Here is a 72,089-nt window from a genome sequence, read left to right on the forward strand (position 1 = left end):
AAAAGCACTGGTCTAGCAGTCCTGGTGCAGGTGTCCATTGCTGAAATGAAGTGAAGCGAGAGGACTCACTGGGTACATGAGGTCACAGGGGTTCGAGTGTGACCTCAGGCCACCATTCTAGGTCCTTCACCCTTTTCACTTGCCTATAATCTGACTGCTCAGTATTTGTGACAGATTTTAGTTTTGGTACCTATTTTACACATTTTGATACCTACACTTTATTTTGGTACCTATTTTTTACTTTACAAAATCTGTCTTTACAGAATTTATCACACAGTGATTCCAACTTTGTTGTCATTAATCTCAAATCGTTCCTGTATATCTGACTGCCAAGATAACTCTCAATAGACTAGATGCTCAATAAAGGCTTTGCAGTTAGGTTCTTTCAACTCTTGTTACATATCGGAACAGAACAGATGAGTAAGTCAATAGAACAGTCTCTGCCCTCCAGGAAACAGAAGGAAAAGAAAAGAAACAAAACAAACTAACTGCAGAGAAAAGAGCTTTGATGGAATAAGCCCACAAACTGGAAGAGCCCTTAGTGGTGGTCTTTTAATGCTTCCACTGGAAGCAAGGACTAAGCTAAGAAGGTGTCTGTTACAAAGAGGATTGTTGGGTTCCCAGTCCTGCCAATCTATGTCTTCAAAATATATTTTATATCTTAAGCTTTGAAAGGTTTATAAAGCTTCTATAAATATCTCAAGGAAATTGTTAATACATAAGACATTTGTTGTTTTAAGTATAAAATAGGAAATGAAAAATGTAGCTAAAATCATAGTTGGTCTTTGGACTACAGAATGATTTTGTAATATAATTTTTTTTTAACTGAAGAAAAATCCAAACTAAGATACTGTGAATTTAAAAAAAATAATAATGATCAAATATATTATTTAAAAATGATTCAGCAATTTTGGTTCATGACTTGAAAATGCAAAGTTCTCGTTTAAATAGTTTCTCTCAAGATACACATGAAAATTAATTACAAACCTATCAAAGCCTAAGTCTTAAGAGAGTCATAAAGCAAGCCTTAATTATAAAATTTCAAAAAAAATCCCTATGATTAAAGATCATATCTCCTCTATTAAAGTGAGGATTGATCTATGCAAATTGGCTTTGCTTTTCCGTGACCCTTGCTCACATAATGGCAGGGTTATTAAAAAACTGCCAAGATGTTGCCTTTTAAAAATGATTAAAGAGAAATTCATATATATCCACATAAGGAATTCCTTATTTTGTGGTGTTCTTTGAAACACCATTCGCTGGTAGAAAAATTCAAAACTTATCCCTTATGAGAATAAGGAATTTGTCTAATAAGAGACTCGATGGCCCAGAATAGTCTGCCATAAACATATATTTCTTTGAAGACTCATCTTTTATCTTAAAAATTTGTGCAAATCTACTCTACATTAGATCCATGGTTGGTTTTAATTGTTTAAAAGGTTTATATTAAAAAAGAAGTAAAGTAAAAGTGACACCCCTAAAAGATTAAGTTATCCTGTGACCGAGAAGGAGGTGCCTAGTTCATATCCCACTCTGAGAATATACACTGCAGATCTGCTCCCCTCCCCAAACTTACATCATATTTGTTATAAAACATTAAAGATAAATACAATCATGCAATTTGTGCCAGGTACCTGTGTGGTATGTATGTGAAGGTCAGAGAAGTCTTTTGAAACATATGAATTTTAAAGTTTTTATTTTTATACCATAATCTAATTCTAGTCTTTCATCTGAATCTAATCTGATTTTATTTTTCAAATGCATTAAATTTACAAAAATGTTCTCCCTGATCCCACTAAAGCATTCCTCATGGTTTATTTCCAGTGCTCAGATAGTTAATGAATAAAATCATTTTAATGTGTCCCTTTTAATTACCTCCTTCAAATACACATTGTCTAAAACTTGTCTAGGTCAAAAAAGGTTGCTCTCCTGTAGTCACCTAAGCAGACTGTGCCAAACCATTCCGAGTTCGGTATAAATTAATGTTTTCCAGAGTACGAAGTTAACGCTCTGGATTAGCGCCAACACTTGCTCATCCTTTCCCACTGAGCTGAGAGGGGCAATGTTCTTCATTAAAATTCTTCTTCTGCCTGTTTGCTGCGGAACTGCTTGAGCTGCTGCAGCCGCTCGATGGTTTCACCAACGGTACGTTCTCCATGTACCTTGTTATCTCTTGTACGAATGTTAACAGTGCCGCCACTTTTCTCTTTTTCACCAACAACTAAAACAAAAGACAATAAGAATCCTTAGACAGAAGGGTTCGTATTGGACATTCCAACAGAAATCCCAGGACCCAAAGCCGTCTTGTAGTTTCTTCTGATTAAAATATATAGGTGACCACGTATAGTAGGGAAACCCATTTAAAAGTCTCTTCATTAAAATAAAAGACAACAAAAAACCCACTTTGCAATGATTAAAACTTAATAAAAACTTAACCATATGAAGAAATAAAAGGTGAAGGGGAGAAAATTTTTAGACAGACTTTTAAAGAATATTTTTTCACACCAAAATTTTACATTCTTATATTAACTAAATAAACTTAATAGTGTAAGAATCAGGATTAGAAGGAACTAAACTGACAACTACAATTCTCTTAAGTCTAAGTGTCAAGATTTCAGAATTCTCGTAAGGTTTGGCAGATTTTCTCTGGTAAGCTTCCTTTCTTACCCAGGATGAAGTTATACTGTGCTAACTGTGCGTTTCTGATCTTCTTATTTAATGTACAGCCCGGATCCAGATCGACGTCCACCATGAATTTAGCATCATGGAATTGCTGCCGTACCTATTTAAATAGAGATATAGGATTCTTCAGATCTAAAATGAGAATATTTTGATCTTAAATGATTTTTATTTAACCTGCAATTTGTGTAATCATGCAAAAGAAATCATGCAATTTGTGTAAGCATTAAAAAAGAAATGTTAACATATTATTAAAATACATACATCATTAATTTGTGACCCGGGCCTACAATAAAAATAAAATCAAAACAACATATTCTGCTCTTGAATGTTTTAGAAAATCCTTAAAAATAAGAATTCAGGCAATCAATAAGGTAAATTTAATTAGCTGTCTTAAAACATACATTACAGAAGGAAAGAAATCCTTTTTGCAAATATAATCTTAAACTCCCTATATAGCTTCTAGAAAATAATCGGTCTACATTTAACACCCAATGATGGTTGTCCAGTTTTAATAGAGAATATAACATTTCTGATGCCTCAAATAGGCAGCAAGTTGGTAACAGGAATCCATCCAGTGCTGCCATTTGTGTCCAATACTTTTTTAAAATGTTGATCGCACAAACTATAGGCTAAAGGCATCACGACAGCTCCTTTCATATTCCTAGAAAATGGAATATAAACTGTCTTTTAACACTAATTATTTCTTTAATAATTCTGTGTATATGACTCATTAAATAGAACTCTCCAAGAGTAAGTAAAATAAAAGAAAATATCGGGTTTGAGAAATATTAAAAGTAATTTTTTTCTTTCTCAACAGTGATTTTCTTTTGATTAAAACAAAGCTTATCATGTCCTATCTCAGCCACTTCCAACAACTTACTGCCTGTTCTACTTGCCACCTTGCTCACCAGCCACTCATGGAGGGTCTTCCTGCAATGTGCTGAGCACTGAGCTAATCACTGGAAACATGAAGGGACAGGCTTTTAATGTTCCCAAAGGTCTGATGGGGGACATGAGAACAAAAATGGTGTGTTTCAACTTAATATGATAAGAGATGTAATTTGTAAATATTGGATACTTTGATGGTTTAGGGAATGGACACATATTACCAGGCTATAATATACCACATGTAAATGAAACTATTTCTATAGAGCTAATTATTAAATTCACTTTGGATTTGAGCATGTCGACAAATTTATTTGTTGGTTTATTTTATATATATATAAAATTTTACATATAATTTTTTATATATAATTTTACATATATATAATTTAATATGTATATATATATAAAATTACCCAATCATCAGGTTATTTTATTCTTAATAAAATGTAGACTCTTTTCTCCTGTCATCTTATGTCAAAATCAGTCTAACAACTGTTTTTTTCCTCCTCACATCTTTGTATATCCATGTGTCTTGAATCTCATCCCAAAGATGAAAAGGAAGCTCATTAAATGAAGGAGGCAGATAAAGGACTTAGAGCCAAAATCAAATCGAGACATCTAAATAAACTTCCAGGAATTTAAAGTTGGCAAACTGCGTTAGCTACTATTATTCACTGCTGCCTTTTTCCCTCAAAAATACCAATTCCACTTTATTGTCTCAAGTCTTCGTGTATTAAGTAAACAATGTTTTCAGTATTTTTCCTTTATAAAAAAGCAACACTAGATTAAATTGCACTGATTATAAATTAAATACACCAGATTAATTTTTCATCAACCTGTCAACCAACTACCACCAATATGACAGAAAAATGTGAATGAAGCATTTGTATTTCACTAACAGGTGTTCATGCCTTAATGATCCTTAACTAATGAACCTGTTGGGATTTTTATAAGTATGCAAATTCCAGAAGGGTTCTTACATAGTTTATTAAAGTGCCAGGATAAGACTACATTTTCAACTGTAACCTACTTTAAAGAATAAAGCACCAGTGTCTTAGTTTCTCACCATGGCCCTGTATACATGTGAGTTGGGCTATTCTGCAATTGGGGGAGTGGCCCCATAACCGTAGACTGTTCAACCTCTGGTCCCTAGTCATTAAGTATCAGCAGTAGTGCCCCACTTCAATCCATATAACTGAAAAAAACCCCAAAGTAAAAACTCTACCCCTGCATAATTCTAAATGCCACCTGACCCCCAGAGAGAAGGGAGGTCAGTACTGTTTCCAGCTGAGAAATGAGTTGACTAATACAGACCTCGTCTTTCTGTGTGAGCCTTCACAATGCATATAAGATGAAGCACAAAGAATTAACCATGGAACATAACTGACTCTCATCGTTTAGAACTAAAACTGCTGTGTGCAGTAATAGGAATACAGTATGTCTGAATCTTTTGCTATTTAGCGTGTTTAAAGTTTATTTATTTCTTAAAGATGGTTGAGACCTGAGTGCAATTTATTTTGATGATTTGGAAACATGTTTTTGATGTTATAAGATTGTTCAATGAATTTTAGATTTTCACCTGTTTTAACTAAACAATTTATTACTTATAACTTGTGATTCTGAAACAATGCTTTTTTTATAACACAACTTTTAATAATTTAATATTCCTTAGTATAGAATTGTTGCCATAAAAAAAGAGATTGTTCTAGTCTTTCGGGTATGAAGTATGAACAGATATTTCTACATAGTAAGGTAGTTTTTGGTGGGTAGGGCAAAGCAGTGGTCTGGCGTGCCATTAACCTGAAAAAAAGTTTCAAATAATGGAAGAAATTTATATTGAAAATGAAGCAAAATTACTCTGAGTCAAAGAGCAACTTAAACTGCACTATACATTTGAATTTACATAGCACACAGAGGCATTCACTATTTGCTAATACTAAACACTACCCAAATTATGTCTTCTGATCATGGAAACACAGAGAAAAGCATTAAAGAAGTAAATAACCTAGTCAAGCTTACCACAGATCGAAAATAGTAACATTTCTCTATATCATAAGCAGCTTGATTTACCCGAATAACAGATACTAAATTTAAAGAAAAGTCATAAAGAAATAGCAGAAGCAGTGCCTGGCAGGACAAAAAGACGGCACGAAACGATATAAGGAACATGTCAGATGGTAAAACCAAAGATAGCTGCTCAAGAGCAAGTACTGAATGCAAGCAGAGCCAAGAAATGACTTATGACAATCTTTGTTGTGGGTGTGATTTTATAATAAAACTGAAAATACCGTAAAAAAAAAAAAAGGTCATTATTACAGATTACCTTTTGGGCATATTCATCACATGTTGGTCCCACTGCAACTACCATCACCTGGCGAGGAGACAGCCAGAAGGGCCTTTAGAAGAAATTAAAAATATTCAATGTGGATTTTCCTAAACAAAGATGGCACATTTATTAGTCTACTCTTTAGTATCTTTTCCTGAAACATGTGAGTGCCACTTTAAAAAACACAGCTTTTTTCAAACTCCAATAAAAACTAATGAGAGATCCAGGTGCAGAAAACTAATCCTAAATAAGAAAAATCTAATTTAAGTTTTGTCTTGCTAAACAGACGGCAAAACTAATTGGGGGCAGGACTATGCCTCACACTTCAATATATCAGGTCACAGAACACCATGCACAGGCTGCCAGAGATGTCAACAAGCTGTAAAAGAACCACGCTTGGTGATTCAAAAAGTTTCGTTCATGTGTTATTTTATTACTTCTTCTTCATGGGGGACACAGACTGTCTTCAGTTTATACAAGATCCAATTTGCAGGATTCAGCAAATTGTAACCGATGACAACTGGTGACAGTATTTGGTAAAAATGAGTGTTTTCATTACTTATTAAAAGATGACCGCATCTGTAGTCCTCCCTTGGGAATACAGTATTTCAGGTGTGAAACCCTCCCAATGCCACAGACATCAGGCCTGTGTGTCTCTTGATCATTCCTCTATTTTAAGTTGTTTTGTTACATCAGGGGAAAGCCTGGAATAGGCACTAAATTCTACCCACATGGTGGGCTTTTCCCCACCTTCCATGGGTTTGGCAGAGCAATTAGCTGATGATCCCCTGTACTCTAGATGTAACATAGAGAATGTTTTCCATATTTGATTCTGTAAAATATAACTGAAAAGAGATTATTTTATTTCACTGACAAGTATGAGACATTCTCCTAACATCAAGAACCAAATTATAAATAAAACTGAAATGACTGCAATGTGTAAGAAAAAACCGATTTATAACATTTTGCAGAAGTTTTGCATCAATACAGTTAATATGGCAGGCTCTAGAAAATGAGTGTTTTATAACGTTGTGTTGTTTTCAATTGCCTTTACGAATTGTGGGCCCAGGCAAAACCGCTTAAAAATAAAATCATGTGCTCATATCTTTCCAGCAAAAACATAACAAGACACAAACTGTTGATCAGTTTGGAGTCTATACTTTCAATTATATATATAAAACAAAATGTGTGGCTTCTAAAGGGTGTCAAAATACTTATTACTGTCAACAATACTGAACAAGGTAAACCAAAGTACTCTTGTTTACTCAGATGAAAACATCAAAGCCATATAAACCCCAAAACCTGAAAAGCCATCAAAACAACAAATATGCTTCTTACTGAATAATAATTCCTAATTAGAAAGTATTATATAACATTCAACAAATGAAGTTCTGAAATAAAAATAATTACTCATAACAAATATTCTTAAAGCTAAAAATTTGGGTTTAGATTATGATTCCTTAGTGAATACTTGGCATTAATTAGAAGTAACTAATTGGAATCATTCTCACTTTCCATCACATAACTAAACTAGAGAGTAGACATTTTTTAGAGGCAATTTACATCAGCTAGACAAAAAACAGGAGAAAACAATGATGAAAGTTACCATTTGCCTGCGTAGTTTTCAGTGAGGATGGCAATCATTCTTTCCACTGACCCCAAGATGGCTCTATGGATAATCACTGGTTTTTTCTTATCATCACCATCATGACTAGAAAGAAAAAAATTTTGTTTTCCTTTATTTTGTGTGTGTGTGTATATACATACAAAACTGAATATATATGTATTCATTCCTTAATAGGTCCTTGAAAAAAAATATTCAGAGCAGACACCAGAAACCTACCTTACAAAAGTAAGATTAAATCTGATGGGCAACTGAAAATCCAGCTGGATTGTTGCACACTGGTGGTACCGACCAATGGCATCTTTAATCTGTATGTCAATCTAAGAAGCAAAGATTGGGTTATTATGAGATGCTGCCTATTTTAAAGCTGAGCTCAACAACTGTATTAGGGCTGATTTTCCCTTTTTTTAAAACTTATTTTAAAGTAATCTCTTCTTCACTCAAAAATGAAAGTCACATTAATCAAATATACTTTGCTACTGACCTTTGGACCATAGAAAGCCCCATCTCCAGGGTTTAACTCCCACTTTTCACCAAAATCATTCAGGCTGTTTTCCAGTTGCTAAAGATAAAGCAAAAATGATTTTAATTTTTGTTGATCTGCAACTTCTACCAGTCTAATTTGAGAATGAAGGTACAGTAATTACTTTCATGGGCCACTATTCTCTGCTTTATCATTCTGTCCACCTGAACATACTAATACACCTAATGACTGAAAACACATCCAACCATTTCTAAATACAAAATCATACAGAAAAAAAACTAGCTTACTCAAACCTATGAACCATTTCCAATTTTCTTTTGCTTTTATCCATTTAAAGAGGCTTGGCTTTCTTACCTTACAGAGAAAGCCAATTTCAGCCAAATAGAATTCAAGCATGCTGAAAAATAACACTTACTTTCTCAGCTTGATTCCAGACTTCAATATCTCCAAGGAATTTTTCTGGGCGAGTAGACAAGTTCAGTTTAAAAGAAAATCCAAATATGCTATATACTGTACGCAGAAAATCCAAACAACCTTTTATTTCATCCTCAATCTTTAAATAAAAAAAAAAGAATGACACAGCGGTAATTTTCCTAGACTTTCTTGACACTTCTTTCAGCGTATTTTATCCCAGAGTCTCATACCTGCTCCATAGCACAGAATATGTGAGCGTCATCCTGCTGGAACCTTCGTACCCGTGTGAGTCCTGTGAGTGCTCCTGAAAGCTCGTTCCTATGAAGTACCCCAAAATCGGCTAACCGCAGAGGTAGCTCTCGCCAGGATCTTGGCCGATGATCAAACATAAGGCTGAAGAAAAAAGTAAAACCCACTGATATTTAATACAGGAATAAAAATTGCTTCTGCAATATTACATGAAAGGCTGTCAAAAAGCCACTGATTTTCATTGTTCATAAAGGCAGCATTTCTCAAATGCTGGGTGTCAAATATCAGTATAAGCGCTGGCATGAATGAGACGGCAAATAAATTATAACAACCATCCATAATTAAGAGAGAATAAAAAACTTCTTCCTGTTAAGTCTGGAGCCAAATCCTTGTGCTCAATATTTCCATTAATTTGAGCACTGCTTTTAAGGTGCACATTTAAAAAAAAAAAAAAACCCACCACCTTAGCATTATACAAATTGCGTATAACAGTGGAAACTAAGGCCTGTGCTTTCCTGTCTCTCCCCAAAGTGCTTCAGATCCCTGTTAGTCCGAAGGTGCTTCAGACACTTTGAAGAATCTGGGAAAACTAAGAATGAACTCAATCGGTTCCCTGACCTACAACCCAGTTCCCTTGTGGAGATTCCTCTTACCTCCTCTGTCCTTGAGGCCTTACTTCTCGGAGCAATAGACACCGAGCCACCCGTAGACATAGATCTCCCTAGTCCTACCCAAGCTGTTCTTCACCCAACTTTCAAGGGTAGGAAGAGGAGCAGCCATAAGGCAAAGATTTCCCAAGGATGTTAACTCATAGCAGTAGGTTTTGATAGAACCCGTTTCTTTAAGAAATGAAAAACTTAGAGAATTTGCTATGCCCCACATTTCAGTCTTCCTGTTTTATATTCTGCCTGTTCACTGCTATTACCCCAGTGCCATTCTTGCATTTCTATAGATCTGAGGACCAAATCAGGCATAGAAGAAATTCTAATACCACAATAACGTTGCATTTAAATACTCTTCTGATTACATAGCTTGTTTTTAACAAAAATTCTTGCAAAGGAAGAAAAGCAATCTAGGGCTAATTGCAGCATGGGAAAATCATCAATAGAAACTGAAAGCTGCTAAATACCAGTGTCCTGGACAGTTCATGGGTTTCAGAGCAAACAGTTCCTTCTCCACCTCAAAGGAGAACATGTTCTCGCTATAGTGCTGCCAGTGACCCGAGGTCATCCAGAGTCGGCTGTTGTAAATGTTTGGGGTGACTACCTCCTGGAATCCTCGTTTCCTATATTCACTCTGTTAGAAAACAGAATGCATGTGTAGAGAAGTAAATGCTTATTCTTCTGATGGGAGTACAAATTTAAAAAGCAATTTTATACTCTCTAATGAAGTTTGAGATATACAAGTTTTAATCCAAAATTCTACTTGGAAGTACACCAAAGAAGAAACTCTTGCACATGTACTTAAGCGTCGAAATGACGTTTGTCATAATGCAGCACAATTAGTAACACGGGAAAAATCAGAAATTACACCACTGTCCACCAATAAAGGATTGGGCATACTGTGGTAGTTATATAAGGGAATAACAGGTAACAAGTGACAATAACTGGATCTGTATGTATTTTTTAAAAATCACAGTTCAGACTAATACACAAATGAGACTTCATTTATGTAAATTTAAAACACAAACTATTTAGGACACATACATATAGGGTAGTATACAACAACAGAGATAAGAAGGATCCATGTCAACTTCAAAAGGATAGTCTCTTCTAGGAAAGGACCAGAAAGTGGTCCAACAGAGGAGATTCCCCCCGTTACTGTATGTGTATTAGTTTACTTCAATAAAAAATCTGAAGCAAATATAGTCCAATGTAAAAATGTGTCAAATTAGGTGGTGTGTACACAGATATTGGTGAGACTATTCTCTATAGATGTATGCTTTAAACACTTCATAATTTACAAAGAAAAAAAAGCAACGTAAAGACTAACGCTTTTCCAGGAAAATACAAACGCATTGTCAGAGCACACAGAGCTCCTGTCTAAAGAGTCATAAGTCCCACTTCAAGATCACTGGTTTCTCCCCTGTGTACACACCCATGTGGACAAAATCATGTGTTAAGAAGAAAATGTTTTTAAACGTTTTATGAGAACTCAGACTCTCATTTTTATTCATTCTTCAAATGTTTCTTCTTAAATACAAGATTATCTTTCCCTTTAGCGGACCTTATTTAATAAAATCAATTTATGTCTTAAATCTGCAGAATAATGAGTATGGTTTACCCTGATGAATTCGATAAGCGTATTATAAATGTACGCTCCCTTCGGCAGGAAAAAGCAACTTCCAGGGCTGAGTTCATGGAAGAAATATAGTTCTTGATCCTGGGTAAGAGAAAAGCAAAGAATGCTCATATGTACATAACATCAACGTAAACTTCAGTGTTCTTGAGTTAGAATATGATATCTCTTATTTTGATTTGTGCCATTCCCAATCTGAAGAAAACATGTCGACATTCTGTCGTGCAATTTAATGGTACAGAACTACAGTTGCTTTACAACTTAGTTCTCTGCCTGTTACATTACTGAATCTGGTCAAGTTTACCCAAAAGTGACATGGAGCACGGGTCTTAGTTCTCTTCTATCCACAGAGGGAAGCTATTAGTTTTAATTTCTTAAAGCTCTAAGATCTGGGTGTTTTTAATTTTTCTTCATTTTTTTTTTTTTCTTTAAAGTAAGAGTGGCAAGAAGGAGATAAGGAAAAAAAAACAGTGATAATAAAATAGAAAACGGAGGTAAAGTTGGTGACTTTGGGTCATGGTGAATGAAACACACCTCCTATTTTCTTGCCTAACCTCCCCCTTCTGAAATGGTCAGACTTTTCAGAGATTGCCCCACCAATCACTGCTGGAATTTACTTCAAGTAGTCAAGGGAGCATGGCAGCGGATGCCACCTCCGGCTCAAGCTTCATAACCTAACAACCAAGGATGCCTGGCACTGAGCGAACACAATTTCAGAAAGAAATGTTTTCATCTAAAACTTAACTTCCAGTTTAAAAACCATTCACAGGTATGAGGATAAAGGAAATGACACCATAGAATCCACTGGTACTCGTTACATCAGCTTAGGCAACAAGTAGATTAATCTTTCTGTGACTCAGTTTCTACATCTTTACTATATGTCAGTGAGACCAGCTGACCTCCAAAATATCTCCCAGCTCTATGAAACACTGCAGTGCTTCTTTAACTGAAAATTGTAGGTCATCAGCATTTGTTCTCAATAAAAGTAGTTAAAATCTTAAATAGGACACAGTACAATACTTGAAAGTGATAGCATTTCTTCAAAAGGCAAATCCTAGTACTTAATATAGCTACATTTCAAGTGAAAATAAAGAAAACTCAGTCTAGACACATTACTGTTTTTTGTTTTTAACATACTCTCCCAATTTTTCGATGATCTCGGTTCTTGGCTTCCTCTTGGAACCTCTCCCACTCTTTCAACATCTTAGGATCTGGGAATGAAATTCCGTAAATCCTCTGGAGAGTCTCCATATCTGCTTTGCCTTCCCAGTATGTGGAAGAATTCTGAAAACACAGATTAATCGTGAAATGATATTCAAATTTGTAAACATCTCATTTATTGTAAGAGTTAGTTATTCTCACAGTCACCTTATGAATCAAATTTACAGTAGCCCCTATACAAGAAAATGGCACAGAAAGTGCACACTTAGTAAACAAACATCTCACAGTTGCCCTGAGGCTGAGCGGGAACAGCTGTGCTCGCTCCGTAGCACGAAGCTGCCTGTTTAATTCCCTCAATAGAGCCCACCCCTCAATACCTGCTCAAACGCAGCTCCCAGAACATGACTGACCACAGAAGCTCCTCTCACAAATGATTAAGCCAAAATGGAAAATAAACCAACAAAAGAGTCTTCATCACTTATTCTCATGACAAAGTATATTTTAATAATTACCCATAAAATATTTATAAACCGGTACGACACTAGCAGGATTAGCTTGGTTTTAACAAGAACAACTTGGGTAATTGTTACCTGAGACACACAAAGGGCAAAAGCACATACTCTGACATTGAGTCTCAATGCTTTTAGGGCCGTGATGGCCCATAACTGTGATTTTGTGAATCCCCCAACCTCCATCCCCATGTGCTCTGGTGGTGAATGGCCAGCCAGCCACTGCTTGGAAAGATTTCAGCTAAAAACAGCTAACCACATATAACACCCACAGTCAAGAGACAGCATGAGAAAAAAAATCCACCCTTACATATGCAAAAGAAAAATGGTAGAAAGAGAAACCAATAAGTTTAAACATATATCTATGGCAAACAAACACATTTACATAGAGAGTCTTCAAAGTCACATTGCTCACTTTGTGTATTTTCAGAGTCTTAATTTTGCCGGTGTGTCTGACATGAGGGCCTCGGCAGAGATCTATCAAGGGGCCACACCTAAAGACAAAATGAAAGGAATTTTTATAAAAGACTTAAATGACAAGTATACTAGTTGTATTTAGTGACATTTGATATTCTTACCTATAGACTGTGGTAGTTGGGGTATTCACTTTTTCATTCAATATCCGGCATTTGAACTTGTTGTACTGAAAATAGGAAAAATTTATTTTTTAAAAAACTCTTCTTTAATTTTTACCTCTAAGTACTATAGCTACAATATAACTCAAAGTACACAAAGCAGTGTATGAATATTAACAAATCAATATTTCATGTTTTGAAACACTTAAATTTTTATAAAGAACAGGACAAGCTTCGACTTAGTACACTAAAACCCAGCGTGACAACTTCAAATAACATTAATGAGTGATGTAAGAGTAAATGCCATATGTCATGGTTCAATTTACCTTAAACATTTCCAACAAAGTTTCTTTCTTAACTTCCAATCTTTCAAAAGCCTGTTTTTCTTTAATGATTTTCTTACACAAAGTCTCTAAAGAAGAGAAATCATTGCTGGACACACCCCTGAAGAAGAAAGTATAATTAATCTCTTTCCATTCCATTCTACTCACACCATAGGTTGGAGGAATGTTTCTTTAGAATACTTCAAGGTTTTAATACAAAAAATTAGACCCTTGTATCATGTATTAGAATCATAAACTAGACATTTTTCATAAAGTACTTTTATAATTTATATTTTCAGTGGCTTCTACCCTGGTCATCACAGAGGCTGTTCTCACTAGTGAATCCTCCCTCCTAACTCTATAACCAGATTTAAAGGAGAAGAGAGGACCAGCTTCATTTTATTTCCCAATATATCTTAGGGCAGGGGTCCCCAAGCCCCAGGCTGTGGACTGAAATTGGTCTGTGGCCCGTTAGGAACCAGGCCACACAGGAGAAGGTGAGAGGCGGGCGAGCAAAGCTTCATCTGTATTTGCAGCCGCTCCCCAGCACTAGCATCACCACCTCAGCTCCACCTCAGATCATCAGGCGTTAGATTCTCATAGGAGCACCAGTCCCTGGGGCCAAAAAGGTTGGGGACCGCTGCCTTAAGGCTCTTCCTCCATTGATGTAGAACAAACCTCTCACTAAAGTCTCTGTAATTTTATAAGTTACTACAACTGAAGCTTTGGTAGCGGGAATACTTGGTGACTATGAAGGAACAAGCTTTATATCATTCCTCCTTTACTGAGAACTCTTTAAAAATAATGTATAGACCCATAGTAATTCAGATTTTTCTTTATCTATTTACATAACTTACCCTTCTTCAAGGTACATGTCATAATAGAATCCATTTTCGATTGGTGGACCATAACATAAACATCCGCCATATACTCTTTCCATGGCTTCACCCATTATGTGAGCACTCGAGTGCCAATATACCTGAAAATTCAAAGAAAAATGAGTTCTGAGACTGGGCATACAAACTGTAAGTTAATATAGCTAAGGTATGAGTACAATTTAGTAATTAACATCCTTTTAAATTATTTTGGCTCTGAACAGAATCATACTGAAAGAGATATAGAAAATTTATTACAAATAAACTTGATATAAAAATCTAAATTTACAAATCTACAAACTTCAGTGTGATTCTATTCAGAGCCAAAATAATTTAAAAGAATGTTAATTACTAAATTGTACTCATATCTTAGAAACTACCTAGTTTAGCTGTTTTCGAACTCATTAAATTCAAATTAGCATCATTAATTAAATGAGATGGATTTTGTCCCCTGAAAACAACTGCCACCCACAATGTGACTGTCTTCTTGATTGCAATGGGCCAGGGTCTCTTGAGTCAATGTACCCAAATCCCATGTGCTCTGCTCCGCCTTTACTTGGCTGTGGAGCGTCACTTAAGAATTATATCTGCTCGTTTCTTATTGGCCCCAAACAACAAAAGTGGTACAACTATAAAACATAAGGACAATATATGGTCCCTGAAATCAAATGGCAGTACTTGGCTTTAAGCTGGTCATTCAGATAAGCTGGAATATATCCAAGGCAAAGTTTTTAAGATTTAATAGTAGGGTACCCAAATAATTTTTTAAATTATCTTTAAGAAATCCAGAATGTATTCTAAAACCATTGATTCGTATACGTAAGTAAACCTTCATCAATGAAACAAAATAAAACAACATATTTTATTTCTCTTTATATAGTATACCATCATGAAACAAGAGGCAGTCTTGCCATCAAATGCAGGTTTTTATTGTGCTTTCAGTGGATCTGCATTTTAAGATGAGAAAAATATGGAAATCAACTGTCCAATATGGAGAGCACTTCAAATTTATTTGTTAAATATATACATCTTGCTTAAGTGTTGATGGATAGTGAAAAAATAAATTTTACTTGCATAATCAATTTTAAATAAAATTTTAATAGAATTCCCAGAACATTTTCTCCATTTTAGTATCTACTAATGAAAATAAATTTATTCAACTTCACTTCTTATTTTTATAAGGCGAGCACTTTTATTATGTTCTCTTGATGAAAAACAAAACGAAGATTTCTAATACGACAGCAAAACATTGATAAATCTTACACACTGGCAGTAGTATGAGAAATACTGCAGAGAGCTAGAAGACATTACAAATGGGAATTTTCATCCTGAAATTCAATGATTAGTGAATAAACACTTACTGCTTGGGCCTCCTCATCCTCAAATTTGAGAAGCTCCAAAGTACAATCTTCTTCCAGAGGACGGTCCAGGTCCCAAACAACTTTATTCACTTTAGCAATAATGGTGTTATCAGCCAGGCCTTGACTTAAAAAATATGCACATATGTATAAAACACAAGACTCTAAAAAAGAATCTTTTGTAGTACAACACTTAATTTGAGAGGGGAAAAACCAGGAAAATAAACACTATATATTAACATGATATATATTACATATATATGTATATCTCTCTGAAATAAAATGAAAAGTGACAAACCCCCAAAATGTACCTAAGAATATAACTAGAAGATTCTGAAAATTCAGAACACTATTTTGTGACATTTAATGCTTATTTAAGCAGATACGGCAACTCTAATAAACAATTTTAGGTGGTCTGATTAATTTTTTAAATACTCCAAATAAATCATCCACCAAGCTAAGCTATTTAGACTCCAAAAGGCAAGGGATGAGGGTGAGGCTACAAAATAAGTTCCCTGCTCTTCTTCCTGTAAATCTGTAACAGAATTTTTTCTGAGAGGCAATGCTAACCTCACAATAAATTACTCAAATGCCTAAGATGGTATTACTTATAACAAATAAATAGGTAATATATAGGACTGTTCAATAAAACTTTTTTACTAATATGGTAAAATTGTCATCTAGACACACTTCGGTAAACAACACAAAGTGTCATCGAGTGATGAGATGTCAGACCACACCAAGTGTGTGTAAAAGCCACAGGCGTTCTGAGAAGGGGAAAGAAACATAGGTCAGAGTAGTCTGGACAAGCTTCAAGGGTGAAGTCTCGATGGGTTAAAAGATCAAGAGATTTGAACAAGAAGAAAAGAAGACAAGCTGGCTCTCCAGAGGAGGGAATGGGCATGGATGCAAACAGGGAGGAAAGTTAAGAAAGGTTTAGGAAGCTCTGTGGCTAGAGCAGAATTGAGTAAGGTTAGTCAGATTGCAGATCTTCATGGAGCTGGAGAAATGACAGTCTGTAAGTCTTGATAACTCAGCAAAAGCAGAACACACTCTACGCTACGGAGGAAAAGTGTACAGCCTTTACACGATCAGTCTTTAAATATACCACCAGAAGGCTTACGCTAGCTATAGTTGCTGTACTGGGTGGTTCTCTCCTTGCTCTGTTAAAGGTTTACAGCCAACATTATACAACCTCCCCCATTTAAGGACAGAAGAACAAACAGAAGGTAAACAATAAATTCCCATTCCATTTTCAATGTTCTCACTGAATTTACCATAAATTATATCCAATGTTTCCTTCTCTCCTGAGATCAAATAAAGCCAATAAAATGAATAAAATATACATATTTCGCAAAACACACATGGATTTGGCAGAGAGAAATGTATTTTATCACATTGGTGTAAGACAGTTTTCAAAAGACTAAAGAACTGATCAAAAGGCAACTACTAATACTCCATATTCTTGAGGAAAAAAAATGACTTTTATCTTAGGGTTCAAAATGGTGCCCTGAGATGCTTACATTAGAGCTACTTTGAAAATGGAGATCACAAATAGACCATACCGGATCATTTCAATTTTTCAAAGAAGGGATAAAATAATCCATACTTTAAAATTCAGAAAACAAAACTTCAAAAACCTTCTAGAGCAAATGGAGCATACCTTCTTTTTCTCTTCCATTTCTTATTCACTACTAATCATCTGAACGTTTACATCCTGTTATTCATGCTGTAATTTTTCACAGAATAAGAAGTTATTCTGGACTGTTGTAAAAATTAAGCACCCTTATTAAGCACTCTCACTTGTGGATGAGTGACTTAAGTCCAGCTTTAAAACTCACAAATGTCTTATGTAATTCAATTTAAAATTTTGCAGTTCTCAAAAAATTATTTCCAATTGCCCACTTTATAAATTCCAATGTAATCTGGAGGGCAATATTGTAGAATGTAGAGAAAAAATTCCTGGACTAAAGGAGCCTGAATTTCAATACTGACACAGCTACAATATCAGTGTGTAACAATGGAGGGACCTCTTATTCAAATGACCTTTAAAATGACAGATTGAACTGATATTTAAAGGTCTACCCAGTTATTTATGCTCTCACATGGAAACCTGCTTGATATTACAAGTAGTAGTAGTACTTTAGGCAGAAGTAGTGGTCAAATTAAAACACTATTCTCTTTGTAAAAAGCACTAACCAATGTCCATGGCACATCGAAGACTCATGGCTCATTGACCTAACTGCTTCTACTCCCACCATTTGTATTGTGAGCTCAGCAATAATCAGCTGAGTTGGTTCCCAAACTTGTTTATTTACCTGTCACTTTATGTCTCAGGTTCGACGATGTGAAATTGATGATAATCAACTATTTTTGACAATCATATGGTGATTTCATGTGTTTCAACTCAAATATAATTAAATAGTATAAATAGAAATAGAAAGAAATAATAATACAACAAGGGAATTATGGTTTTTATGAAAAGCAAGGCAAATGTTTGGGAAGGCTTAATAAAAACCGATCACTAAAAAATACAGTCAAGTTAGGGATAACTGAAGTAACTACATAAAAATCTGAAAGGATTCTGCACTCAGATTGCTTCTCAAGTACTGGGCTATTCACACACACACACACAATTAGTGAATAAATACATATTTACATGTTTTAAACTAAAATGTTTAAGACAGAGGTTGGCAAACTTTTTCTGCAAAGGGCCATATAATTATTTTAGGCCACACACGGTCTCTGTCGCATATTCTTCTTACTTGTCTTATTTTTTCAAAACATTTAAGAACCATTCTCAGCTCTCAGGCTGTATAAAAACAGACTATGACCACAGTTTGCCAACACCTGATACAAGATAACATGGATCAATGTATGCTTCCCCAGCTTTATCATTTTCTGATAAACTGACCAACTATTGATCATGATAGCATATCAGATTAAGAAAGCATTTACTATAGTACAAACCATGTATCTATTTCTCAGCTACTTCTTCCCAACCCCCAAAAAGCATTAAGTTTTAAGATTAGACATGGCACTTCTTTGGATTTATAAATACATTTTTTTCATGTGTCATATATGAGTTCAACTTTTCCAGGTGAGATGACTGACCTTCATTTAACTTCAAAAATAAGGCATTTAAGTCAAAATATGTGAAATATTGTCTACTTGACTTTGTGACATTTATGATCAAAGCATAAGAACTAATAATACAAAATTCTCGTAAGGTATGACCAAAGTATAGTCTCTCAGAAATTAAATTTCAACTATAAAGTTCCACATCATTTTGATTTTTAAAAATCCCAAATAATGTAAATTAAACATTAAAAACATTGAACAGTAACATATAAAAACTTGGCAAGACAATTGTTTAAAAGTTTAATTACAAACAAAAGGTCACAGGTGTAGTTTATACCTAATTCCAGAAGCAATTTGATATGGCGTAGTTTTCCAGGATTCTGCATCAATCTGTTTACCATCAGGCAGAGTGACTTTAATTGGCTTGCTTGCTTTTTCTGCCTTTTCTGCCAGAATGGAATCATGTTCTGCTTTTAGTTTATTATACATTTCAAGACGCGTGTTAATATATTCAGGCCAAGGATTCAACTGCAAGACAACGAATGAGGAAATAAATAATCAGTAAATACTTGTTTTCCTTTTCAGAAAAGGGAAAGAATAAAAAGACAATTAAAAAACCCTGATTACTGATTCAATGTGGTAAATGGATTGCCAAAATCACCAAGCATTACCTTAATGTCCTAAATGAAGTTAAAATAGTTAAATGCTCTCTTCTTATAATTTTTACTTTAAGAAAATTTAAAAAATAGGGTATAAATAACAAAAAATATTTGGGTTGCCAACAACCTATATGAACAATTATTACCATTTTGCTATTATTTGCATAAAGTGATTTTTTTCTTTTAAGATGTTCTCTTAAGGACTTTTCTAACTAAACGATCTTAATTAACTACAACTATAAACAATACTGGAAATAAAAACTAGCTGGCTTTTCCATTTTGTATCAATCTTGTTCAAGATATGGTCTGTGAAGATGGTCAGACTATATTTCCATTCACAATTTTTAAGTAACCAACTATAAATTTATTTGTCTTAAGGACTCCCATTCAAGGAAAGTTATTTACTGAATTCAAAGCCATAATAACTATCTTTCTTGGGAGGACTTAATTAGCAAATATAAGAAAAGAGCACAACATGATTGCCTACAGTGCATTAAATCAAGAAAAATATTTTATGTAAAATATTTTATATAAAACATCTACTCAGGTTCCCAAAAATCTGACAAAGAAAAAAAAATAGACAATAACCAGAGATTTGACTTCCTCTACTGTCAGACTCCAGTCTTTAAATCATTTCAAAAGGCAAGTTGTGAATCTGTGATCACAAAACAGTCAAACCACTAACATAATTTATGATTTTCAAATAAAAATGACCTGTATATTAAATTAACAGCTACATACAAAAGCGAAGAGGGGATGGCTTAAATTTACCATGAGTTTCTATATTCACATAGATTTAAATCAACTAAATGCTGATTTAAAACTGAATGCTTTAACACTTATTCAGTTTTGACAATGCTACCCAAAATTCCATATAAAATATATTTCAATATAACGTGCAATCTGAAAGGAGCACAAGTGGATCTACTCCTTGAGAAAATGACTTGTGAGGACAGAAAATAAAAATCAGCCATGCTATATAGACTCACTGATCACCCAGCTTGTGTACCATGGTTGCTGGTGGTCAGTTACCTACTATGTCACCTTCAGAGGTTAACATTTCCCTACATATCAGAGTAAAAGAAAAAAAACAGCCATATCTTAAAAATATACATATTTTCAGACCAAATATAACTTATTAGAACAATAAGTTTATCTTATATGAAATAGTACTTTTTCTTCCTCTTATACAAAATTTCCTTCTCGTTTCAATCATGATTTTTCTCGGTCTTCATCTTTTGACATGGAAGAGCCCCAATCTCTTTATAATTCCCTCCTACAGCATTTTTTTTCTCTAGTCAGTCGGGTGCTCTTTAGGAGCCTTTTAATGAATTATCATAGGGGTCCCTAACCCTCAACGGTGAAGGCCCAACGAATTAACTGAGAGTTCAGAGCCTGGCATTCTACAGCCACACCCTGACCCCTCAGGTGGAAGCACACTGCCTGGCCCTACCTACCGGGAAGCATTTACAGTCTCACCCACCCACAGGACCTTCTGAATCTCTCTGCAGTTTATCTCCATATTCACTTGGCACTTCCTAATCAGAAGAACTCAGTGTCAAGCTTAATTTATTCCACATTCATGGAGCAGATACTCTTTGTGCCAGGCCCTGGGAATGCAGAGAAGAACAAGACCTGCACATTGCCCTTAGAAGGGGAACAGGACAAGTACATAAATGATGGGAGCACAGAGAAGGAAACATCTTGGACATCTCACTGCACACGTTTTCCCAGAAAGATCACTTAGTACATATATAATCCCATGCTGCACTTATAATTCTCTATTCAGAAAAGTCCTCTAATTGTTTGTAACCTTTGTTTCCTATTTCCAAGCTAATTCTTAACAGAATAGCCTGTACTATTGTATTGAAAGTATAAAGAAGAAATTAGGGAACATATGCATTTTTCCACTTACTTGCAAATTTTTAAATTCACAATCAACAATTTCCCCCACAATTACAGTGGGATATAATGGACAAAACATAAGCCGACGGTTAGGCAGCACTCTAAGCAACACTCAGTGGTCCTCAATCACCTACAAACTTACCCTTAGCTGAATGGAAGCACTATCAATTTAGCAACACGGCACTGATAAAAATAGTGCTTTAAAGCCAGTTTATTATGCTATAATATACTTCTTAAAGCCTATTCCTTTGTTCTTTGCATTCTGGTAGCTTTCCAAAGAGTCTCTAATAAAATGGTTCTAATGACTAAAACAAGTGAAGCACAGTTTATAGCAGTTCAACATCAAAAATAAAGTAGGAAGAGAAGCTTTACTGCCTCCTGAAGCGGGATGCCCAGAACCAGGCTGATTTCCGGCTTACTTTTGAAAAGCGCAGGGAACGGACAGCATTTTCTCTACACTTGAGAGGCCTCAAGGAGATTTATCCTGGCTTAAAAGCAAACCCTAGCAGCAGGTCTAGGTGGAAACAGTGTGAATGAGTCAAGGAAGTGGGCTTGCTTTGGTTTCTGTTGTGTTCAGTATCAGCTCAAACACCAAGTCTCTCCTCCATAACATCTTACCGAATGAAATAATCATAGTGGGTAAGTACCAGAGTCTCCATCTCTGCAACTTTTGTTCTCTTATTTTCTTTTCTAATCTCACAGACTTTCTTACCATCAGACTTCAGTTGTTTACCTCGTTCAACAAAAAGTAACTGCAAGTCTTTCTTCCCATCTCAGACTTTCCTAATCCTTCTCCCTCATTTTCACACCTAGTGCCATCTCACAACCCCATGTAAACCACTAGTATCTTACACAGGATGAGTCTGAGACAGCTCCCTGCCACCTGTCAATATTTAACAGCAGAGCCTTACCTCTGCTCGACCTCCATCCCCAGATCCTTCTTTGTTCTTCTTCTTGCCTCCTTCCTTTCGCTTCTCCTCACTGGCACCTACCTATATAAGCAAAAAAAAAAAAGGTTTTTATATTTTAATCTAATTTGACAACCCTCCATGCTGCCCCCCAGAAAAATTTTGAGGATGTTATTCTAGCATCTGTTTAAAAGAAAGTGAAAATTTGATTTTGAAAGACTAGAAAATCTGATCACTGTGAAAGACAAGTTAACAACTTATAATATAGATAACTCCGAAAAAAAACAGAAGAGTTCAAGTCTTCACATTTTATTTATTTTGCCTGTTCTCCTGACTCTTGCTTTAGGCTTATGTGGACATATTTAAATATGTAGCCATGACGAGGTGATTATTCAATAACAGTATTTTCAGGAAAAAAATCAGTGCAGTATATATCCATTCATTCCACAAGTACCACCAAGAGCCTCTGTGCTTGCGGTATTTGTTAAATCTGCAGATGAAGCAAACTCAATCCCTACCACGTGCAAACTTAATCTCTCCAGGGAAACTAAGGCATACATGTGTGAAAAACTCCTGGAGGAGAAAAGAATACAGTTGCAGCGCTACAATTAGATGTCAAATAAGCTAGGACAATAGTAAGCGTTAGGACTTTCAAGGATGAAGATTTCAAGAAGCTGGATTTCAAAAATGGAGAAAATGTGTTCTAGGTGTACACATAAGCTTACTGTTGGGCATGTTAAAAAGAGAAAGAGAGAGGGGCAGACACAGACTAAACCAGGCTGACTAAAGCAGGATTGTTTTAGGGAGTAATTTAAGACAGACTATGGCTCAGACAGAAGCAAGCACTAAACGTTACCGTAAGGAACATAGACTTCAATCAGAAGTACATGAAGTCATAGAAAGTTGTAAAGTAATAAGTCCTGTGCAAAAAAGCAACCAACAGCAGCAGGTCTATACCAGTGTTTCTCAACCAGAAGCAATTTTGTCCCCCAGGAAACACTTAGACATTTTGGTTGACAAAGTAAAGGGTACAGTTGGCATGTAGTAGGTAGAGGCTAGGCATGTTGCTAAACACCCAGCAATGCACAGGACAGCCTCCTATAGCAAATAATTCTTTAGTCCAGTGTCAACAGTGTTGAAGTCAAGAAACCCTGAACTACATTTTGGGTTACCGTGAAGAGGATTTTCTCAGAAACACATTACTTCACTGTGACTGCCCAGAAACATCCTAAAGCAAAGTGCACAAAAAGTTTCAGTATCCATGTTCCATGTATCAGTACTCCATTCCTTTTTATTGCCAAATAATATTCCACTGTTTATTTATCCATTTAAGAGCTGAACACTTTGGTTGCTCTTTTGAATCTTATAAAACATGTTACTTGTATAATTTAAAATAATAATAAACTAAACTATAAAATATATTATTCCTAATTTCATGCTGAGTTAAAACTTCCCCCACTCTGGGATTCCGAATTTAATATTTTCAAGGTTTATTTACAGTCAACAGATGAATAACAAACATAATTTAAGTCCATTCTATTCAAGTAAAGTACTAGATGGTTACAAGATTCCCTATATGCCTTCACTACACTACAGAAGTGATGTAACTAGTCAAGTGTATTTCGTAAGAGAAGGGATGAAAACTAATTGTAGGTCTGTCTCTGCAGGTTTAAAATAAAAAAGGAATGAAATAATTCTATTTTTCTAATAATATGTTTTAGGTTTTGGTCACATGGCTATTTGTGAAATGAATAGTAGTAGTTAAAAAGAGGGAGAGAATTAACCCAAAGGTTTTCTGTGCTCTAAAAATGTCTCTATTTTACAAATGAGAATACTAGCTCAAAGAGGGTAATTAGCTCATTAGTATACAGGTAGTAAGTCGCAGAGCTGGGACATCAAAACAGGTCTCCTCGAACCCTGAGGCCCATTCTGTCTTTATTACAATTTGCAAGACAGCAGGCAGCTGTTTTCTATTTCCCATGAAAACAGAACAAAAATATGTATTTATTTATTACATACTTATGTAAAAGCGACCTAAAATTTCAACCTAAATGTTGGGACACAGAACTGGATTGTGAAGGGAAGCTACAGAATTACCTTCCTCAGGGATGTTTACGAGTTGGAGGAAAGGTATCTGCAGAGTGTAGTTTAAGTAAATTCAATCCCAGAGACTGATAGCTGGGATAAGTATGTCACAGGGATCCAATAGTTTTGACAGAGTATCCCTGACTTGTTTCCAGGTGATGACAGGAGGCAGGACAGCAATTGGGTTATGAGTATTGGTTACAGAATACTGGGTCTGAGCAAGTTACTTACTGTGCCTATACTTGTTTCCTCATTTGTATAATGGGGAAACAAAATAACAAAAGCCAGTTCAGAGTTATTTTGAGGACTGAATGAGCATGTAATACACTACTAGATCCCACTCAATAAATATTAGCACTCAATAAATATTAGGTAATTATTATTGGAGAAGGGAGAAATCATATATTTGTTAGCCATACATCACCTCCAATTAAGAATAGTATAGCAAAATATTTATGGACATGGAACATTGACTATAGACTATTAAACAAAAATAAGTAAATAAACAGGTTAAAAACAGTAAAAATACCATTTATTTTTATGAATTGAAAAAAGTCTATGAATAAGCACCATTTATCACTTTTTTAAATTAAATTTATTGGGCTGACATTGGTTGAAAAAATTATATGTTTTAAGTGTGCAACTCAATAATACATCATTTGTATATTCTGTGTGTTTACCACCTAAAGCCAAATCTTCTGTCACTATGTTTAACCCACTTTACCCTTATCTACTTCTCCCCCTCCTCTTCCCAATGGTAACCATTAAACTGTTGCCTGTGCCCACAAGCTTTTGTTTGTTTGTCTTGCTCATTTGTTGCTTTCAGTTTTATATGCCATATATGAGTGAAATCACATGGTTCTCAACTTTTTCTGTCTGACTTATTTCTCTTAACATGATTATCTCAAGATCCATCCATGTTGTTGCAAATGGCAATATTTCATCTTATGGCTGTGTAATATTTCATTGTATATAATGTATATATATGTATATATACACACACACATATAGTTCATAGTTTAGAATATACACACATGAATTTTCCTCTTTCAGTTCCTGAATTAGAGGACATACTAACCTTACTGATGAGAAAATTGTGGCTTTTAAGTAATCTGTCCTATCAAGAGTTAGGGCAGAGGCTGCTTTGGCTGAAGACCTCACCACCTCTCACGTGGACTATTACAAGAGCCTCCTGCTTGTGGTTTCACCTCTTTCCAATGCACCTTCCACCTCAATGCCAGCGTGATCTTTAAAACTACAATTCATATCTACCGCTTCTCTGCTTAAAAACTTTCACTTGTAGTAAACTTCAACTATCCTTGGTTGTCTAGATCCTTCTGATCCCTGTAGCTCCCCCTTCTGGCATATCTCTTGCAAGCAACCCCACAGACAATTCACTCAAGGTTGCCCTTTCAGTGCCTTCACTACGTACTTTTACCTGGAAAGCCCTGCCCTATCTGGTTTACCTAATAAACTTACACCATTCTTCCAAACTCAATTCAAAAGTGCGCTCCCAAGCAGAGTTGGGCACTCCTGCTTCTTTAACTCCACTGCAAAATCAATGTTTTCCTTTCACACACCAGACTGTGAGGCCCTCCAGGCCAGGCTGGATCCTATACACCTTCCTAGTTGCATGCCCCAGCACAGTGACTCACAGAATGAATACTTGACATTTATTAATCGTAAACAACAAACAAACTCGACCTGGTGGCATGAAAGTGACCTGGGAGATGTTCTTAAGCAACGATGACAACAAAGAGAAAATTCGAAAGTGAAACTATTAACAAGTGTGAAATAAGATAAGACATGCCTCCAGCACCAGGCAGGGGAAGTGTGTAAGCTCTCTACAGTTTGTCAGGTCATCTGGCCTCCACCATTTATTACAAATCAGCCAAACTTGAGCGAGTTCGATCAGATCTCGGGAACTAGGTTTTCCTTTTCTTAGAGAGACTTCTACCCTTAAAAAGGTTTTAGGATTAAGTGAGTCTCTGCAATGTTCTTCTCGCTTAAGGTGCGATAAAACACTAGTCTGAGAGTTCCGTAATTATCTCGATTTCTAATTAGATGTGATTCTGAGCAACTCACTCACTCATGGTCTGTTTCCTCACCTACAAAAAGAGGATAGACTCAGATATGACCTGCAAGGCTCCGCCCTGTGCTATGAATGGACGATTTCTCCTCAAAGGAGACTGACTTCTCCAGGAGTTCGTTCTATCGTTCTACATCGGTTCCTCCGCCCCACACGATCCCGGCCGCTTCCTTCTTTTCGTCCCCGCCTGGCACGGCCGCTGGGTACCAAAGAGAGCCCCGGGCCGGCCTCCCGGCTCCACTCACCAGCTTCTCCTCGCCTCCCATCTTCCCTGAAGGACTGCTGGCCTTCTCCTCGGACATCGGCGAACCACGAAGAGAAGATGGAAACCAAAAGCGATGGTCTGGAGGGAGAGGACAGCGGAGGCCGAACAGAGATGGGATGGGGCTGCCGGGAACACTGCTCTTGAGCCACGTGGTACGGAAAGACCAGCTGATGCAATCTGAAAGCGCCCAAACCCCGCCTCCTAACCAGGCGGGAGTACGGGCAGCCAATCGATAACGGGGAAAGGCGGGCTCTCCCTTCTCTAAACCAATGGAAAAGCTTGTTGAGTGACCAAGCCCTTTAGGAAAGCAGGACGCGTCGGGTGAGAAGGTGTTGCTGACGCTAAGCCTTTACGCCCTGCCAGCCCTGGACTGGACCTTCTGCTGAGCGGAGGAGTCTGCAATACGTGTGCGCTTTCTTCCAGGCTGACGCGGCCTATTGCTCCAGGGCCTTTCCGACCACCGTAACGCATGAGAGGCCTTTGATTTGCGTTTCCTGAAAGTCGCCAGCATCCTGAGTACCATCCCTAGACTGGGACAGTACCGGAACAGAGGCCAGAGTTTCTGGCGCCTTCAGCGCCGCTTGACCTGTCATAACTGCCCAGTTCTCGAGATTTCCCAGGGTCCCCAGGCTGTAGCGGCGATTCGAGCCCTCCTCATGGCAATCTAGGTTTCCCAAAACCCAAACCTTGGTGATCTAGAGACGAGCGCCTTTCCTCGGACATTCCTTGTTACGTGCCACTACCAGTCTGTAATGCATGAGGGAGCATTAAGGACCCATGAAAACGAAATGAAACGTTTAGTTATGGAAATAACCAGGGTGATTCCACGGATTCTCATGCGCAGGTCTCAGTTTTGAGAATCAAATGGGCGTACTTTTATTTATTTTACCAGCCAATTTAAAACAGTTTATAAATTGAAATCATAAGTGCAATGTTCTCGTTTACTGTTTATATACTCCATCACCAAGTTTTATGGATTTTACTTTCTGAACATCAGTCCTTAACAACTCACCACTTTCAGGGTCACCCTTCCACGAAGAGCAATAAGCCTCCTAACCCGGCATTCTGCATTCGTTTTTCACGTGGCACCAGGATGGTCTTGTCAAATACGAACACGACTGCAGCCTCCTGCTTAAAACTCAGTGGCTTGCAGTTGCTTTTAGAATAAAAATAGACATGCCTTTGAAGGCCCCTGATCGCCCAACTTCCTTGCTACCTGGCCATACACTAAACTCTATCCACAATAACATTTTTTTCTCGGGTCTTCTCCCATAGATTTTTTTTTTTTTTTTTTTTTTTGGTATATGCCAAGAGGATGTATCTCTCCAGCCTCCTCTGCCTTCCCTCACACACTTTTTGCCTATTTAGCATCTACTTATTTGTCAGATGTCTAGTATCGTTTTCTTAGGGTAACCATTTCCTGACCACCCTTACTGGATGGAGCAAGTTTCTCTGTTATATCTGCTCATAACTTCATGTACCTATCAGTTCAGTTTTGCAATTAAAAAAATATTTTCTCCGAGATCAAAAAATTAACAAAAGCACAAGTTATATGTGTTTCCTAGCATCTAGCAGACGTGAGCCCGGCACACAGTTGATGTTCAATAAATATTTAGGGAATTAATGAGTGTTGAGACAAGCAGTACTTTAAAAATGCCTCTTAATTTGTATTGTGAGAAAAGAAGTCAAAACCCCTATACTAATTAGATCTAGAAGAAGGTTTATAGTAAGGATAGATTATTAGTAGTACTTGGTGAGTGTTCTTAAGAAGTTCCAGGAATTATACACAATTTTAGTAGTGTTAAGTTAACCAATCTGACTTCCCATATTTAAATTAGAATGGAAATCAACAGGATCTAATCTTACCTTCTAATGTAAAACAATTTTATTATGCTCTTTAGACATGTTTTTATGAATTGTATATTAATTTTAAATGAAGATAACGAGGACCAGAAAGATCAAGATTATTGATTTGCTAGAGGCAGAACAATATAGGCTAAAATTACAGATCATCTTTACTGCTATGCAGCTTGGTCTCTTTTAACACCTTATTCTCATTCAACCTAGGAACCAGTACTGGCTTAAGAATGGCAAAAAGAAACGGCATAAGGTCGTTTGTTTGTTTTTAAGGTTGAACCTGGTGCAGAAATGTAGAAGCTGTAAAAATCAGTTGCTGGTGAGAACCTCTTAGAGAGGTATCGTAATGGCACAGTGCCCTCTGGTGTTAAGAAGGGGTTCTTTCATCATATGCACATTTAGGGCTAAGCAGATTATGGGAGCTTCCAACAGTTCTCAGATACAGAGCCCAATACGCTATTATGCAACTTTCGTGTTTTTACCAACAAAAAACTGTTGAATGACATCCAGTGTTATAGATTATATCCACTACTCTACATGCTTTTTAAGACAGTGATTCTCAACAGCTCTGCCTTGAGAAGTGGACCAAAATTATTTGTGAACTATGCTACAGATGATGTTACAAATAATAGATTACACATATTCAACTTTTTAGCAATATGGATTAGAGAAGATTCAAGATTATCTATACTAATCTCTTATTCACTCATGTAAGAACATTATTTAAAAAAGAAGTAGAAAGGGTGTGTGACAACAGAAGGTATGCCTGGAAAGTTCTGCCTTGGTGTTAGCTCTTCTTAGAAAAACACTCAGCTTGGACATGGCCAAGTAAGTATGAATCTGATTACTAGAAGAATGGGTAGGGGTGCTCTTTTAGTTACAATAAAGAAACTCATTTGGTAATTTTGACAAATGGGGAATTTATACTAAAACTACACAAAGTAGAATAGAAAGGGAAACAAGAATCTCATCTGTGTAGCCAGGCTACATGGATTGCAGGAAAAACTCAATAATTGTGGGAGGCTGCAAAGACTGCAGCTTGATGGTTGATAAGAATCCAAGGTCCCCTGTAGTAGCAGGAAGTTGTGACTTTGAACTTTAGTAGTCCACTACTACCATGATTCAGTTATTCTTGTGTCTTGCTCTTCCTCCTATTAGCAGCTGGCCAATTTACTCCATGTGTCCTGGTTCAAATTCCCAAGTGAGAGAATCAGAGTGGCTGTCTAATTACCAATCACATCATCATAAGTCACAGGCCAACGTATGAATCAATTGGTTGTTCCTTGGGTTAGGTGCTTCCCCTGGTCTAATGAGCAATGGCTGAGGGGCTGGTCATATGAAATAGCCACCATAATACAGAGATCAGCTGCTTTCCTCCTTATGGACTGTGGGCACTTTTGGAAGGAGATGCTGAGCATGATGGGTGCTATGAGTGATATCTCCAAAGCAAAATGTGTTTATGATTCATTTGGCACCATTTTCAGTTACGATAAAGAAATGTGGGTGCTATTTCACTTAAAAGGGGACTAGAGGTTCTTTGTAGGAGGCGAAGAGACAAAGATACTTAACTTCTAACAGCATCTAATAGAACTATAATTGTTCCATGGAGTGCACTTTGGAAAATGTGACACTACATTCATGTTTGTTATAATAAAATGATTCATCAATCACATTTGGAGTGGCAGCATACTTTTCAAATTAATCTTGGTTTATATTTTAATCTAAAATCCTTGGAGCTATAAGATATATGGTCCCTACTGATGCGATTTTTTTCTTTCTCATTTATTTGCAATTAATGCTGCAAATTGTTTCATACCTGAAAAAGATGGTCAAGATTATAAATTCAATTGAAAATGATAACAAATCATAATGCAGATTCATACAATACAAAATACATCTCTATAGAAAACAGCACAGAAGATAATGCTGATGATAATTTAGAAGATGATGTTTTGAGGCACAGGCATAAACTATGTCAACTTGAAACACCTAGTAAATTCTTTGAGTATTTTACACCAGTGATTCTGAGTGATTCTGGTTTCCCTTTGAAATCTGTCCAAAAGTTCTACGGACACTTTGAATGACACTGTCAACCTTAAATAAGTAACTCCAAAATAGAAAGTCTCTCTACACCTTGAAGAGGACACTCTCCATGGTATTCGAATCCTGGCTTTTTATAAGTGAGTTATTCCAGTTTGTTTAGAGACCTTGCTTCCCATCCTCTGTTAGATTTGATTTCAGTGGAATCAATACATTATCGTTTTGATCTAATAACATCTAACACATTCCTCATTTTCATTACTTTTTTGAAAACTCATCTATTTCTCTACTATCTCTGATGTTATTTCATTTTATATGTCTATCCCTTCCCTAAAAGTATCATTTTTCCTTTTTTTCCCTAACATAATGCATTGTTTCTCTCTTCCTTAGCATAATCAGCATGTCTTTTATTTTGCTTTCTATCTTCCACTGCTCATATCTAATAGTAAAAGGCTCTGTGGGAACTCTGTACTACCTTTGCAACTCTTCTATCGATCTAGTCATTTCAAAATAAAAAGTCTATAAATTTTATTCTGAAATAGTTTTATATTTTTGCTGCACAGACACATATTATATATGTTATATATTTATATATCTTTATAAACTTATAAATTTTATGAATTTATATAAACTTACAATTAAACACATTATTTTTTCAAGGTAAGAAATACTCAAAATTTATCACTTCCTAATTATTTTACTACGTTTAACTGTTATCTATTTCTTCAAGGTTGTTTATGTCTATTTCATCAGTATGGTGAAATACTGTATACTACATATCTTTTCCTAACTCAGAGTTCAGACGTTGGTAGTTTGATATTGGCTACGGTGGGAGTATTTACACCTCAGAAACTGGCAAATCCTACAAATCAGGGCTTATTTTTTTTCCCCAGAGAGTTGGTTGTTAAACATTTACCAGTATGCCACTGGGTATATGCCACATATCTGTGCCAATATAGGGGGCTCTTTCTTCTAGATCCAGAATTCATGAGTTCAGAGACAAAAAAGCCTTTTTCATTATTAACCCTTAGTGACTCATCGGAAGTACTTTTCCTTCCTGTTCCTACAGTCTTGGGCTGGATGATTTTGAATGTCCTAGTCCCTAAGGGAAAAATGCTTCTACCAGGGAGCATGGTCATAGTCATGTTTTAGAGGAATTGGCCTGGGACTGCTCCCTAGCCATTTGAGGCTCTACATGCTACTGTACCCACAGGCATAATTGGGTCTGGCCAGAATGATTGATCCTGATTTCTAGGGGACAAATGAGTTTCTGCTACATAAAAGAGGATTTTGTCAGAAACTTACAATTAAATAAATTGTATTTTTTTAATAAATTGTATTTTTAAAAGATAATATGTACTCAAGACTTATCACTTCCTAATTGTTATACTATATTTAACTAATCTATCTTCTTGAACCATTTTTTAGTACTTCCTTGCTTAATATTCTGCTCATTGGAAAACTCTGGCAACCCCATAAAGACAAGAAAGGAAGGTTGGTGATCTCACCAGGTAAAGAATCTGGTCTAGCCAGGTCCTGACAAAGGCCAAGTAATTTGAATAGGTGCTAAAAGAAGGGAGCTACACAAGATTGGCTACATAATTTGCAGAGCCCAAGGCAAAATAAAACTATGGGGTCCCTTATTCAAATGTTATCAAGAATTTCAATATATCAACAGCAGAGCATTAACCAAGTGCAGAATCCTCCTCAGTGAAGGGCTACGTGTCACTGACTGCAAAGGTTATACACCCATGAAGCCAGTCTTGGTGGTGTGATTACTAATTCAGACCAGAAAAAAGTGCGGACTACAGTAATTGTTTTGTTTCGCTTCTTTTTTCTTCCCCTAACTTTTCCTTCTATCATGTATGACACTAGGAGTGACTAACATTTTAGGTTTCGTGAGGGAATATGATTGAATCGACATCAATCTATGACGACACACAATCTTAAGGGAGATTGTGCTGGGGATCTAAATTTTTCACGTGGATGGAAGACTAGAGAGGATGTTGAGGGGTAAAAGGTGTGGCCTGTATCAATGGACTCCTGTGCCATTGGCTTTCAGTTGCTTCCGGCTAATGGAAATCTTAACTAGAGATGGGAGGACAAAATCAGGGTATTTTTTCCACTGGCTCTTCCCCGGGGACGAAGTTGCCTCGGGCTGTTGATGTTTCACTACCAGAGGTCACTGTTCCTCTCATCGCAATCCTTTCTGCATAGCTCTTTCCTTCTAGGGTCTAGTAGACTCTGTCTCTCCTCACCCCCCCTGGCCTAGCAGTGGTTACAGAATTCCCACTATTACTGTCTCCAGGTTCCTGACTTTCTATACCTCCCCACCTTTTTATTACCCCTGGTAAATAAACACACTTTACAAATTACTCTAATTTGAGTTTCCTGTTGGAACCCTATGCGATATTCGTGTTCTTCAGCTATTAAGTGGAGATAAGAATAACTCATGATTCCAGAATTTGTTGGGAGAATAAAATGAAAGTGGATATATGAAAAATACTTTGCAAACCCTAAAGGACTATAAATATTAATTATGTTTGGGAAAATGAATGTTCTGGCTAATTACTCTCTCAGGTTCATTAAGAACTATCCTGAAAAATCTCTTTGAATTAATTTCACTTTTGTCATATCTCTTTGCTGAGAACCTTACAATGGTTTTTCATTGCCTGGAGCAAAGGTTTTTCTTTTTCATCCTAGCCTTAAAGGACCTTCACAACTTTGACCCTAATCACTTTCCAGTTCACCTTTCTTTTCTGTCCTCATGAATTCCAACCAAATGGATTTATCCCCAACAGAGCTGACAGTATTTTTCTGTATCCTGGCTTTTGCTCATTGGTCATGCACTTATCCCGTCAGAGCCATCTCAATCTCTCCATCTCTCAATGCCCAGCATAAGACCTCAACAAGTTCATAGTTACTATTTGTATCTAGAGCACATATTGGGTATGTGATTCTCTTGGAAATTAATGAAATGTTGGGGACCTTAATGGGCCTCATAGCAGTTAAGAGCCACATTTTCCATTTCTCGCCTCACCTTTTCTGTGCAGTCCCATAGGACTCAGCCTACTTCTCTTTCCTCTTAAGATACCAGGAGCCATGTTCCTTCCAGAGATTTTTCTCCCTCCAAGATGGATTGTGAGATGGAATGCTTCTCTTCTAGCATGTCCCTGAAATGAAGTCCATAGTGTTTTCTGTTTTAAGCATTTGCATTTGCATTTGCCTTTGTAGAGAGTTGCAAATAAGGGGAATAACAGAGATAGTGAATAAGGAGAAGCTTGATGAATTTTGCTATATTCTAATATTCTCCGTCCCTTGCCTGTATAACCTGGATCCTTTCCTGCTCCAAGGTTTGTTTCTTTTACCTCAACATGGAGCTCAAGGAGCAGCACTTCTTCAGTCCCTTACCAGTCAAGGGCCCTCTGTCTGCAGGGTGGTCATTTACATCTCAGGAGGCTCCTATCTAGGTGCCTCTCATTTAAATATCTGTGTGGAAATCTCATCTTAATAAGAACTACTACTTTTGACCAACTTATTTAATCCTCAAAATTCTGCATGGTACCTCATTGAGGAAACAGACTTAGGGAGGTTAAGTGGTCTGGTTAAAGTTATATAATTAGAAAAAACAGGTCTATTTGTCTCCAAAATTTGTGTTTCTTCCACTCTTCCAAACTGCATTACCCACACTAGATTATTTCCTGCAGTCACACACTATCATGTGAAAACATATAAAGGTACTCCTGTTGTTATTTTGATTATAATAACTGTATCTTTTATAATTTTAAATTTTAATTTTAATATTGAAGAATATTATCTCTATATTATTTATAAAGCTAACTGAAGGCAGAAATATTATTTTAAAGTCACTATATTAGCTATTGCACCTATTCATAAGGTTTAATAAATAGCATATATTTAGCATATATTTATTGGTTAATTATTCCAAAAAGGCTTTCAAGTTTAATAGATTATCCTACTTTTTTCCTTTCTCATGTATAGTGTAATCAGGATCACAGTTCTAATTTTTCTTTGTTGAATGAAAATCTTGCAAGTGAAGAGTAATCCCTGCATGTGAAAACAACAAAACAAAACTGAAAGATGTTTAAAATTGTGTCTATAAGGGACCACAAAGAAACGGGGTAGTGGTAAAAGAATGGTATTAGTAGGTGAGACTTTTGGGAGGTGAGTAGGTCTTGAGAGTAGAGACCTTATGCATGTGATTAGTGTCTTTATAAAGGAGACCCTAGACAGCTCCCCTCACCCTGTCTGCTGTGTGATGATACAGCATAAAGATAGCCATCTATGAACCAAGAAGCGGGCTCTCACCGGACATTGAATCTGATGGAGCCTTGATCATGGACTTCCAGGCATCCAGATTTGTGAGAAGTAAATTTCTGTTGTTTATAAGCCACCCAGTCTATGGTATTATAGCAGCCTGAATGGACTAAGACACTTACCTTCATCACATGATGCTCTTGCTGTCCCAATGCCCATTGGATTCAGCCAATGAGAAGCAACAGCAAGAGATCAAGCCCAAGTTCAACATACAAAAGAAATCATACACCCCTTGCCTACTAGAAATACATTTTAATAGATTTTTAGAGGTTCTGAACCGTCTCTCCAAAGTACATGCTTTCCTCTAAAGTAAGTTGTAACTTTGTAAAATTATGAATTTATTTTTGGTGTCCTTCCCTTCTCATTTCTTTATCAGATACCTCTGCCATTCTCTGAAGGTACTCAGAGACCCCTCACTCTTCTACACCCACCTCCCTGTATGAAAGTTAGCTTTCAAGAAAGGTTCTAAATTTATTTTCACTAAATAAATGACTTCTTGACTCTGATATGTTACCTCACTCCGCAAAAGCTTTTGTCTAAAGCAGGGTTTTCTTAATGCCAGTGCTATGGACATTTTGAGCCAAATCTTTGTTTGGGGAGAGGGGAGTGTCTATTCTGTGCATTGTAGGATGCTTAGCTGAATCCCTGGCCTCAACCCACTAGATATGAGTATCACCCTTCTTCCAGCAATGATAACCCAAAATGTCTCCAGACATTGCCAAATGTCCTATGGGGACAAAACCACTCACAGTTGAGAACACTAATCTAAAATAATGAAATTCTTCCTGTGCAATCTTTGGGCATCATCAAACCAAAAAGAAAAAAAATGTGTATTAGGGCAATAACTGGGAGGCCCTTCTTAAAATATGGACCTTGAGTGCTTGTTGGCAAAGGATCACCTGGCTTTCTAACTGAATTGTATAGTAAGATTATTTTTCCTCCAAACAAATCTGCACATACCCATATTGACCCTGAACATTTCCTACCTAGTGATGCAATTATGGTGACTCGTGCTTATGAATAAAAATATATTTTTAGTTCCTGTTTTGCATAAGAATATATGGGTGATTCACATATTCATTTGAAATAGTCTCTGTATTAGAGTTTTCCAGACAAACAACCAATAGAATACACACGCACATGTTAGATAGGTGTGAGCATCATTGATCTATATAGGGAGAGAGAAAGAGAGAGAGGGAGTGGCGGGAGGAGAGAGAGAGAAGAGGAGGGAAATTTATTATAAAAAATTGGCTCATGCAATAATGGAAGCTGAGAGTCCCAAGATCCGCAGTCAGCAAGCTTAGATTCAGGAGAGCCAACGGTCTAAGTTCCAGTCTAAAAATCGATGGACTTGAGACCCAAGAGGAGTCAATTTTTCAGTCTGAGTCTGAAGGTGAGAAGAAACCCAAGTCTCAGCTTAAATAATGAGGCAGTAGGAGTTCCCTCTTACTTGGCCTTTTTGTTCTATTTGGGTCTTCAATTGATTGGATAAGACCCACCCATGTTAAGAAGGGCAACAGGCTTAACTCAATCTACTCATTCACATGTTATTCGTATCCAGAAATACCCTCACAGACACACCCAGAAAAATGTTGCATTAAATGTCTGAGCCCTCATGGCCCCATCAAGTTGACACAGAGTATGAAGCATCACATCTTCCCACAGACTTTTTGGACTATCCTTAATTATCTCCCTAACAATTGAACTTGGTGAGGTTGAAACCAGGATTTCAATCTGACCCAGTGAGCTTGTTTGAGAACATCTACAGTCAGCTAGCTGAGTTCTTTGCTGGAGAGCTGTGTGGAGAGTTAATTTAAGTAGAACCCTCTGCTAGTATGACCTACCTGGAGCCAATGAGACCATGGTGCCACATTCATGCTTTCCACTGGCCATAATCAGCCTTTATTTCTGGCAATAAGATATAAAATAAACAGAAATCCAATTTATAAGATGTAATAGGGTAAAGACTGAACTGAGGTTAAAGAGAAGCTCCAAAATATGATGGCTTAATAAACTAGATGTTTATTTTTCTGTTGCAACCATTTAGGGACTCAGGTTCTTGCCATTTTCTAGTGCAGGGTTCAGCAAATATTTTCTGAAAGGGTCAGATACTAAATGGTTTAGGTATAGGCCAACACAGTCTCTATTGTAGCCACTTGACTTTGTCATTGTTGCGCAAAAGCAGGTCTAGACACTGTGGAAACAAACGGGCCAGCTGCGTTCCAATAAAATTTTGTTTACAAAAACAGGTGGCTTGTCTATGGGCTATCGGTTGCTGATTCCTGGTCTAGAGTATTATTCTCATCTGCATGGCTGTACTTGGCTTGTTAGCACTTCTGTATTTCAACTTGCAAAAATGGGAAAAAGATAATGAAATTGCTCATGCCAAAATCTTTAAGGCTCAGACCTAGATGTGGCACAAAGTCACTTCTACTCATCCCATTGGTCCAACCTTAGTTGCCTAGCTGCTAAAGAGGCTCGGGAATCCAATCACTACCTGGATAATCACATACTTAGTTTAATTTTTGTCATTGTTGGGAAAAACAGATTTTAGTGGAAAACTAGTAGTGATTGCTATGTGAGACCAGTCACCTAGGAGGTAATTCTGCAAGTTACGTAATGAGTGTCTCTCCTTTTACAAGTTTTATTTAATTAGGAAATTTTTTTCTGCATTTGAAGTAATGCTCATAAAATATTTTCTGAGGATGTAATATATAACTTCAAACACAATTAGACGTTATATTCATTAAGAAATATTTACTGTGTCTACTTTGTTCTTGGCTATTCTGTGATTTCACAGTATACTTTAAAAAAATAAACTATCTCAATATAATGGTTAACAATAAATATTTCATTATTGAATCAGATTATGCATTCTATAAACATTCTGAAAAAAATAAAAGAGCTAATTCATTTCCCTATCTATGATATGTGGCTTTCTATTTCACACTGAATTAATAATATAGTTGCCTAATTTTGCATAGAAACAGTTGGGAACTGAATTAAAAAGACTTCTCAAAAAATTGCTTCTTGAGTCTTGTGTTTTAGAATTATCTGCATTTGATTTCAAGGGACAGAAGCCCACTCATGGTAGTTTAAGCAAAAAGAAATTGGCATGGCCAGATTCATTTTTTGATGGTGCCAGCCTGCTGTCTCTATCTCTCCTTTCTTTCATGTGCTAACTTTATTCTTAAGAGAGCTTTTTTGTGTGTGACAGGAAAAATGGCTACTGACTATTCTAAATCTACATCATCTTTACATATTTATAGCTCAAGTTTCCAGAAGAAGAAGAGACATCTTTCCCAGTGGCTTTGGCAGAAAAGTCCTGGAACAAGTCACTTTAGCCAGGGGGAGGACAAACTAGGACTGGCCTAGCCTTGGTCATGAACTTCTGGGGCTGCAGGAGACTGGGTCAGCCCCACCCACGTGATGCAGATTGGAGATGAGTAGTTTTCCAATGGAAACTGGGAAAAAAGAGTCCAATAAATTTGTCTTCTTTTTGGCCCCATAGGAAATACACAATTACATTCTTATTTTATAAAATTGTACACTCCTCACTAAACTTTGAAAAGATATATTGACATATTATCAATCCTTGATTGATGAGTGGTAGATGTTTGATAGATAGAGGATAGACAGACAGACAGATTTGAGCATCAGTTATAGGCTCAATATAACTCTAGCTGGGGCTACAAAAACAAGAGAGACCTGGGGTTCCTAGACTCATGAAACTCATGACTAATGGAGAAAGTTAAACAGGTAAACAAGCATTACAAAACAGTGTGATAATCATTTGTAGATATGATAACAGATAATAATCTTTCACAAAGGGCTAGAATTCTTCTTGGTCCTTTATGGCATTATTTCTTGCTTTTTTTTTTTTTTTTTTTTTTTTTGGATTTTGTGGGGAACATAAATACGTACAAGACAAACACTGAATTTGGAGTCAGTAAACTTTGGGTAGCCTCTAGCTGTGTGGCATTAAGCAAGGATACGAGCACTTTGGCTCTCAGTTGTCATGAGTGTGAAAATTAGGAGATTGAACTAGATGATCCTGTTGATCCCTCTGTGTTTACAAATTCCAAATATTTGCATATATGAGATTATAGTAATCAATAGTGACTTCATTGGAATTGTTGGTTAGTTAGGATGTATATAAACTGAGAAGCCACTAGATGTCATCCACTTCACAGATTTTGCTTTTAAAATCAGATTTTAAAAGCTAGGATATCTGGGAGCTGAGTGAGAGCTTAAAAATCATATTTTTCAATCATGTCAGATAATTAAAAACAAAAATAGGCTATTCGAACTAGATATGTATAAGTTCACATATCTAGTTAGCATTAAAAGCAGATTTCTCAACTTCTATTCCAGTGGACTTTCCTCTCTTTAAAGTGAATAATGCTTGGAAATGATGTTTTTGCATAGATTATCAACTTTGATATATTTTTTTCTTTTTCCTCTTGAACTCTTTACTCAAAATAATTTCTGGATCTGGTATAGACTGTTCAAATTTCTGTGATTTAAAATAATACCAATAACACTGAACAAAACAGATATTATTAATAGATTGCTATTCTGTCTTGAGAACTATTTGCAGATTATTCATAGGAGGATGTAAGATATTGGATAAATGTGAATGAAAATGGAAATCAAAGTTCACAACACCTAGCTTATCTAAGGTTTAGATTTTGGCAAACTCAAGTTTTTTGATTTTAACGTGGTCGTGGATGGAAAGTTGAAAAGGGTTCTCTTTGAGAAGTGAAATAGCTTTTTAAAGGTCTGCACCAAACCCATTAACATTGATTTCCATGTCATCCCTTGAACCTTATCTAATATGCAGTTCTTAATAAACATGGTTATCTAATTCTTGGTTTAGATGACTCCAGAGGATATGAAATAGAAATGGTACTATAAGAGGCAGGACCACAAAAATAAGAAGCAACAGCAGATAGCCCGCTTAGAAGAAGGGGGAAAATTGCTAGACTCGAGAAACAAAACTATATTATATCATCACAAAATAACAGACGTTTATAATGACAACCTTGTGTCTTCAAGAAAAGGTTAAATTACGTTTGTGACGTATAAGCTTTTTGAGTTCCAAAAGGAGTAAGTTTTGCTTATATGAAAAACTTATTTATGTAATGCTTATAAATGTGAAGTTACAATAAATTCTTTTTTTTCAGGATGGCATGGTAATGGATCATGTATATAAACAATGAGTCTGTTAATACTGTTTTCATTTCCTGAGTAACCTGGGAATAATAAGACTCCTGAATAGGGATGCAGTGGGGTATTTGAAAGAGTGTGGAAAGTAGAAATTGCTATATAATTGTAAGCAATCAAGATGAAGACAGTAAGGAAAGTGAATGCATATACCCTCCCTACAAAATACATATACCCGCTCCTTGGGAAGATGAACTGAGAAAATGGCAGAGCTCAGGATTAGAACAGAAAGGAGGGTCATGAATTAACTTCGTGGAGGATGGTGAAGTAGCAGGACTGACCTTTTACTTTTGAAAAGATAGGAAGAGATCAGAGAGATCCTCCCAGGGATAGGAAAATGGGAACACTCTGAGTCAGGACTGAGATGTGACCCATCTGTGCTTATGAACGCATGCATGTATGACTGTGGCCTCCAACGGGGATGGAGCTCTCTGAAGCTAAGCCACCAGCTCTATATGCTCTCTCCACATTTTTCTTCTGGCTCAATTCCAGCATGAAGGAACACCAAGACTTGTAGAGTATCTTCCTTAAGCTATCTATGTTCAGCTTTGTTTTATTACCTGCCCTGGATTGGACAACGGGAGGGTTCTGCTGTTTTTCCTATTTTCTATGGTCAGGCTTCAGAACTTTTTCCTCTCTTTTTTAATCCTCTTGATGAACTTATACTTGACAATGAAAGTTACTTGTGGGAAGATTCCAGTTGGTTTCAATGAGGAAACAAGACAAGTTGGCTGTCACATGTGTCCACATCTTTCATGCACGTACTCACTGAATTTCTATATTCCTTCAAGTCACCTCATGTTATGCAATATTGTTATGATGTCAGAATCCCAAAATAACCAGCAAATGTGCTTTATTTCAATGTGGGAATTTCACACTCTCTTGTATATTACTGGAAAATAATTTATTTCCCACATATTTTGATCACATTATAGTGGCGCCCATCATGTTGTGCTAACTAAGATGGTGTCCGAATTCCCATTATAAACTTGTTTGTCAGGCTTTTGTAACCTGACTATAAAATTCTGCCTCAAGTTGGAGATGCTCTCAATCCCAGAGCCATTTAGGAAAGAAAATAAATTTATTTTCTTTCTTAAATTGAATAAAATGTTAAAGAGTCAAAATAATTAATGGTGAAAACTTCCAGTCGTTCAAATCTAGCTGCTATTTTGTCAACTCTAAGCATAATTTTTGAATTTTCAATCTGTATGACTTTAGTGTAGTTGGGAAGTTCATTTTTAGGTCAAAGAGGGACATTTTATCTCTGCAAATAAACCAACTCAACACGTAGGTGAGAAAATGATTTTATTTTTTAAAAGTTTCTTGTTTTTACAAAGTAGTTTCAAAAGTGCTACACAGTGCAAGGACAGACGACACAAGGCCTGGGAAGAACCACTTATGCGTGTTCTGATTCTGTCTTTCTCAACCTGAGAGATAAACTCACAGAAATCCTGCTTTGTTTACCTTTTCTCTCAGGAGTTATTTTTTCCTCTTTTTAAAGTTTTAGTTTAAATTTTACTTTTTATTTTAATAGCAAGGGACTTCTGGACATAGAAGTGAACAGGACATAGCTACATTTCAAATTTACTTTGTAATAATGTCTCTTTATAACTTATCAATAAGTGAGCCAGGGTGCTATTGAAGTAAACTACTTTTTCAATTGAACTGTCTTTCTGGAAAACTTTAACTACCAATTTGTCTGCACTCCTCTGTTTTTAACCTACAGGCTCCATGATAACTTGAGTGACCTTGAACTTTCAGAAATCAGGGCTCCAGGAGGAACACTCTCACTCTGGGGATGTTTTCCGCTCTCACTAACTTCAAAGCAAACTGAGAGATAGGCACAGTGGGGGGATATCTGAGCCAAATTTTTTATCGAGAATATGTTGGAGTAGGGTTCTTGGGATGAACAAACTATGTACAATTTTTAATCATCTCCAAAGCCCTAAATGATAACATTTGGTTTTCCTAAGTTCAATTTGATTGGAAAGCCAGTCAGTTGAAAAAATAGCATATGTGTCATGGGACTCAAAGTTAAACATGCTTCTTGAAAAAGATTATCCTTTTCAAGGGTCTACAAGTACAGTAAAGAATATAGAGTGGGAAAGGGGAGGTGAGAATCCCTGTCACGACCTTGCTGAATGATTTTCACTAAGTTGCTACCCCTCTCTGAAAGTCAGTTTCTCTCTACATAAAAAAAGAAAAACAAGCTATCATTATAATAAATTATTTTTATCATTCATTCAGGGATTAGAAAAGAGAGCCAGATAGCAAATATTATTAGCTTTACAGACCACATAGTTTCTATAGCAACTACTCTGTCTCTATAGCTAGAAAGCAACCATAGATAATATGTAAATGAATGAGTACGACTGTATTCTGATAAAACTTTATTTACAAATATTGGTGGCCTGCACGCCATAGTTTGCTGACTTCTGGTTTAATGCATGCTTGCTTACTTATATACCAGGCAAGTGTTAACCGCTTTACATACATTAGGACACCTAATGAGGTAGGGACTATTATTGTCATCAGTTTATACATGAAGAAGCCAAAGCTCAAAGAGGTTAATCAATTTACCCAAGAACACATAGCTAGTAAATGGCAGAGCTGAGTTTGGACATCAAGTCCACCTGCCTCAGCTTCTCCTACTCTTTTCTTTAGACAGACTTACCTTCCTACCTAAGAGAGCTTCCATAAGGGAATTAATAAGCTCCAACAGTGTAGACTAGGAAATGTGACCCAAATCTTAATAACTCCAACTGGTGAGTGTTATAGAATAGCATCTGAATAGATTGCCGGAGAAAATACTTTCCAGATGATTCTTGGAATTCAACTTGGTAATATGGGTCAAAATATATTTTTTTTCTTATATGCAACTATCCTTGTTTCACCCATATTTTAACTTAAAGGGGAGCAATTCTCCTTCTCTACAAATGTATTTAATAATTTTTCCACTTGTTTTTCTCCCTTGAAAGCAAGAGAGGAACTATTCAAATGCACTATTTATCTAGACCCGAGTTTCTCTTCTTAAGTAGGAAAAAACCAAAGCATATTTTTCTGTTTTTCCCCTGTAAGAGAAAAAAAAGAAAGAAATGGAAACAATAGGAAAGCTTTGGCAAGTACCATAGAGATGGTGAGTTGTAATTCAACATGAATATCATTCTCATCTTCTTGTACGATTTGACAATCACTGAAGGGCTTGCATTTTCAGCTGTATAGTGTTTGTAAAGTGGAAAAGTGTATGCATTTTTACAATAAGATTGTTGGAATGTTACTCAGGCGGAACAGCTCATTTGGCAAATCTGAGAAGTATATTGAGAATCCAACTTGGTTTATCTCCATCAGGGAGGGAAGAACTCCCCCCATATCCCTCATATCTTCCAACTGGCTCTGTCTGGCTCCCAGAGCAAGCTGGGACTGAAAAAGAAAACAGTAGAGTATTGACTGGAGAGTTCCCACATTTTTATTGTGGTAGATAGAACCAACTGTCAAGCTTTTCTCTAGACTGGCTGTGGTCTGTGATGCCCTTCACAACTCTTTTTTTAGATTTCCCAAGAGATCTTATCAGATGGCCTCTGAAAGGGAACATGGACTCAAAGGAAGGTTTGTAATGCATGAAAGATTCCCAATGAACTTGACTTAGGCAGGGTGAACTTCCTCACTTCAAAGGTTACCTCTACCAATCAGATCTGGAAGAGCACAAACAGACTCCAAGATCTGAACTTCTAGAACAAAGTATACATACATATCCATGTATTTACGTTTCCATGGCAGAAACGCTTGGAGCATCCTTTCTTTACTGGAGCCATTGTGGCTTCTGAAGCTTGATGAGCTTACACTGGTGTTTGAATCAGAATTATGAATGTTTTGTGGACAGTAAACCTCTTTGACAATTCTCTGAAGGTGTTCTTGGATGAACTCTGTAGGAGGTCTGATTCAACCAAATCAGTATTTAGGTTCATTTTCTGGGATTAGTGATGCAGGTGCATTGTCACCACTAACATCATTATTAAACAGTAATTAGTGACTCATTTGGGGACAACACTGTACATCAGTGCCATCACTTCTCTTTCCAGAGTTTTTCACTTCTAGGAATTTCCACATTCTGGGGTCTCCATGCTGATCCCTCATTTTTATGCCCCAACCACGCCTGCACTTTTCAAGCTTGTTATATATTTCTGTAATTTATTTATTTCTTTAACCCTGACACAGACATATTTGGCAAAGTCTCAATGCATTGTTTTTAGAAAAACTGATCTTCCATTTTTTAGTTGTAATTAGATCTGAAGGGAGAAAAACAAGAAAATTTCTCGTTTCATTTTTTTTCCTTATTAACAAAGGAGTACTAACTGTATCAATACTAGGTTGAATTATAGTTCTCTAGGAGAACCAATTTATATATATATATATATAAATTTAACTGGATTACATAACATGAAAGTACATGGTTACATTAGAGATAATGTTAAACTTTTGAAGACCAGATGTTTTAAGGAGAATTCCTTACAAATGAAATAGAAAGTACAAATTTATGATAATACGATATAGAACAAGTACACATGTAAACCATTTCATCTCTTTATAGAGACAGCAGGGCAAAGATGTGATACTTGAATTCTTGAATCGTCTAGAGAGTTCAATTAATTATCCACTTATTAATGTAAAATAGATCTTCTAGGAAATTACAGAGCTTATTTTTATGATTGTTCCCAGAAAGAGGTAATTATCTTCTTCACTTGCAGTATAATTTACTTTGATGGAAAGAGTAAAAGGTTTAATAAGATTAAACATTTAATTAAAAATCAGCAGCAGAGAAATTGGTCAATTATTCTATCATAATGTTGTTTAGAAACACATTTCATTTTAATTTATTGCTTTGGTAAGTTTATCATGAAATACATTTCTTCTAAATATATAGCAAGGTCAGTTTCCCCCAGAGAGTCATGCTGTCCAAAGCAAACTACATTAATGACAGAGTAATTCCATCTCCTCCCCGACCAAAAAATTATGTTTATAATAACAATATACATTCACTTTAGAATGTTTAAAAAATAGGTAATATTATATGAAATTATATAAAAATATAAGTCATAATCCTACTACCTATAAATAACCTTGTTACTATTTTGGTATATTTCTTCCAGCCCTTACCCCTGCATGTACACACCAGTGTGCATATACCAATGCGGTCCCAGTAAGATTATTAACCAAAATTTAACTGGATTATGTTCTCATCTTCACAGTTCCGGCCCCCAACCATAGCCCTCCAGCTTCACTTCACCCCAATTATTTCTGGGAGTCTCTGGGGGTATCCCAGATAAGCTCATACATAGTTTCTTCTATGCTGTCCTGTTTCTCTCACTGCTGCCTTCTGTCCTTGCTTCTTGCTCACTGCAGTAGCCTCAGAAAAATAGAATGGGTGGCACAGAGAGCTGCTCAATAAAGATTTATTGAGGTGTTCAATAAATAAAAAGTCTCCTTGAAGAATGTGTCCCAAGAGTGTCCCAACTGCTGGTGCCCTTTCTGTTGATATTGCTGTCCCAGTAAGAGGGCCATCTCCTCATGCTCTTCCTATAGTTCTCACCGTGCTGGAGGATGCTTCACACCGAGTTGCTTCCTAGCTCTGTGCCACACCTTGTCTGCCAATACGTCAATGCCTTACTGAGTTGTTCCTTACATCTCAGAGTCCTTTTGAAAATATTTCCTTTAGCTTCTTCCTGCAGCCCCTTCTTCACAAGATTCAGACATAGAGTTAAGAATAATATCTTAAACAATACCATGCTGTCTCCTTCAGTTTTGTGTCCTTATTCTTCCTCTCTCCAAACATTTTCATAGAAATGAAATCTGGTTATAAGAAGAAAAGAAATTACATAGTTGCTACTCAGCAAATATGTTTAGAAGGCTTGAACAGTGAGCAAAATCACCTCAGTGCCTGAGTGGCGTGTTTTGCCTGAAAAATACCTGAGAAAGTGTGAGAAAATCAATCCTATCTTATTTACCTTTGTTATCACTTGGTGATAGTGGTAGTAAGTGCTGTATTAGAGCTGTGCTTGCCTCTTCGCATTTATTTTAAACCTCAGCTAGATCATTTACTTTCTTCTACGGTTTTTTCCTTCTAGCATCAACGCCAGTCTTCCATCCCAGAGGCGTGCGCACTCTCTCACCCCCACCCTCCCCCCACAAATATGTATGCAAACACACGTTAGAAGGATCACCTCCATCACTAACAGACCAATGGAATGAGATAAGCCTTCTCTCTCTCTCTCTTTCTCAGTCTTTCTGAGAAGCTAACAAAATTAATGGACTGACTTCCCTCTGCTCTTTCCTGAAGAGGTCTTATCAATCTTCAGATTTTGATGACATTTTTATGCTTTAGGTTTATTAATTTGTTTTTGTGTTGGATTAATTCATTTTTGAGCCACATAATCAAATTCACTTTTCCTATGATTTACATAATCCTTTCATTGATGCCAGACTCATCCCTTGATATAGAAGGAAAATTTAGCTTGTGCAAGACAAAGGAATCAAGTCCACTGTAATAGCCAAGATCAAAGAGTAAAGGGAAAGAAGTGATGAAAGTTTCAGCTTTAGAAACACAATGTTTTTTTCTATTCCTAAAACTTTGGTGTGTGGGAAATTTTTGAGTTCGTAATTTGAATCATAAAGATAGCAGATTTGGGGGCTGCACAGCTCCAAGGGTGCCTAAAACTTGAGATTGCCTTTTACCTCTAGCAAAGCTGCTCTTCAAGGGATGTCTCTGGACCAGGAGAGTGTTTTGCAGTTGAAGATTAAAGAACAAAAGTGGGGAAAGTAAAAAAGGTAAACTGGAATTCCTCAGAACGATTTTAGAAAACTATCCTAAATCTTATTTTTATTCTTTCCCTACATGAACTCTGTTCCTGGCTCATATCAGATGATTTCCTGCCTCTCTGTTTCCTCTCATGTTGTTCCCAACTTGGCACCCAGGCCCTGGGAAAGACACCAAAATGGCCCTCCCGATCTCTCTCTGAAACCACCTGCGATCTTCGAGGCCTGGCTTGACTCCCTCCTCTTCTTTGTTGCCTTCTCTAACTGTTCCAGCCCTGATTCAGTTTTCTTTCACTCCGATCACCTCCAGCACTTGGAATCTGTCTTACACTATTTAGCAGTTAGCTAATATTTGGTATTGGTCTAAGTTATTGACTGGGAATTAGGACACATGTGTTCAGCCCAAGTTCATTTACTAGGTAGGTGTCCTTAGGTCATATCACCTTACTGACTTTTCTGGGTCTTATTTTTCTCATACAAAAAAATAGAGGAGTAGGTAGATTGTCTCTAAGATAGCCTTTAGTTTAATTCTACTACTTTTGCTGCTCAGGTAGACTTTAATTGCACATAGCACCATACCAGACACTTCTGTCTTCCTCATGCTTACCTGAGTGCTATATGCAAAGAAGTAAATGAATGAATATTTAGTGGCTGATTCGAAACCCCAGAAAGTACAAATATTTAAACATTTATTCTATTCTTCTGTGAATAGGAGAATTAATATCAAACATTTATTTTGGACTCAGTCTACAATTAGCCCAAGATTTCCTACATTTCCTATATCCAATAGAATGAAAAATGAGAATTGATGGTCAGAAGATGACTCTGAGATCCTATTCAATTTTAAGTATCTCTTCCTGTTGCAAATGTTCTCCACGGGGGTAATTTTGTCCCCTAGGACATAGATGTAGCAATGACTAAGAATTTTTGATTGATTATCAAAATTTGGGAAGTACTACTGGCATTTAGTGGATAGGGGCTACAAAAGGGATGCCATTAAACATTCTACAGTGTACAGGACAGCTTCTTATAAAAAGAATTATTTGGTCCAAAATGTCAATAGTGCCATGGTTGAGAACACCTACTATATGGTAAGCTTATAGTTCTCTGTATATTGAGCCTACATAATGTTATTTACAAATAATAACATAATCCCTTTATAACGAATTAACTGAAATTGACATTTCCCCCTAAAGTTAAGCTTAATTATGATAAATAAATTGCATGAATATAAAGCAAATTCCCAAACCTGAAGATGAGTGATGATATTCTGTTCTCTGTGGTTGAATTAGTGAGTGAAGAGAGAAGAAAAGCCGCTTTTACCTTTAATGTTATTGTTTTCATTTCCCCAACTTTAGCTTTGAGTATAGTACTGTTTGTTTTTTATGATTTGAGAATTTATTTAAGTTCTATTGTTATTTGCCTATAATGGTGTAGATATTTAGAAAATGCTAGTTCCTAGCCTAATTGGTCCATTTAATCAAACATGTATAGATTGATCTCATGTACAAAGTCTTCTATGGTAGTTAAAGACTGAAGAATGAAGAATCTGTTCTCTAGCAGTATACAGGCAATTAGGAGAGATAAGACATATCTGTATGTATCTATAATATAAAAAATAATTAAATAGTTTATGAGACAGATACAAATAAAAATCTATTGTAGTTCAGAGGAGGAGAGATTATTTCCAGCTGGTCAGAGTGGTTGGGAAGATACACAGGGATGAAGTTTGGGGTCAGGAACTGTGCACAATCTGTAGAGAGAAATGAAGTACTCCTTTGGCTCTGTAGTCTTTGCTCTTCCTGGCCCATAACAAAACCACCGTTTATTGTGTGTGAAATTTCTTAGAGCCATTGAGTGAACCTCAAGAAGAAGAAAGACTATGGCGCATATCTCAAATTTATTAGTCCATGTATCAATTTATTTATTTGTCAAGATTAGAATTCTAGAGGGCACATTCCAGAAAATGCTATACTGCTCTAAAGGAGCTGAGTGAGTATGCGGGGAGGCAGATCTCTGGATAATCTTAATAGCACATTTGAAGAAGGAGAAGGGAAGTAGCGATTCTCATGTGACAGGAACTGTGCTGCGTCTTGTACATAATCAGACTCATGGGACACCACAAAGCCTCAGCCCAAGAAAAGAGTTGATCTAGAGACCAGAGTTGAGCAGAGAAAAGTCTCAAGACTTTGCGGTACCACAGAGGATTACACAAGTGTTTCATGTCTGTTTTCTCCATTACAAACCAGGAATCTGGTTTAGCTCCACATTAACGTGCAGACTGGCTACATCACTTAGCCTGTTCCTTATCTGTTATTAAACAGGAACAGTATATGAGTAGCAGGATCCATACTCCTTTTTTTTTTCCATTTCCATATCAGGAATTTAATCTTTGGGATTATACTTTTTATTCTTTTTAAAATAAAACAATTGTGGCAGTTTTGAAAGAGATACGGAATGCTTCTTTAATTGTAAATAATTGTTTCATGTGTTTGGCAACGGGACCCACTTGGAATTGAGGAGGCCCTAGGTCAAAATGTGGAACCCATCCTGACAATATCGAAGCCCCCTCTGTCCTTTCCAGAAGACAGAGAACAGACACATCAGCTTGATCCAAAACATACTTTTCTTGCAACTGATGGGTTATTTATTATTGTTGCACACACTGACAAGCAAAGCAGTAAGACTAGGCAGGCACTAGGGAAGCATCTTGCCAAATGACTGCTTCCCTTGAGTATCTTTAAGGGAACAGTATAAAAATCACAGAATGCTAGAGTAGAAAGGAAACTTAGTGACATAAAGAGAAGAAACCAGCTCCCCTAGACAATAAAAGGGGAAACTGAGGCCCAGAAAGTTTGGATGACTGCCTTAATCAATCAGATCATAAAAGCAGATTTTGGACTCAACGTCTCACTCTTAAGTCAGCATTCATTTTCCTATACCATAAATTAGAGTTCATGATTTGAATTTATTTTACTATATAGTCTCTATCACCCTTCCCCACACACACTTTTAGTTTGTTTGAGTGTAAATTGGAAGTCCCTGCTATCCTGACTTAGGCACAAGACTTTGGAGGCTTCTAACTAGAAACACTAGTTGGTTCTGGCAAAGTTAAGTTTAGATATATTGCTTTGTGATCTACCTAAAAGTAAGTATAATATATTTTTCTGTATCATTACATATTCATCACCATCATTTTTTAATAGCTTCATGGCAATTTATCTTACAGATATGCTATAATTTATCTTATTAAATTTCTTGTAATTGGACGTTATTCCCAAGTTTTTGCTATTATTTTTAAAAATGTAATAAATGGCATTGTGGCTAATTTTTTCCCACATATCAAAGATGTCTTCCTTAGAACATATTTTTAGACTAGACATGGCACAAAATGTGAGAACAAGACAGTACTATAGCTTCTCTGGAATGGGTGAGTGAAAGGAGAGATATGTGGCTTTGGTTTTTATTGGGGTAAAAGAGTGGGGCCAGAATAAGTGTTACTTCTGGCCAACATTTGCATAGTTTGGCTATTCTGCTGGTGCCAAGGGAAAGGGTGTGGGGGCCTTCTTATGGCTTGCTCAGTTGCGGGGCAAAAAGGGAAAGGGGGAGGGGCAGGACTTGAAAGCTGTCAGAGATTAACATCAAAACCAGAGTCAGAGTCTTCATTATCATTTAATTTGCTAAAATAATTTGAAGAAAATTGGACCATTAGCAATAGGAATTTAAAAGTTGGTGGTCTAGGTACATGATGATTCCACTGGTTTATGGATTTAATTTCATCTAGATGGCTCATAGGACCTTTAAGGACTTTAATAACATAGACAATGGAAAAATAATATTGCTAGCTGTGTGCTATCATCTGTAAACTCTACCCTACCACCTAAAGACCCTTCTGCTGCTTAGTCATCTTTCATCTTAACTTATTTTAAAAAGGCGATGTAATCTCAGACAATTGTTCTTTAGGCTACCAAGTCTTATCTTTCTATCAGGCCAACCCCACTGCTAATTGCTTGATTGGGATATCTAACACGTTTTTGTGTTTTTTTTTTTTTTCATATTTTCATGCAGACTAGAAAGATTGGTATCAGAGTGAATTTTACCCGTCACTGGATGAGTCTTCAATAACTTGATTTCCTGCTGTTGTTCATAATATAACTCCTCTCTCTTTCCCCATCTCCCTTGAATTCAGAGAGCTTAGCACTTATGGCAACCCTGGTCACTTCAAATTTGAAACCAAGTCATCATTGCATTCTTGAACTTCCTCCAACCAAATTACTGAAAGAATGTATTCCTGAGGCAATTGCTCTGGAGATTACACCAATTTTGCCTTTTTCTAGTGACAGGTGTTAGTACCATGGCAATTATAACTCACTAGGGGAAAAAAAAAAACAAAACAAAAAACTAGATCAAATTCTTCTCAAAACCTAGGCACCCAGGCTGTCTTGGGTTTGCCATATTTATTAAGGCTGCAGGAATAAGGTCTTGTTTTCTTAGTCACCACTTATTTAGCAACATTTCCTCTCTAGGCTGTCTATCTAACTTGCCTAGGGAATGCTCGAGATTTGATGCATTTATTTGGATGCTTCCTGCTTGCTAAGGGCAACTAAGACCCTGTGCCCTCCCTATTTCAGTTAGCCCTGCACAGCAGCACACTGAACTTGTATTTAGGGTGGTATTTCTTTCATTAGTAGGAATGTTAGCAATTAATTCCCAGACCAGAGAGCAGATAACATTGAAACTATGAGTATCTCAAATTTCTCTCTCCTCTAGAGACAAGACCTTTTAGAGCAATGTGCCTTTAGGAACTTAGAATCTCGCTGGGGAGATATGATGGGTAAGTGACTAACTACAAAAAAAGTTCTCAGTGTGAATTAAGAATCTTTAGAAGAAAAGTAAAATATATATAACATTAAATAATTAAATAATAACAAAATAACATTCACTACTATATGCCAGCTTTTATGCTAGTGCATTATATACTGCAAAATAATTATTTACCTAATAATAATACTGACAATATCTAACATTTTTTGAACACCTATCATATGCCAGGCCGTATTAGATATTTTAATAGACTACTTCATCATTGTTCAAGGTAGGTGCTATTACCATGTCTATTTTTAGATGATGAAACTGAGACAGTTCCACTGCTAATGGGTGGCAAAGCTTGGATTCTAATTGTTTAAGTTAAATATTTCCCTCTCTTTTAGGTGATTGTTCTATAAACAAATGCCTATAGGAGTTTGAACTGAGATGACAGAGAAAGCTTCGGAGAAGTAAAATCCATATGAGATGGCCTTGAAACATAAGTTAGAATTTGAAGAGTGGAAATAATAGGGAGAGAAAGGACCTAGCATTGCAGGTAGAAGACATAATGGACAAAGGCTCTATAAGCATTGTTTTCTTTTTATCTGTGGGCACATTTCTCCAGTGCCCCCTGCCTGTTTGCAGATCTCGTATCGGTGTACGAACTATTGCATTGTGTTCTGAAATGGTTGTTTTGTTAAGGCCATGCCATCATGACTAGGTAATGGGGTTCCTTCTAAAGGCAGGGTGGGTCTCTGAGTACATCATCTGTGGAAGGGATCACTCATCTGATAGGACATCAATTCTAATTTTCGGGAGGCAGCTCTTAAACAGAGAAGGGAAATCTGCTTCTTTTAAGTCTGCCTCATTGTGAATCTGGGACTTGAGATGGGTTCAAGGTCCTTACTGAGTGGTGAGGAAAGATTCTTACTACTATATGGGAGCAGAAGGAGCACAGCAAGAGGCATCCGCATAGAAGATACTCTGGAAGATAGATTAACTTGCTTCATATTACTCTATTCCCGTTTGATCTGAGAACCTTCGGCAAAGTTTTATTGGAAGACTTAAACTTGATCTTGGCTATGCTATGCCATTTGAGCCAAAAAATAGTCATTTCCTCTGAGGATGATGGGGGCAGCAGTAATTCATTCTTTTCAACTTACTTCTCTCTCTCTTATTCTCACTCTTACTTCCTTACTCTTTAAATATTGTTAAATACTTCTGGAGTGCAGGCTATGTGCCAGACACAGTGTTAAGAACTCTGTGCATATTGTCTCAGTTAATATTCACGCCAATTCTTGAAGTGAGTCCCTTTATACCTCCACTTTACAGGTGAGGGTTACAGAGTGATAAGTGGTAGTTTCAGATATCTATTGCTACAATAATGCTGCATAATAAACAATTACAAAATCTCAATGACATACAACAGTAAACTTTTTTTTGCATATGAGTCTGTGGGATTTAGCTAATCTAACCTGGATTTGGCTTATTTTACCTGATCTTACTCTTGCTGCCAGCTCTGAGATGGCTACTTGACTGCTGATCTTTGCTAGATTTGTTCCTGTGTCTGCAGTTTGGCTTCTTATTGGCTGATTGAGGATGACCTTGGCTGGGATGACTAAGAGTTTTCTTTGTTGTACTTATTGCTCATCCTCCAGCATGTCCATCTCATGGTATGGCAGAGGGCGAGAGCAACAATAAGAAACATGTAAGTGATTTTCAAGCTTCTGCCTGTGTCATGTCTGCTAACATCCTATTTGGCAAAACAAGTCACATGGCCAGAGTTATAGGGCCTGGACATGTAAAAAATTGGGGCCATTAATGCAATTAGTTTGTCATAGTGGTGGAGCTCATGCCCCTTTTCGCTTTTCTGTCTCCTTCTAATTAGTGAGATAATTATATAATAATTACCTAATTATTCTTTGTCTATTTTCCTTATATAGAAGATGAATCCTGGGTTGGAAGATTTGAGGCTAAAAGGTCTAGCCTTCTTTTCTTGTAGAGATTCTCCCTGCACTGACAATTTTAGAAAAGGAGTTTGCTTTGTTATGATGTGCATATTCATATCCTGGGATTGTGATGACTCATCAGATTCCAAGTTGAAGAATTTTCCTTGGCACGGAGGTCATTAAGATTCCAGAGGATGAAGACTCCTTTTCAATAACAAAGTACGCGCAGAGCCTTACATGACATTAGCTCTATAAGACTGAGAAAATATATAAGAGCAAAGAGTTATTCTAAATTTGGTCCATGTGTTTTGACTAATTTATGTTTTTTAAGCCCAGCGATATCTTTATCTATTTACATTTTGAAAATAGTGGCACTGGTATATGTGAGATATTCTTTATGTGATTTATAGATAGTGCAGTTTGTGCATATGGATTTTCTGATTCTTTGCAATAACTCTGAAGTTTCTCTCCCAAGTAAAGACACACATACAAACACATTTTTGGGGGGTTTGGGGGAGGAAGCTCTCTAGTTCATGTTTATTAGTCTGCATAGTGACTTATATCTTCCAAACACTGGGAAACCCCTCAACCTCATCCACCTTACATAGAATGCAAGTTAACTCGTTTCGATGCCTGTTATAAAAAACAAATACCCTTTAATACCCTTATCCTAGCCTTAGTGATAGAGTTTTCTTATTACATATTCTACAAAATACCTCATAGTAAATGTACGACTGAAGTTGTAATGGGAAGGCCATCAGAGCTGTCTTTTATGAGACGCAGATGGCAGTAACAACCTCTCCACTTTCTACGAAGGTGCATGTAGTAAAAAGACCTAATTCTTCAGCCAAGGATTTGGAAACCTCCCAAATAGGGCATAAATTTCTCGTTCTATACTTTTATTTCAAATTTCTTTTACAAGATGTTCTCTTATTCCAACACGCATTTTTCTCATTTTTGCTTTTAGCTTAATATGAAATACCCTCCCCGTGTTGGGCACCTGTCTGTCCCTTGAGGCCAAGCTCACCTCTTCCCTGATGCCTTTTCTGACTTGGTCCTCAGCCTGTCTTTTACTTCTTGGTTTTATCCACCTTGTTACTTAACATCTTCTTATATTTGACTTATTTTGATTTACTTTGATTCAACTCAATTTACACTTATTAAGTACTTTCAGAATACCGCATATCAGGCCAGGTCCCAGCATTACAGAGTGAAAACTCTGTCTCTGTTATTAAGAAACTCAGTTATTTCCTTTTATACATTTTAGACCCCCAACTCTCTTACAAGCAGTTTATTTTTATATATCTTACAGCACAAAGCAGATAAAAATGGTTTAAAAATACATTTTGAATTGAAATAATAAAAAAGCAGGTTGCTAATGAGATTTTTTTCCTCGGGGACTATGTATCGAAGGTCTTAAATCTTACAAAGATTGACTTCTGTGGCTTTAGAATATTTCTCACTGACAATGGTGAAAGGGCTGATTAGAACACAGTCAAGCCAGGGTTGGCTCAACATTGAACCTGGAACCTCCTCTGAGGAATCTACCCTAAGCTCAGGCAGAGGTTAGAAAAGGAAGAGATCATTTATTAGGAGTTTTAAGAGGGAGACGCTGATCAAAGGATGTCTCAGAACAAGACTGTGGAGGCTCTGGTAGTGGTTTATTGTGTTAATTGTACTCTATGAATGCTGACAGAATCTTAAAGGAAATGACTGGATTTGAAATTTTAAAAAATGGATGCCTCAATTAATTCTGTCATCTGCATTTCAATTTTGGGTTGCCTCTCCTCCATGTCCTCTTTTAGGTATAAGCACGACAGACCAGAATCTCCCAGTAATCCCCCGTAGGCTTGGAGAAGAGACTGCCATGAGACATGCCCAACAAATAAGCCAGTTGTCTTTAATTTTTCCAGTAAAATGACCTCAGTAGGATTAAGTGACATGCTTGCCAATCAAAAGCCCAGATGTCAATGAAGGAAACATGAAAAGTAGATGACACTTGGCAAAGAAGGCATCTCATTAATATCCTGTCTCTGAGCAACAAACCCCACCAAGGCTCCAGTGTTCCACTTATAGGTATACCCACAAATACCCACGTAGAAGGTCTGCCTTGCTTTCTAAACAAACTCATATGCGACAGCTACCAGGGAATTGGAAAAAGAAAAAAAGAAACCTACATTTCCATGTCCAACTGGTGGAATAGTTAAAACTGGAGCAAGGCCATTTAAGTCTAGTGCCACTAGAAAATTTACCGAGATGTTAACTGCTATTCTGTTTTGCTTCCTGCGTTATGGGAAGATGGAAACTTTGAGAGGTAACTTTACCTTTGTCTGACATGTCATGGTGTTCAAATGTTTTCTATTCTTCCTATGGCCTAGCAAAAATCAACAATATGTTATCGTATAAAATAGCATAAGTCACAGAACTAAATAATGACCAATTTACTTCTATGCAATCGTGCACAAACAACATAACTTACTGGTAAGTCAATTTTGAAAATAATTCTTATTTTAAGTTTGACCACTTATGTGATACTTTGCTTCATTAGCTGCATTTGAGTTCTTTGGGGTGGTATAATGGGAAAGAGAAGAGAAGAGGCATAAATTCTGGACTTAATTCTAGCCTTTATTAGTTAACTGTATAAACTTAGACAAATTGCTTAAACTCCTTGAATTTCAGTTTTTTCACATCTAAAATTTGGCTAAGAGTAGCTATGTCATGAGAAAATTTACTGAGATGTAAAGTGCTATCCTGTTTTCCTTTCTGTGTTATGGGAAGATGAGAACTTTGAGAGGTAATTTTTTCTTTGTCTGACATGCTCCGCATTCCCTATATCCAGGTCTTTGTGTCCTGTGCTCCCCGGTTCCTCAGAGAATTAAGTTTCTCTGTGTATAGTGCGTCACCCTCCCACAAGGCTACCACCATCCAGAGCTTTGGGAGTTGGGAATTGTTATGAGAGGAATGAGGAAATTAAATGGTAGCCGATTTTTAGCCATCTTTGGCAAAACCAAATTTTATCTGAATTAAAAAAAAAAAGAAAAAGAGTGTGACAATGTTTGCATGTTGGTGTCATAGAGGCAGCTCGTTCATGGCTATCTTTTTATCAGAGTTAATGTCAGGACTGAAATCAGTGTATGTGAAAACACCTAACCCAATGTCTGACACATAGTCTGGAAAATAAATGCTTATTTCTCTTTTCTCTGTTTATTCATACCGTGTAATGTTGACATAAGAAACATCCAAACCTACAGAGAATGTTTATGAGTTTATTTGAGCCAAATTAAGGACATGCCAGAAAGCAAGATCTGAAGTACTCTGCAGAGTGACAGTTTTGTGGTTCCTTTCATACATTTGGAACTAAGGACGGAATGTCAGGAAGATTACACAAAGACAGGAGAAAGCAAGTGAGGGAAATCTCCATGATTGGAGTACAGGATAGTTAACCAGATTATGTGCTCCCTTGAGAATGGTTATGCCTGAGAAGGGTCTGAAAAAGAGGACTACTCTGGCATTTCAAAGGTGTGTTAAATTAGATGCACCAGAACAATTGATAGGGCTTGCTTAAGACAAACCTTTTACGACAGAAGTTACAGGGCTGGGGCATGACTACCCACCATAACTTGCCCAGTTAGGAATTTATGATTGGATCATTATGTGAGGTTACTTTTGGTCTCTGAACTTGTCAGATTTATTACAGAGCCCCCTTTTCATCCATAGTATCCAGGAATTGAGCCATTCAAAACCCAAATATTTATCCAGTTCAGACCAGCTATCAAAAAAAATGGATTACTTTTACCCCTATTGTGCGCAAAAACTCTTGAAGAGGTTGAGTGGAACGAGAGATATTTAGAAAATTAGTTTCTACGTCCTAAATCTCCATGTTTACTTTTTCCTAAATTTGACCAGCCTGAAGTGAATGTATTTCTAGTTCTCTTTCCCCAACTTCCCTTTTATAATCACTTTTCTATCACTGGACAAAAGACACACCTCCCACTCATTCTGAAGCTTACTTTATACTATGTTGTCTCAGGCTATAAAAACTCCCCAAGGATACAAAGGGGCAATTGGAAATACTGGAGTCTGCAAAGCTTCCTTGAAGCAGACAATCATGGAAATCTTCTCATCTTTTTGTGTCTTCTTTCTGTGTCAGATCTAACATGCTTTAGAACTGAAGATTTTGACCTATTTTGAGATCATAGTGCAAATGCCTGATATTAAGCTTTCAATTGCTGAGGCATTCGTTTCAAAAGATATTTATCTTGAATAAACATATTGCCAACTGTCTGACACAGTTGCTAGCAAAACAATCAGATAAGGAATTAGGCCCCCATACACACGAACTTCCCCTTTCAGAAAACCTTGGGTGACCTAGATAACTGACCACTTGAGTGACCTTGCTCCGCTTTCCCATGCTCCAATTCTTGTTCTTTTGCTTCATATTAGCCGGTAATGAGTGACCCTACAAAACCCCAGACACTTCAGCCTTGGGCCCTAATGAAAACAGAGCCCCAGGTCTGTAACCTATCTCTCTTTCTATCCTCAACCTCACTGTGTGGTCCCCGTGGGTGTGCTGTATACTCTCCAGGACCTGTGAGTAATAAATCTTGTTCCTCAAAATTCTCTGAAGATTTTTTGCTAAAGTGTGTCCTATGATTATAAGAAGGGCTGGTCCAGCCACAATATTGGTCCACAATGGCTCAGTGGGGGAAATGTTTGTATAGACTCGCTAGAAGTAATAAAGCCCTGGAAAGAGTCTCAGGAATTCTTAGCCTAGAGTATCACCATCAATAGATGGGGAGCAACAAAACGAGAATACTGTGGGTTCAAGCACACTGCAGAATGGGCGGGTGATTTCTGCATTATTCTTGAGGGACAATCATAAGGGCAAAGCAAGGAGAGTATCCATAGGAAAATAACAATCTAAATTCATTGACTCTACTGTCTTTTTACTATCATTATCATGTGCTTTCTTTTCCTCTTTACTAGCTTAAACTCCATGGCCTAGCATGATAACTAGACCCTTTTATACACTATAAATCCTCTCTCTCCCTATCACTTTGATGTATCAGCTTATCAAAACCACAACTCTGATTAAATCCAACTCCTCATCTGCTCTGTGCTTATGCTGATGTGGCTACATGTGGCAGGAGAAAGACACACAGCCCTGACCGGTCTCACTTTAAATTTATGAGGCCAAGTGTTCTCTTAAGGTTTCTTGACAAATAGTTTACATTTTCTTTTCTAGCATGTTCAATGTCCCATTCTCCTAGATAAATATTTTGTTCATTCCTTCTGTCCTCAAACCACCGATATGTCTTTTCACATCTCTATTCTCACCTGGTGGCCTTATTTTCCTACACTGAGAAAATTGAAGCAATCATGAGAGAATTTCCACAAACTCACCATGATCATTGTCAACCTATCTCCTGACATTTTATATAAAATATCAGTATTTGCCTCTCTCCTGTTCCTATGGTTAAACTCTCCTGGCACCAGTAAAAGCTCAAAGCTTCCACTTGTGTGATAGATCCCATTCTCTAGCTTATGCAAGGACATCGTTCTGAGCATTCTCTCCTCTTTCCCATATCATTAATGTTCCACTCTCTGTTAGACCATTCCTAATTAGCATATAAATTTATAAGCTCTTATTTCTTTTGTCTTAAAAACAAAAACAAACTTCCCTTACTGAGTACTGCCCCATTTCTCTGCTCCCCTTTACGACAGAACTGAGAAGAATGTCTATATTCATTGTCTCCAGTTTCTTTCCTCTCACTCTCTCTTGAACTCAGTCTTTCCCTGCATTATCCTCTAAAATCTCTCTTGTCAAGATTTCCAACGGCCAATTCTAAGTCAATGTGCTACTTGACTTTAAATACCATCTAACATAGTTGATCACCACCACGTTCCTCAAAATGGTTTGATTTTGTTTTGTTTTTTACCTGGCTTCCAGGATGCTAGGAGTTATAGGGCCCCAGGAGTAACAGGGCCCACGCTTTTCCTTTTACCTCACTGGCCACATGTTCTTAGTCTCTTCTTTTGATTCTTATTTTTCTTTATATCTTAACATTGGATTTCTAGGTTGTTTTTTTTTTTTCTATCTCTACTCATCCCTTGATAATCTCATCCAGTTTCATCTATATGAAAAATATTCCCAAATCTATGATGACCTTGACCTTTTCTTTGAACTCCAGACTCAAATTGCATCTTTGATTGTTCCACTTCAATGTCTAATAGACATTTCACACAAAATATCCACAAAAGAACTTATCTCTCCCCCAAACTTATTTTATTTGTAGTCTTCTTCATTCTATTTAATAACTCCATTATTTCAAGGATTTTAATCTATTTTGATAATTGCTATATTCCCAGTAGCTAGGCAAGTGCCTAATAAATATTTATTAAATAAATGCATGTTAAAGACTACAGCACCTTATTGCATCAAGGCAACACATTCATAACAAAGTCCATCCTTCCTTCCTTCCTTCTTGCCTTCCTCTCTTCCTTCCTTTCTCCCTCTCTCCCTCCCTCCATTCCTTCCTTTCTCCCTTCTTTCCTCTTTTTCTATTATTTAGAATTCATCAGTGATGTTATTAACAAGTTAAATTGAAGTCAGGCTTTTTCAGCAACAACACCTAACTTGGCTGTTGATTTAATTTGACCACGAGGACTAGCTTTGCCAATTCGGTTATGTGGCAGGAATTTTGCAGTCGTACAATGAGTGAAATCTTCAAATGCATTTAAACACAAAAGAAGATAAAAGTGTTTCATTAAAACTGTCATATAAGACAATGTGATTTTTAAGTCAAAATTATTTTGATTTCTTCAAACTTTTTGGTCTATATTGAGTTAAACAAGTTTCTTCAAAGTTACAAAGAAAAATATATCAATCATTTGATTAGCTTTGGTAAAGTCTTTTTGCTATATTTCCCAGATTCGAGAAAATGAATGATTCTGATGTTAAAATACAAGCCTTCTGCAATTCAGGAGATTTCCAATTCCCTGCTTTTAACAAAAATAGCCATATGATAGATTATTAAAAATAATTTCTGAAGATGTATCCTTATGAAACTTTTACTATGTAACTCAAAAGGAGTTCAAATAATTGAATTACAACACTATAATGAAATTCCTTCCATATATATTTATATAACTATGTTTTCTGAATACTACCATTTGTAAAAATTCAAAACATGGGTAAAGTTGATGCTAGGCTCTACCTCATTAAAGTAATGACTGCTACTTAGTGAACTAACTGAAAAAAATTACCATCTATCTTATTAAAGGGTATGTGTCCAGTAAAATTTTACTTTTTATGCTCCATAATTACTTATCACACTTCGTAATATATTCATGTTGTTTTAAACAGTTGCATACTAATAATTTTGATGGCTAACTCAATCTAGAAGAAATTAGAACCATAATAGAATTACGAATACAGAAAATGAAAAACAAATATTTCAAAAACATACATATTTTTGTTGCAGAACAGTTTGATAGGGTGATCAATAAAGCATAAAGACATATTTCATTTGGATAAATCCTGTGGGGGCAGTCTCTTTGATGACGAAAAAGCAACAATGTGAAGTGTATGTTAAAGAAGTGATCACTTACCTATTTTCAAATGGATGAGTATCAAATCATTCTAGTATTTGAGTTCATTGGACAGATTTATAAAGAAATGCAATAGTAGCTTTAAAATGTTATTATTTACAATACACTAGAAATATCACTCTTTGGAATTATTTAAATTTATGATGAAAATTTTAGAGGACAACTTTAAAAGTGTGTAAATGGGTAGTTAGCTTTTAATCTTTGGGAGAGTAAGTAATCCAAAAAGTTTGAAGATTATTATTATAGGAAATGTGCAAAATGCAGTTTGTCTAAGGCTGGTGCTCTCCTTACAGTAGGTAGCAAAGAGTAGTTGGTGAGGAATGGGAAGCGATGAGGAACGGGAAACCAGTATGTGCGTCCTTATTTAGTACAGTGGCTGTACCATAGAGGGGCGCTGGAAGACTGAGAGACAGAGAGGCCTTTGCCAGGCTCAGGGAGAACGGAAGTGGCTCTTCAAGCCAACGCAGGGGAAGAACAAAATGGCGGCCATTTTCATAAAGGTTCAACTCCACGAAATCTGGCCACGTTGGTGTCAGCAAGTTGGTTTGCGGCAACAGCTTCTGTCGGGACAGGTTTCCAGCGAGCTAGGACATAAAGCCCAGTTGGTAAGTTGGAGTCAAGGTGCTGGTGGAGAGGAGTCATGATGATTTCATTTGGGAGATGCTAAGTGTTCTGATTACTCATGGTTCAGCTCATACAGAGCATTCTGTGTGTCTTACACATTGATGTGAGAGCACCTCAGAGTTTCACCTACCACTTACGAAAAGATATAATGTTAAGTTGTTTGCTGGGAATGATGGACTTGCCAACTGAAGAAGCCTGGGGTTTCTTGGCAATTATAATGACAACCTTAAATAGAAACTTACTTGCCCAAGCCAATCAATGTTTGATTAATTCAGCTTCTTAATCTTGTGGAAAGAGTACTTATATTTCATAGTTCTCTGATCTGCTGGGGAAGTGGGGGCTATTTTCCATGAAAGTTGTGATCTAGGACAGTGGTCTCCAGCTTTTTGGCACCAGGAACTGGTGCTCCTATGAGAATTTAATACGTGATGATCTGAGGTGGAGCTGAGGTGGTGATGCTAGCACTGGGGACCAGCTGCATGTACTGATGAAGCTTCCCACTCTCACTAGCTCTCCTGCGCTCACCTCCTGTGGTGCTCACTTCCTGCCGTGCAGCTGGGTTCCTAACTGAGCAGTATTGGTCCACAGGCTGGGGGTGGGGGTTGGGGATTCGAGATCCCTGTTCTAGGAGAATTCCTGCAAGATTTCACAGGTTATGGCAATGCAGAGACAATATCAAATTTTATGATTCAGGCATTCAGTAGCAGCTTGTTCATTAGATTTGAAACTAGTCAGATGTAAATATAAAAACATCTACAAGATAAAAATGACTGTTTAGATTTTTCTATTATTTCACGTTATCCAAACCCTGATTTCTACTCTACTTTCTCCCTTTCAATACAGTAGGTGCCAGATTAACATACAAACAAAGGATAATAGATCATTTTTGATAGAATAGTCAGAGAAGGTTTCATAAAAGAAATGACATTTGAACTGATTCTTGACATGTTGAATTTTCAAGACAGGAGCTTAGAATAAAATACTGAGCTGTTGGTGAGGAAGTAGGTGTGGCCTAGCTCTCTAGGACATTTACTCCAGTAAAAGACTCTAGGAAGCTAGATATGATTTGTGTTGGACTTTTCTTAATATGTATTGATTGCACCAATGTGGTAAAAATGTCTGTATTAGATATGCGCTTAGATCTTTTATCACACATGGATTTGTGAAGTGGGAACTTTCTGAAATTCGATCCAATTAGTGGGCAGACTTTGGTATAGAATAGTTCTGTTTAGTATCCTATTTGTGGTGCTTTATTATTACTATAATCATGGAACAACTTTATTCTTATATTTCACCTAGAACCCTTTAACGTAGGTGTGATCCAGGAGTCCCCCTGGGCAAAATGGTGATTCAAGTTTTTATTGTCAGCCTGGGATTTTTTTTTTTTTTAAAAAAACAACCCTGAATGAGGGTTGTAGGTTCTAGATCTGGCAGCGCCACTGAGTAGCTAGATCTAATAAGAACAAAATAATAACTTCCTTCAGCCTTAGTTTCTCATCTGAAAATGGAAGTAGTAATAACTTCTTTACCTATTTGTAAGAGTACGATGAGGAATAAACCTTTCGATACATGTGAAATACTTCCAAGGAATTAACAATCCCGAAAATGCTAAGGATCATATTTTAGGCTCTCTCAGGGTACAATTTGGTAATCAGAAAAACAGCCATTCACGTGTATAAAGTGGTACAAGTAAAGTTCATGAGAGCTAGGACTTTGTTTTCTGTTATATTTACAGTGCCTGGAACAGTATCTGTCACAGAATAGGTCCCACTATATATTTATAAGATGAAGGAATGAATGAGTGACTGGAGGCATTCAGGGGCCTCCCTCTAGCTGCCAACCTGGCTGCCAAAGCTTTATGTCTAGGTGACTGGCTGAGTGAAGTCTGTAAACTGCGTGTTTGCTTAAGAATATCTTGCTTCCACCTGCTTTTCTCCCTATTTCAATAATAGTACTAGCTAACATTGCTCGAGGACCACATATGTACTAGGAACTGTGAGGTGCTTTACATAAACTATTGGTAATCCTTATAACCCTGAAAAGGTGCGTGTCCTTATTTTCAACATCAGAAATTGATGCTCAGACAAGCTCAGTAATTTATTAGAAATCAAATAGCTAATGTGTTAATTTGGATAGGCTAGATTATGCTGTGATAATAAAATCGTCCATATCTCAGTGACTTAAAACACAAATGTTTGTTTTTTCCTGTGTCACATATTCATAGTGAGTCAGCAGAAGGATCCTGCTCATTTTACTTAGGGATCCAGGCCACAGAGCAGCAACTATCACAAATATTGCTGTACCAGAAAAGGAGACATCTCTAGAGAGTGTCACACCAGCAGTGAAAGCTTGCCCTAGAAGTGACATACATCGTTTCTTTTCATAATGCATCGGCCAGGATTAGTCAGATGACTCCACCCAACCACAGGCAAGCTAGGAAGTGTAGCTCTATCTTGTACTTGGAAGACAGATTCAGAAATTTGGGGAGGCAGTGCAAATGACCCCCAGAGGTAGTAAGTGGAAGACTTAGTTTCTTAATCCAAAAATTATCTGACTCCAAAGCCAGGTTTATTTCACAAAACCACCTTGCTTTACTCAACTTGCCTAGAGTTCTAGGAATAGAGAATATCCATATCATTTAACTTTGTTGCTTTTCAGTGAGGGTTGTCTTCTTGAGGCAACCTAGGCTGAATCTTCTTAGGCCGATAACAATTCTTCCTTCTCAGTTGTCACACTAGAAAGCATGGCTTCTTTGGCCTATGGCAGATGAGGGCTTGAAAGTCAGACAATGGTAGGATAGGCACTTTCCCTGTCTATGTTATCTTCTGCTTGCTGCATCTGTAGCAGAAATAGTGTCATTGACACCATTTTCTGCTAGTTTAGTCCCAGAGCTTCTGGAATGACTTCCAGTCCTAGACCTGCTGGAGTGACCTAGCAATCGGCTAGGTGCACCCTGAACTATAGAAGATGTATGCTGGGCCAGGAGCAGACCTTCTTCCTGCAGACTTGGAAGGAGCTGATGGCAAATGCCTGCCAACACGATGTGACTAATTTAGGGTCACTCACATTTCCATCTTTGTAGGCAGACTGTGATGTGAGTTTGGAAGCTAACCAGCAAAGGGCCCTGAGTTGGCAGTCAGGAGTTTTGAAATCAGTCCTGGTTCTATCATCACTAGCTCTGTGACCTTGGGCTAGTAATTTAATCTCTCAGAAGTCTGAGTTTTCTCATCTGGAAAAAAAATTCTACTTTCAACATTCAGATTTTTAAGATGAAAACTGCCAATCTGCACTTAATGTGTATGGCTAACATCTAAATAGCACTTAATATTTTACAGAGCTTTCTTCAGTGCCTTGCTGTGTAGACGTGATTGCCATGATTTCCCCAGGGGAGAAACTCGGTCTTGCAGGATCAGACAAATTGCTCAAGGTTTCACACTTAATAAATAGCAGAAGTAGGCCGCGAATACAAATTTTCTGTCTCCAAATAGGGTCTTCTTTTCGCTGGTCTGTGTGAGTGACCAGGGTAGTCCACAGGATGCGAAGAAGAACACACAGAGAAGTGGGTGGCAGAGAGAAACCAGTAGAGGAGTTGGATCCTTAAAGTCTAACTTGGAATTCAAGCTCTGCCATTTATTGGTTTATAGTCCTAGAAAAGCCACTTCTTTTCTTTTTCCTGTTTGGCAAGTGTAGGTAGGGCTGACAGTCATCTGGTGCACACTGGTACAGCCACAGTGCTTACTGAAATGTTGATATCCTTCTGTTCTGTTTAGTGAATAGCCACTCCAACTGACCCCCTCCTTTAGGATTCCCTCACACCTCCCCATGATTCAGCTGCAAAAGGGTTAATGTGGGCCTCAGCCGGGGGCATTAAAGATCTATTCCATTTCAGGGTTATGGTTGGTTTCAAGGCATATTGGTTCCTAATTATTTTTAATATCACCACGATTGAGGATAATAATGATAATATTCTTCTCAGCTTCAATGGACTGCTGTTAAAGGTCAGACAGTATAAAACAATGAAGATGACTAGTCAGCTGTAAACTTTAAAGGTAGTATTTTTAAAGTGTCATAGCAATGGTCTCTGGCAAAATAATTTTGTACAGAAAATAACACGTAGGATTTTACCTCAGTGAGCTTTGTTGTCCATTAGTCTGTTCAAGATTCTGAGGTGGTAAAGGAACTTATTTTACATTTTTTACTTTGAATTTTAAAACATTTGAGAATAGAACTCATTTCTTTCATATAATTTACCTATCACATCTTCAGCCAATTTCGTGAATCTTGGTTTTTGACCCTGAGCTTATTGTTTCCTAAATCATCACTTAATTCTTTTATGGTATGTCTTTATATGCAGAGGCTCACATGGTTCCTACCCCAGGTACTGCTTCAATCCAGGCACAGAGGCAATCAGCTCCCTATGGCAGCTTTATCACAGAGCAGAGGTCTCGAGAACCCAGCTATCCTAGAATACCAAGAACAAGGAAAACAATAGCATTATAAAAACAATGGCAGATATTATTTATTGAGTGATGTTTTACATGGTGAGGACTCTGAATGTTGTACATATTCTACCAGCCGTGGGGTCTGACTCTTCATCCACTTTACCCTCATATGATTAGTGTAAGCCAGGGGTCGGCAAACTCTGGTCAGCAGGTCATCCAGTCCCAGGTCTGTTTTTTGATGACCATAAGCTAAGAATATTTTTTACATTTTTATAGGATTGAAAAAAGAATATGTTACAGAGATTATGAGTGCCCCACAAAACCTAAAATCATTATTAGTTTGCCTTTTACAGAAAAGTCCCAATACATAGTAATCTCACTTTCTTACTAGTGGTTAGATTAGAGTTTAGGCATGTGGTCCATTAAACAACAGATAGTTATTAGTCCTAACCCACTATTATGAGGAGACATCAGTAAGCAAAACAGACAAAAATTTCTGTCCTCATGTATCTCACATTCTAGTTAATGAGATATAAGTATGTTGCTGTTGGGTAAAGGTTCTCGATTTAAGTAGACAGTGAAAAGGGATATTTCTTACTACTTCTAGATGTTTCTCTCATTAAATGTAATACTTATAATTTATGATCATGAGGGGAGCTAGCTCAAGATAGAGTCAACACATCAAGGGTGACAGGAGAAAGTTAGAAAGAAATTAATTAAGCTGCTGAGTCAATCAATTCTGAAATCTGCCATACCTAAGACTTCCCAACATATTAGGTAATAAGTAATAAGTTTCCTTTAAGTCCTTTCAAATCAGAGTTTTCTGCTACCTGAATTAGCCAACAGCATACATATACACATGCATTACCTAACTTAATCCTTACAGCAACCCTATGGAATACTTATTTTTATTTTACAGAAGAGGAATATAAAAATTAGAGAAATTAATTAATTGCATAGTCAACATGGTTGAGTGAAGGAGCCAAGATGGGAACTCAGGTCTCTCTGGACTCTCTCTCATGGAATTTCTAATTGTTAGTGGAAAAGGCAGGAAGTCAACATGGGGACAGTTTTTATGTCCTGAACCTGTGTATATAATAACTGCATTACTGAGTTTCATCCTCTTTCTTAGACCTAGACCAATGCTTCTTGACCCCTATTCCAAAATGAGAAGGGAGCATTTTTCTATTGGTTGAGAAGTCATTATCCTAAGTTGTATGAATATAATAAGGAACCAAGCACTGAAATCTCCCAGCGAAGGGCAAATCTATCAATTTCTTTCCATTTCTTCCACCACCATTTAGATCACTTCTCACCTTGTCTACTGCAATAATAGACTCCCACCTGGTCTATGTCCAATCCACTCTGGTCTTCTAATCCAGTCTCTTCACTGTAACTGGAGGATAAAGACAAATTTTCACTATGGTTTCCGAAGCCTGTTCAGCTTCATCTTTCTCCTCAAGCACTCCCCTGGAGCTATCTCTGTTCCAGCCACACTGGCCTTTATCAGCCATCGTTTTCTGCCTGGAATGATCTTTCTTTCCATCTATGCCCAATAAATACCTATTTGTCTTTAAGATATATGTTTATGGTTTCTTTTTTCATGCAGGCCTTTTCTGATGTAAGAGAGCAGTGGCTGTATTTGTCACCATTGTAAACCCACTCCCTGGCACACAACAGGTGCTCAGTGTATTTGTGAAATGAATGTATACATGTATGCTTGAAAAGGCATCATATATTTGTTCAGTGATTCACAACATCAAGGAGATTTTAGAGCTCAGGTTGTATCAGTCCCAATCCCTGCAGAAAATACATGAGATCCTCAAATGGAACACTTGAGAAATGTTTTATTTAGGAACTATTTACACAAGTGTAAATGGGTTTAAGGGAAAGTAACAAGGGATGGTGAAGCACCCTGGGGTAAGCAAAACTGGAGAGAAGTTGGTACCCCTAAAACTGAGCAAGTGAAGGGACAAATTTCACTCCAAAGAGAATAGCTATGGTTCTGGAAGAAAGCCACAGGATAGGAACTGTGACTATTGTAGACAAACGCAGTTAACTGTAAGAAACTTTCCAGCGTCCAGCAATGCCAGAATTATAAGAACAAGTGAAACGTCATTATCACCAACATCACTTTTCCTCACTTGACCTCCATCATGTACCCAGCTGAAAGCCAGAGGGCAAGAAACTGAAAGATATAGTCCATAAAGGCTACTTTCCAGGGCACAAAGTTGAGTGGAAAGTGGAGAAAATGGATCTGGCAGGACAAATAAAAAATATCCAGCCATTGGTCATTGGGACAATTCCATCTCTTGCTTTTCTAAAAGAATTGCTAAGACAAGTACTGCTAAGGTTAGCTTGAAAAATTTTAATTTAATATAACAAACATAAAGAAATCACTGAAGTTTAAAAGCTATATAGATACTTGAAGCTACAAATGTTTTAATATCATGGAAATACCATGAGAAATGTGGATTAATGAAAAGTACATGGGATTTTTAGTTAGACGTGAGATCAAACCATAGCTCTGCTACTATCTACTTTGATAGCTTGATTATTATTATACAATCTCATAGAGTCATTGAAAGAATCCAATGTCTAGAACATGGTAGGTGCTTGTAAAATGATGTCTACTGTGACAGAGTTATGTAGTTATTATCCGCCATAGGGCCTAGCACTACGGTAAAGTCTCTCTCTGGGAGCTTTTGTTGTTGTTAAACAATGAGGGATGGAGAAATTGGAGACTAAGTAGGCCAGCGAATAAGCAAATATCAATCATATATTAAGATCTGCAAGAAAGATGCAGGTCACAAGCTCTGGCAGATCTGCTGTATAACTGGACCACGCCTCACCCTCACCCTTACAGAAACTTCCAGTCTTAAAAGCTAGAGTAGATCACAAGAATTGTATTTCTCAGTGAGCTACTGGGTTGCTCAGCTACAGGCAGTTAGACGACAGGCTATTGAATCCAGTAAAAGCAGGAGTAGTTTAGAACTCCTTAGTGGGTGCTTCTGCCTCAAGACAGTAGTGACATAACACCGCCCAGCTCCAATCCATTGTGTGAGAGTGACAACTTTTTCCCCACTTAACAAAACCCCTGTTTGCTAACTTGGTGCCAAATGGCTCACATAAACACTGAAAGATTAAAGACCACATTGTGCTTTCTTTGCCATTGGAAGGGCATTATTTTCCATGTTGATAAAATCTAGAGGGAAGAATAAGTCACAATGGACTTTTATTTTAACCATTGAACACTCAAGTATTCCACAGAATGCCTGGGGCTTTGATCTACTTCTGGTCTCCTGGCTTCTGCCATTAGGAAAAGTAAAGACACTTGGCTCAGAATTGATCCCTGGGGGATTGATTGAATGGTGTTTTGGGGGCTCATTGGAAAGGAATTAAGAGGCGAGATGAAGAAGCAAAATTAGAGAGACTAGAGGACGATCTGAAGTAACAATATTTATGCCAGGAGTCCACTGCATGCAATATGATTCTTACTGTCCAAGAGCCTGGAACATACTGACAGGGGCAAATGCTACCAGAGTAGATGAGTCACAGCATCAGGACAGACTCAAATCTGTCCCCCTTCCTCAATGCATCTTTTCCTGTGTCGATTTCTGTCTTCTCCATAGTTTCTCCAAACAAGTCTGGCAATTCTTTTATTCCTCTCTCTCTGTTCCTACTTATATTAATGCCTTGTGTTGTCTCAGTTTACTCTTGAATTTGAAGTTACATTGGACCAGGAATCAAGAAGGCTACTTCTAACTTTAGCTTTGCTGTATGTTTTAGAGCATGGCCTTTTAGAACTTCCAATTTTCTCAACTCTCAAGAAATATCTGTTTGCTGTAGTTAACTGCTGAGAAGCCAGGGAAATACATTATGTAGCAAGATTTTTTAAAATTTGAAGCAAAATTTATTTACATAGGGTGAATGCACACTACTTAAGCATATGCTTTGATGAGTTTTAGAAAATGTATACATCTGTGTAACCAACGCACTAATCAAGATATAGTATGTTTCTAGCATCCCAAAAAGTTCTCTCATGTCTCTTTTACATCCTCTTCCAACTAATCCCTCCCACCCAGAGGTGACCATTATTCTGATTTCTGTCACAAGATATTAGTTTTTACTGTCCTTGAAGTTGTTAGAAACACTTTGAAAAGTGAGTTACCGTACAAAATTTAGTATTACTGTTTTTCAACTGGATGATATTACTTAAGAGAAAAGATCTAGTCTTTTACTTAATACTAAGCAGAGAGCATGGTAGTTATGATTCAATTCAATACTGAATATATATTAAAGTGAATAAAGTATAGAAGAAAGGACTTTGGCCTGGATTCTAAGCAAACTGAATTCTAATCTCTTCTTCCTTTATCCAGCTTTGTGTCCTTAAGCAAATTAAAAAAAAAAATTATCTTCAATTTTTTGTTTTATTAAAATGAAGGAAATAGATTAGATGACATGGAGTATCTTTTGCTTTTAGAAGTTAACTAACAATGATAATAACTAAGATTTATTGAGTGCTTACTATATACCAGGCACTATTCTAAATACATTTATCTTTGTAACAGTCCAATAACTTAACTTAAATAGAAGGAGAGATTTAGAGATTAACTAACTCTGATAAAGTCACAGAACTCATAAGTGAGCAATGCTAGGCATTGGATCCAGGCAGTATAACTCTAGAGCCTGCAACTTAACCATTACACTCTGCTGCCAATCACTGGGGTGATAAATTAATATAATAGGTAAGTGTGAAGAATGAAAACTGTGGGCATGTGGTTAGATCTAGTAATGGGTCACATTTTAAAAGTTTTAAAATAAACTTTATTATGGAAATTCTAAAAAATTCCAAGATGCATCTATAAAAAAGGACAGGTTTTCACTTAACTATAATGCCATGTCACACCTAATAAAATTAACAATAATTCTTGAATATGTGTTGTTTAATACTAAGTGCATTTTCAGAATTTTCTGTCTTTGCATTTCTTGTCTTAACATTTCTTTCTTTGTAGTTTTCCCAATTAAAGCCAAAAATGCTCCACTCATTTTATGTGGTTGTTCTGTCTCTTCTGTTTCTTCTAATCTAAAATCCTCCCTGACTTGAAGAGGAGAGCTTTAGATAGTTGTGAAGGAAAGGAGAGTATGAGAGTACCTTTCTAGTTTGTTTCTTATATACAAAAAAGGGATGATATGGGTTTGCAAGAGAATAAAACAAAATCACCCAGCTTCTCCCCATTTTTGAGGCCCCTCACTTACCCTATTTATATATGACCATCCTTTTTCTTATGTAAGTAGCAAAGGGTTGCCAGAAAGAGGCCAGTGGATTTTCTTGCTCTAACCAGAATTAGAAAGCATATCATTACTGAAAGAGATTACTATGAATAGCTCTCAGCAAAATACTTCTATTGTCACAGGAACATGGTCTCGATGAGGAAATTGACACCTGAAGAAATGTCTATGTGTACTTTTTTTTTGGCACAGGAAGGGAAAACAACGACATGGGGTTGTGTGCTTTGCAGGGAAGACCTCCTCCAGGTCAGACTGGCTCCAATCTGCCTGAGGCTCATGGACCTATGATTTCTGAGATTAGCCATCCAGAGAACTAAGTCCTTCCTTTTCATAGTCTGG

At 36.9% G+C, this 72,089-nt stretch overlaps 1 protein-coding gene across 1 annotated transcript; it reads right to left on the reverse strand.

Annotated features, from left to right (window-relative positions):
* Positions 1-1,679: 1,679 nt before the first annotated feature.
* Positions 1,680-26,926, reverse strand: TARS1 (threonyl-tRNA synthetase 1). Its single transcript, XM_039842714.1, has 19 exons — positions 26,736-26,926; positions 22,320-22,400; positions 19,182-19,372; positions 15,767-15,890; positions 14,388-14,509; positions 13,534-13,651; positions 13,211-13,275; positions 13,048-13,126; positions 12,100-12,246; positions 10,948-11,046; positions 9,794-9,960; positions 8,646-8,808; positions 8,417-8,554; positions 8,002-8,079; positions 7,737-7,837; positions 7,500-7,604; positions 5,891-5,963; positions 2,668-2,782; positions 1,680-2,221 (listed from the first exon to the last, which is right to left on the reverse strand). The coding sequence occupies exons 1-19, from the start codon at positions 26,790-26,792 to the stop codon at positions 2,073-2,075; spliced, it is 2,172 nt and encodes a 723-aa protein (XP_039698648.1). The 5' UTR covers positions 26,793-26,926; the 3' UTR covers positions 1,680-2,072.
* Positions 26,927-72,089: the final 45,163 nt, after the last annotated feature.

The sequence above is a fragment of the Pteropus medius genome, unplaced genomic scaffold (assembly GCF_902729225.1).
Source record: "Pteropus medius unplaced genomic scaffold, Ma_sr-lr_union100, whole genome shotgun sequence".
NCBI lineage: Eukaryota > Metazoa > Chordata > Mammalia > Chiroptera > Pteropodidae > Pteropus > Pteropus medius.

Coding starts and splice junctions, on each gene's coding strand:
- TARS1 (XM_039842714.1), bottom strand. CDS start 26,792: ATGTCCGAGGAGAAGGCCAGCAGTCCTTCAGGGAAGATGGGAGGCGAG. Junction 22,401..26,735: donor TGGGAGGCGAGGAGAAGCTG/GTGAGTGGAGCC, acceptor TTGCTTATATAG/GTAGGTGCCAGTGAGGAGAA. Junction 15,891..19,181: donor CAAATTGCTTCTGGAATTAG/GTATAAACTACA, acceptor ATATTTTTTAAG/TCAAGGCCTGGCTGATAACA.